The 72,089-nt window shown below is 35.9% G+C and overlaps 1 long non-coding RNA gene across 1 annotated transcript; it reads right to left on the reverse strand.

The window, feature by feature from the left end:
* Positions 1-36,626: 36,626 nt before the first annotated feature.
* LOC116555660 lies at positions 36,627-49,555 on the reverse strand. Its single transcript, XR_004270615.1, has 3 exons — positions 49,369-49,555; positions 45,887-45,890; positions 36,627-36,639 (listed from the first exon to the last, which is right to left on the reverse strand). It is a non-coding gene; the product is annotated as an uncharacterized LOC116555660 (long non-coding RNA).
* Positions 49,556-72,089: the final 22,534 nt, after the last annotated feature.

Raw genomic sequence — 72,089 nt, forward strand, 5'->3', positions numbered from 1 at the left:
GAAAAAAATACTGTTGAATACAAGGAGTCACAGCTTATTAGAGCAGAGGCTTACAAGCAGAAACATGCATTGTAAGAAGAGTCAGATTCCTTTTACTTGGTTCATCACATCTGGCAATCCAGAAAAAAATTACAAGGCATACTAAAAGGTACAAAACACAGTTTGAACACAGAACAAGAATAAGACCCAAATTCAGATATGTTGGAATTACTATCACAGAAATTTAACACAACTACAATTAATAGAATAGGAAATCTAATAAATGAAGTGCACAGGATGCTAGAACAGATGGACAATATGAAGGACAGGAAGAGTGCCTTTGATGGGCTCAGTAGACTGAATATGGCTGAGAAAATAATCTTTGAATGTGAAGACATCTCAATAGAATCTCTTAAAACTAAAAAAAAAAAAGAGGGAAAAAAAGACTGAAAAACCCCAGACTACCCAGGAAGTGTGGGACGATTATAAAAGATACAACTTAAGCAGAATGGAAACATCAAAAGGAGAAAAATGAGTAGAAGAAAGATATATTTGAAACAATGATGATTGATAACTTTCCCATATTAGTGTCATATAACAAACCATACACTCAGCAAGCTTAGAGAACACCAAACAGGATAAACGTGAAAACACATATATTAAGGCATATTGTATTGAAACTTCAGAAAATCAAGGGCAAAGAACAATTGTGAAATGAATTAGAGAGAAAAATAGCTTACCTATAGAGGAGCAAAGATAAAAATTCTATGTGACTTCTCCTCAGAAATCATATAAGCAAAAGATAGCACAGCAAAATATTTATAGTATAAGGAGATAAGCAGCATAAAATTTTATACTTTTTATAATTATCCTTCAAAAATGAAGGAAAAATACTTTATCCAAAAATCAAAAATTGAAAAAATTGTTGTCAGTAAACCTGCCTTGTAAATAATATTAAAAGGAATTTTTCAGAAGTAAGGAAAATTGTGTAAGATCAAAAACAGTTCTACATAAAGAAAGGAAGAGCATAGGAGAAAGAATGAGTGAAAGCAAAATAAAAACATTTATTGTTATTATTCTTAACAAATGTAACATGTAAGTTTTTCAAAATTACAGTAGTAAAAATGTATTTTATTATGCTTAATGTATTGGATAATAAATGTATGATATTTTGAAATATATATATGTTTATGTATAAATGAATTGAATGACAGCAGTGATACAAAGGGCTAGATGAAAGAATTAGAATTATTTTGTTATTGTGAGGTACTTGCACTGTCCATGACATACTATCATTTTATTTGAAAGTAAGGATGGATTAGTTGTAAGTGTACATTCCAGGGAAAACACCAAAAAATGGTTTTTAAACCATAAATATTACTGATAAGCTAAGGACAAAAACCACATCATACAAAATTCAATTAAAACCACAAAAAGCTGTAAGAGTAGAAGAAAACATAGGAACAAAGAACAAAGGCAAAAATAGAAGAGAGAAACAAAAATTAATCCAACTACATTAATAATCACTTTAAATAGCAATGGTCTAAATTTAACACCTATTGAAAGAGAGAGATTATCAGAGCAGATCAAAAAGAAGACATAAATATATGTTGTCTACCAGAAACTCACTGAAATTTTAAAAGACACATGTAAATTAGAAGTAAATGGACGGAAGTCTCGGCACAGTGGCTCACATCTGTAATCCTAATACTTGGGGAGGCCGAGGAAGGCAGATCACTTGAGCCCAGAAGTTTGAGACCAGCCTGGCCAACACGGTGAATCCCCATCTCTGCTAAGTACATGTGCGCGCGCGCACGCGCACACAAACACACACACACACACACACACTAGCTGGGTATGGTGGTGCACACCTATAATCCCAGCTAGTCGTAAGGCTGAGGCATGAGAATCCCTCGAACCTGGGAGGTGGAGGTTGCAGTGAGCCAAGATCGTACAACGGCACTCTAGCTTGGATAACAGAGCAAGACTTTGTCAAAAATAATAATAGTAATAATTAAATGGTTGGAAAATGATGTGTAACATTCTAACACTAAACACAAGAAAGCAGGAGTGACTATGTTAATTTCAGATAGAGGAGACTTCACAGCAAGGAAAGTTATCAGAGAGAAAGAGGGGCAATCCAAGATGATAAAGGGGTAAATTCTCCCAAAACCCAAAAGAATCCTTAATGTTGATATGCTTAACAAAAGGGTGTCAAATACATGATGCAAAAACTTGTAAATGTGCAAGAAGTAGATCAATTCACTGTTATAATTGGAGACTTCAACACCGCTTTATCAGAAATGGACAGATCTAGCAAGAAGTCAGTAAGGAAATAGTTGAACTCAAGAAAACCATTAATCAACTGAATATAATTGGCATCTCTCAACTACAGACAGTCCCAGACTTTGAACTTAATGATGGTTGAGCTTATGATTGTTTGACTTTCTGATGGTGCAAAAGTGGTACGCATTCAGTAGAAACCATACTTTGTATAGTCATACAACCATTCCATTTGTCACTTTCTATACAGTATTCAATAAATTACATCAAATATTCAATAGTTTATTATAAAATAGGCTTTGTCTTAGATAATTTTACCCAACTGTAGGCTAATGTAAGTGTTCTGAACATGTTTAAGGTAGGCTAGGCTAAGCTAAGAGCATCTGTACTTCAACCATCAATAGCAGATGTTTGATAGGTTAGGTGTATTAAATTCAGTTGGAATATGATATATATTTTTTTCTTTGTTTTTATAGAGACAGGATCTCACTTTGTCACTCAGGCTGGAATGCAGTGGTGTGATCATAGTTCACTGTAACCTCAAACGCCTGGGCTCAAACTATCCTCCCACCTCAGTCTCTCTAGTGGCTAGGACTATAGGCATGTGCCATCACAGCCAGCTAATATGGGCTCTATGCTGTGTTACCCAGGCTGGTCTCAAACTCCTGACCTGAAGTAATCCTCATGCCTTGGCCTCCCAAAGTGCTGAAATTACAGCTTTGAGTCATCACACCAGGGAATTTATGATATTTTCAATTTACAATGGGTTTATTGGGGCATAATCCCATTATAAGTCAAGAAGCATGTGTACTTTATCCAACAATAGCAGAACGTATATTCTTCTTAGGTTCACATGGAGCATTCACCAAAGTAGAGACCACATGCTGTACTAGCAACACATATTTAAAAATTTAAAATGATAGAAAGCCTACAATGTCTATTCTCATAACAAAATAGAATTAAGCTAGACTACAACAGAAAGATAGTTAGAAAATCATACAATATGTAGAAAGAGAAACAAAACATATCTAAATAACCCGAGTCAAAGATGAAATCGCAAGAGAAATTTACAAATATTTTAAATTAACTGAAAATGACTACAGAACTTACCAAAATTTTGGGGATTCAGTTCAAGCAGTGCTTAGAGGGAAAAGTATAGAATTGAATATATATATTAGAAATGAAAACATAATCTAAAATTAATCATCTAAGTTTCTTAGGAAACAAGAAAAGGAAGAGCAAATTAATTTCAAAATAACCATAAGAAAGTAAATAATACAATTAAAGCAGAAATTATAAAAATCAAAACAGAAAATCGATAAAGGAAATCTACAGGACAAAAAGGTTGTTCTTTGAAAAGATCAGTGTAATTTATTAGTGTCTTGTTAGGCTCTTATTAAGATAAAAAGAGAGAGGACACAAATTACTAACATTAGAAATAAAAGAGGAGATATCACTATAAATTTTATGAGCATTAAAATGATAATCAAAGGAAACTATGAAGAACTAACTCTGTGTCCAAAAGTTTGATAACCCAGATGAAACAAATCAATTCTTTGAAAGACACAATCTGCTAAAACTCACACAAGAAGAGATAGATAATCTGAATAGACCTATGTCTACTAAAGAAATTGAATCAATAATTAATAAACTTCCAAAACAGAAAGCAGCAGGTCTAAATTGGTACACTGGTGATTTTTATCAAACACTTAAGAAATAATTTATATGTAACTAAAAAGGAGCCCAAATAGCCAAGGCAATCCTAAGCAAAAATAATAAAGCTGGAGGCATGACATGATCTGACTTCAAACTATACTACAAGACTACTGTAACCAAAACAGCATGGTACTAGTACAAAAACAGACACATTGACCACTGTAACAGAATATCCAGCCCAGAAATAATGCTGCACACCTACAGCTATCTGTTCATCCACAAAGTTGAAGCCCTGGGGAAAAATAGACAAAAATAAGCAATCAGGAAAGGACTCTCTATTCAATAAATGGTGCAGAGGTAACTGGTTAGCCATATGCAGAAGATTGGAAATGGACACCTTCCTTTTACCATAGGCAAAAGCAACTCTAGATGTATGAAAGATTTAAATATAAAATCTAAAACAATAAAAGCCTTGAAATATAACAGGAAATACCATTCTGTACATAAGACCTGGTAATGATTTTATAACAGATACCAAAAGCAATCACAACAAAAACAAAAATTGACAAAAAATACTTAAACTAAAGAGCTTCTGCATACCAAAAAGAGCTATGAACAGAGTAATCAGACAACCTACATAATGGGAGAAATATTTGCAAACTATGCATGTAACAAAAGTCTAACATCCAGAATTTATAATAAACTTAAATTAAGAAGCAAAAAACAACCCTGTAAAATGTGGGCAAAGCACATGAATAGACATTTTGCAAAAGAAGACATATGCATTGCCAACAAGCATGTGAAAAAAGTTCAACATGCTAATCATTAAAGAAATGCAAATCAAAACCACAATGAGACACCATTGCACACCAGTCAGAATGGTGAGTATTAAAAAGCAAAAACAAACAAAAAAATGCTGGTGAGGCTGTAGAGAAAAAGGAACACTTATATACTGCTGGTGGAAATGTAAATTAGTTCAGCCATTGTGGGAAGCAGTTTGGCAATTTCTCAAATAACTTAAAACAGAATGACCTCAACCCAGCAATCTCAGAATTGGACACCCAAAGAAATATAAATCATTCTACCATAAACACATGCACATGTATGTTTAGCACAGCACTATTCATAATAGCAGAGACATGTAATCAACCTAAATGCCCCTCAACGGTAGACTGGATAAAGAAAATGTGGTATATATACACCATCAAATACTACACAGCCGTAAAAAAGAATGAGATCATATCCTTGGCAGCAACATGGAGCTGGGTGCCATTTTCCTAAGTGAGCTAATGCAGGAACAGAAAACCAAACACCACATGTTCTCACAAGTGGAAGCTAAACATTGAGTACTTATGGACTCAAAGAAGGGAACAACAGACACTGAGGCCTACTTGATGGTAGGAGGAAAATGAGGATCAAAAAACTACCTGTTTGATATTATATTGATTACCTGGGTGATGAAATAATTTGTACACCAAACCCCTGTAACATGCGATTTACTTATATGACAAACCTGCACATTTTCTCCTGTATCTAAAATAAAAGTTAAAGTAAGTCCTACAATATGTTTCAGAAGACAGAAGCAGAGGGAATACTCCCTAAGTTGTTATATGAGGCCAGCGTTTCCCTGATACCAACCAGAGAAAGAATTATAATAAAGGAAAACTAAAGACCAATAGCACACAAGAACATAGATTCAAAAAATCTCATCAAAATATTAGCAAATCAAATCCAACCATGTATAAAAGAATTCTACAAGACCAAGTGGGATTTATCCCAAGTATGCAAGACTGTTTCAACACTTGGAAATCAATTAATGTAATCTATCACAACACCAAGATACTATCCATGAAACAATTAAACCTGAGCTTCTTTAACATTAAAAATTTCTGTTCTACAGAAGACACTATAAAGAGAATGAGAAGACAAGCCAGAAGGAGGGAAAAGGATTTGCAAAACACGCATCTGATAAATGAATGTTATTCAAAATGGACACATAACTTCAACAGCTTTGTTGAGGTATCATCGACATGAAAGTTGTATGTGTTTAAGATGTAAAACTGGACATTTTGATATATGTATGTATCATGAAGTGATCACCACGATTGAGCTAATTAACACATCCACCATCCTTACATAATTACCACATGTATGCATGTGTGAGTGGTGTGAAGATTTAACTTAAGATCCACTGCTGTCACCACCACCACCACAGAAACAAAGGCATCCAAATTATTGTGCACTTTCTTTGGAGCATGCATAGTGCTTAATGTGCATTTATTTAATCCTCACAGCAACCTTTTTTTCTTTAAAGAAAACTGGGGCTTAGAGAGTTTCAGGCATTTTCTGAAGGAAATGCAGTAGAGAGTAGAGTTATGTTGTTAACTATTAATTTTAGCTATTACTGAGAAGACAAAGATAGAAAAATTGAGCAGAGCTTAAAAACAAACTAAATAAAACTCAAGTCTTTGCTATTTCTAGTCAGTCTTTAGTGACTCCATTCTGTCTTGTGATACTCATCTAGGAATTGTAACCAAATCTAAATCTTTATGTGTTTTGCTGAGCATTTGCTTCCTGATGGCAAATTTATCAGCATCTGAAAAGTCAGTTGTCACTGTGGCCAGCTTGTAAGTGAAGGACCCCCTGGGTGTGGTCTGGCCTGCCTTTAGGAAGACTACTCCTTCTTCCTCCTAGAAGCCAGCTCCTCCAGTTCAGAGCAGTCTATAGCTGGAATCAGGGTGCGTGCAACTTTAGAAAGGATACAGTTGTTTTTCTAGTTGTATGGAGGTATAATTGAGAAATAAAAATTATACATATGTTTATGGTGTGCCTGTCATGTTTTGATATATGTATACATTGTGAAATGATCACTACAATCAAGCTAATTGACATATCTGTCACCTCCATAGTTATGTGTGCGTGGTAAGAACATTTATAATCAATTCTTTAGCAAATTTCAAGCATACAGTACTGAGTTGCAAACTATTGTTGCCATGTTGTACATTATATCTCCAGAAATTATTCATCATGCATAATTGAAATTCACATTTTTAATCACCATTATTCCATTTCCCCTTTCCCTCAGCTGCTGGCAATCATCATTCTACTCTGTGCTTCTATGAGTTTGCCTATTTTGGATTCCATGTATAAGTGAGATAATGCAGTATTTCTCTGTATCTTTATTTTTTTCCCTTGAAACAGGGTCTTGCTCTGTTGCCCAGGCTAGAGTGCAATGGCATGATTTTAACTCACCGCAGTTTCCAACTTCTGGGGTTCAAATGATTCTTGTGCCCCATTCTTCCAAGTAAGTGGAACTACAGGCATGCATCACCATGCCTGGGTAATTTTTGTATTTTTAGTGGAGACAGGGTTTCACCACATTGGCCAGGCTGGTCTCGAACTCCTGGCCTCAAGTGACCTTGGCTTCTCAGAATGCTGTGATTGCAGGTGTGAGCCACTGCACCCAGCCTTGTATCTTTCTTATTTAGCTTAGTATAATGTCCTCTAGTTCCCTCCATGTTGTCACAAATGGCAGGATGTTAAGGAAGAATAATATTCCATTGTATGCTATAGTACATTTTCTTTATTCATCCATCCATTGAAGGATATTTGGTATTTTTCATAACTTGGCTATTGTGAATAATGCTGCAACGAACATTGGAGTGAAGATACATCCTTGTGATCCTGACTTCCATTTCTTTGGATATATACCCAGAAGCAGGATCGCTGGATCATATGGTGTTTCCACTTGAATTTTTTTTGGAAACTCTATACTAGTTCCCATGTCGTTACTAATTTACATTTCTATCAGCAATGTATAAAGGTCCGCTTTCTCCATATCCTTGCCAATGCTTGTTATCTTTTGTCTTGTTGACGATAACAATTCTAACAGATGTGGGGTGATAGCTCCTTATGGTTTCAATTTATATGCATAGGCTAATTAGATGTCTTGAGCACCTTTTCATATACCTGTTGGCTATATTAATTTTGTTTATTTGAGAAGTGTCTGTTTAAGTACTTTGCCCATTTTTAAATTGGGATATTTGTAATTTTAGTATTAAGTTGTATGTTTTCCTTATGTATTTTTGGATATTAACTCTGTGTGAAATACATGGTTTGCAAATATATTTTCCATTCTGCAGTTTACCTTTTAGTTTTGTTGACTTTTTCCTTTCCTGTGCAGTATGGTACTGGCATATAAACAGATACATTGACAGACACAATTAAACAGAATAGAGAGCGCAGAAATAAATCCACACATGTGCGGTCAACTAACATCTTCAGCAAGAACAAGAATACAGTTGGGGGAAGAAGAATCTCTTCGATAAATCGTGTTTGGAAAACTAGATGTCAACATGGAAAAGAATGAAATTGGACCTTTATCTTACACTATACACAAAAATCAACTCAAAATGAATCAAAGATTTAGATGTAAGACCTGAAACTGTAAAACTCCTAGAAGAAAACATAAGGGAAATACTCCTTGACATTGGTCTTGGCAATAAATTGTTTTGGATATGACACCAAAGCACAGGTAACAAACAAAAAAATAAACAAGTATAATTATATTAAAAAGCTTTGGCACAGCAAAAGAAACAATCTACAAGGAACTCATTAAAACATAAAAATAAGAAAATGAACAACCTTATTAAAAGTTGACAGAAGACCTGAACAGATATCTCACCAAGGAAGGTATACAAATGGCAAATAAGCATATGAAAAGTTATAATCATTGGAGAATTATAAATTAAAAGAACAATAAGATACCATGAAACATCTATTAGAATGGCAAAAAAAAAAAAAAAAAAAAAAAAAACCATGAAGAACATCAAATGCTGGTGGGGATCTTGGGCAACAGAAACCCTCATTCTTTGTTGATAGGAATGCAAAATGATACAGCCACTTTGGAAGACATTTTGCTCATGTCTTACAAATCTAAACATATTCTTGGTATGTGATCCACTAGTCATGCTCTTTGATATTTACCCAAAAGAGTTAAAAACTTATGTTCACACCAAAACCTTCTCGTGGATGTTTACAGACCCTTTATTTATTATTTCTAAAACTTGGTAACAACCAAGATGTACTTCAATAGGTGAATAAATAAAGCATGGCACATCCAGACAATGAAATATTACTCATCACCAAAAATAAATAAGCTATCAAGCCATGAAAAGACACGGAGGAATCTTAAATGCACACTACTATGTGAAATAAGCCAATCAGAAAAGTCTTTGTACTTTATGATTCCAATTCTATAAAATTCTGGAAAAGGTAAACTATGGAGACAGAAAACATCAGTGGTTGCCAGGCCTTGGGGGGAGAAAGGGATGAAGAGGCAGAGCACAAAGGATTTTTAAGACAGTGAAATTACTCTGTGTGATATTACAGTGGTGGACACATTGGTCATTATGCGCTTGCCAAAACCCATAGAATGTACATCACCAAGAGCAAACCCTAATGCAAACTATAAACGTTGGCTGATAATAATATGTCAGTGTGCGTTAGTTAATTGTGACAAATCTATCATTTTGGTCCAGGATTTTGACAGTTTGGAAGACTGTTTGTATGTATGGTGACAGACAGTACATGGGAAATCTCTGTATCTGCCACTTAATTTTGATGTGAATCTGAAACTTCTAAAAAGTCTCTAAAACAGTGGCCAATGCACTTTAGGAAAAAAATACTTTCTGATACAACTTTAATACTGCTTTTCTCCATTCCATTATTTAAACTCCTTCCATTATTTAAAAAACTTCAATAAAGTCAGAAAACTCGTAAGAGACAGACTTCTGTCTATCGTGCTTGGGAAATAAACCAGAGGATCCATGTCTATGTTAAATCCAAGGTGGTGCAAGGAGAGAAAAGTGGCTTCAGGAATTTAGAGAAAAAGCTAATCAAAGATAAATCTCTACTATAAGTTGATAAAAGACAAAATAGACTTTTAACTAGGAAGATAATGAGTTTCTCTAACTATCACCTGGGTCCATAAGACTGTCTTGCAGCTGATTAAGATTAGATCTTAGTGCTGGAGAGGATGTGGAGAAATAGGAACACTTTTACACTGTTGGTGGGAGTGTAAATTAGTTCAACCATTGTGGAAGACAGTGTGGCGATTCCTCAGGGACCTAGAAATAGAAATTCCATTTGACCCAGCAATCCCATTACTGGGTATATATCCAAAGGATTATAAATCGTTCTACTATAAGGACACGTGTACACGAATGTTCATTGCAGCACTGTTTACAATAGCAAAGACCTGGAACCAACCCAAATGCCCATCGATGATAGACTGGACAGGGAAAATGTGGCATATATACACCATGGAATATTACGCAGCCATCAAAAACGATGGGTTTGTGTCCTTTGTAGGGACATGGATGAACCTGGAAAGCATCATTCTCAGCAAACTGACAGAAGACCAGAAGATCAAACACCGCATGTTCTCACTCATAGGTGGGTGTTGAACAATGAGAACACATGGACACAGGGAGGGGAGCACTACACACTTGGGTCAGTTGGGGGGAAATAGGGGAGGGACGGTGGGGAGTAGGGAGTTGGGGAGAGACAGCAAGGGGAGAGATGCCAGATGTAGGTGATGGGAAGGAAGGCAGCAAATCACACTGCCACATGTGTACCTATGCAACAATCTTGCATGTTCTTCACATGTATCCCAAAACCTAAAATGCAATAAAACAAATAAATGGGGAAAAAATACTTATAGTGTATAATGTAAAAATAAACTTTACTCTTGGTTTTATAAAAAAAAAAAAAAAAAGATTAGGTCTTAGGATATCAGAGAAGACCTAGAGGTAATAAGACTTCATATTATAAGAGTATACTGAACCTACCACATAGAGCTAAAATCACACACACACACACACACACACACACACACACACACACACACAGCATAAGGGATGTTGAAGAAAAATATCAAATAGTCTCGATTTTCATATTTTTTTTAATTTTATTTTTCACTTAATCATCTTTGAATGGTTTTTAAAATCATGATGTGAAATTTTAAGTTGCTTTTTCATAATGTTTTACTGATGAATAACATGCACAGAAAAAATGTACACTTCATAAAGCTGTAGGTTGATGTACAGTCACAAACCAAATCCATTTATATTGCCAGCATCCACATCAAGAAACAGAACATTACCAACATTCTGGAAGGCCCCATTGTAACTCCTCACAGGCACTAAACCTCAGTGGTAACTAACCACTATTTAGTTTCTAAGAGCAGAGATTCATTTGCCAGTTTTTATCCTTTTAAAACTGGCAACATAGAGTATATGTTGTTTTGTATCTGCCTTCTTTTGCTAACATTACATTGGTAATATTCATCTATATTAATGTAGATTATTCATTTCATTGTTCTGTGGTATTTTGACTATAAATACAGCACATTTTCCAAATCCATTGACATTTAGTTTGTAATTTAGTACTCTGCAAAGTGATAAATATTCTAGTGCATGTCTTCCGGTGAACGAATGTACACATTTCTGTGATTTTATACATAGGAGTGGACTTGATAGGTAATTTAGGTTTGCTTATGTTGACTATTAATCCATATTACCAGCAGTCAATGATGGCATCAATTTATACTCTCAAAGCAGTGTAAGACAGTTTTAAGTTTCTTCATAATCTTGCCAACACTTTTTTTCCTTACCGAAGTCAATTTGGTAGACATGTAGGTGTAATATATTGTGATCTTAATTTGCTAAAAACCTGATGACTAATTAAGTTGAAGATTTCCATGTTCATTGGCCATTTAAAAGTGTCCTCCCATGTCCTTTTTCTATTTTTTGTCTTTTATTGTTTTTAGGAAATATTTTTATATTCTTATGAAGCAAGTTAACTAGGCACTGGTTAACAACTTACCTGAAGCTGGTGAGAGAACAACCACACACATAAGTTACATAGACAGTGCTTATTATTTACAGATAGTAAGAGACAAAAGAAATCTAGGATTCATTGCCAAGTCAGTCCCTGAAGGCTCTGGAAAGCTGCATGTGGCAGGCGGAGTCTCACTGCACATGCCTCACTTGCGCCACACCGAAAGACCCTGAAAAGGAGCCTGCCTGGGTTTCACATCTCAGGAGAAACAGGGCATGTTGGGCTAAAGTGTTAAAGAGCATCCTACTCTAGGGGGAAACTGGAACAAAGGCTAGGTTGTTCCAGCCAGTTCCTTCTAATCTCAGGATATTGCATTCCCAGCAAACTGTACAGTTAATTTTAAGATCTACAAGTGAGAAAATGGGGAGAACCAGGTCAGCCCAAGGCCACCCAAAGAATTTTCTAGCAATTCTAAACACATCTTTTCTCAGGTAGGTTTACTGTAAATATTTTCTCCCAGTCTTTGACTTGGCTTTTCATTCTATTAACTGTGTCTTTATATGAATGACTCTTAATTTAGACATTGCCCAATTTATACATTTTTTTCTTATATTGTTTTTGACTTGGTTAAGAAATATTCGCTGGGCACAGTGGCTCCCAGCACTTTGGGAGGCCAAGTCGGGTGGGTAGATCACCTGAGGTCGGGAGTTTGAGATCAGCCTGACCAACACTGAGAATCCCCATCTCTACTTAAAATACAAGATTAGTCAGGCATGGTGGTACATGCCTGTAATCCCGGCTACTTGGGAGGCTGAGGTAGGAGAATTGTTTGAACCCGGGAAGCAGAGGCTGCAGTGAACTGATACCACGCTATTGCATTCCACTCTGGGTAACAAGAGTGAAATTCTATTTCCAGAAAAAAAAAAAAGAGAAATATTTACTTCTTCAAGGTCATAGAAATATTCTTCCAGGTATCCCTGTAAAAGCTTTATGCTTTTGCATTTTATATTTTGATTTGCAAACTGCCAGAAGTTGATTTTTGTGTATAAGATATACGGTAAGATATAGGTAAATATAAATTGTTTATTTTCAACACAGTGATCCACTTAACCCAGAGATATTTATTGAAAACCTCCTCCTTTTGCTTATAGACATTAGATTTTCTTCAGTGTTCAGTTGTCTCGTCTTGCCTAAATGCCACATTATCAAAATTACCATAGCTTTTTCTAGGTTTTTATTATGGCATCACAACATGGTATGGATTTATCATCATGTGTTTAACCATTCATTCACCCATTGAAGAGTATTTGAGTAAACTGTTTCCAGTTTTTGGGCTAGTACAAATAAAGTTAGTAGCAGGCCAGGTGCGGTGGCTCAGGCCTGTAATCCCAACACTTTGGGAGACCCAGGCTGATGGATCACCTGAGGTCAGGAGTTCGAGACCAGCCTGGCCAACATGATGAATCCCCATCTCTACTAAAAATACAAACATTTAGATGGGTGTGGTGGCAGGTGCCTATAATCCCAGCTACTCAGGAGGCTGAGGCAGGAGAATCCCTTGAACCTAGGAGGTGGAGGTTGCAGTGAGCTGAGATGACACCATTACACTCCAGCCCGGGCAATAAGACAAAACTCCTACTGTCTTGGAGAAAAAAAGAAAAATAGCTACTATCAATATTCATGTACACATTTTTGTGTGAATGTAAGAGTTTATTTCTGTGGGTTAAATGCCCAGAAGTAAAGTCGCTGGGTCATATTATAGTTTCATGTTTAGTTTTTGAGAAAAATTCCAAATTGTTTTACAAAGTGGCTGTCATATTTTACATCCTACTGACAATAAATGAGTGACCCGCTTTCTTTACATCCCCATAATATACAACACTGTCAGTATTTTCATTTAGATATTATGAAAGGTGTTTAGTGATACCTCATTGTTATTTAATTGGTGTCAAACATCCTTTCAAGTATTGCTGTTTGTGTATTCTCTCTGGTTAAATGTTTCTTCATGGAGATTTTTTTTTTTTTTGCTCATTTTCTAATTAGATTTTTAAATTTTTTACTGTTGAGGTTTGAGAGTTATTATATATTTTAGAAAAGAGTCTTCTCTTGTTTATGGTTTACAATTATTTCCTCCAACTTCGTAGTTTGCCTTCTAAACTACTTAACAGAGACTTCCTTAGAGCAAAGTTTTGAATTTTGATAAAGCCAAGGGGGTTTTTCTATTCATGAATAGGGCTTTTGAAGTCAAATATGAGAACTCTTTGCCTTGCCTTAGAAACCAAAGATTTTCTCCTGTTTATTTCTAAAATATTACAGTTTTACATTTTACATTTAAGTCTGTGATCCATTTTTTGTATGATGTGTGAGACTTAGGTCAATGTTCATTTTTTTGCCTACTGATAGTTGATTGTTCTAGTACCGTTTGTTGAAAGGCTGTCTTTCCTTTATCAAATTACATTTGTACTTTTGTGAAATATCATTTGAAATTTTGTGTGGGTCTGTTTTTGGATTCTGGATTCTGTCTCACTGATCCCTGTATCGACCCTCCCATGAATACCACACCATTTTGATTACTCTAGCTGTATGATAACCCTTGATTGTGGATGGACTGATTCCTTCTACCTTATTTTTACTTTTAAAAATTGTTGTTATTGTAGCTCTTTTGAATTAATATATGCATTTTGGAATGATCTTGCCTATATCTATAAAAATATCTTGCTAGAATCTTGATAGAAATTGGATTAAACCTATGTATCATTTAGGGGAGAATTTAAATTTGTAATTAAAAGCCTCTACTTAAAAAACCTCTGGATGAGGAGGCTTTACTAGGGAATTTTATAAAACATTTAAGGAAGACTACCAACTATTCACTCCAACTACCTCAGAAAATAGACAAAGCAGGAATAATTTCAATCTGATTTTATGAAGCCAGAAATACTTTTGTCCTACAACTTGAGAAAGACATTAAAGAAAAATAAAACTCTTGAACAGTGTCTTTCAGGGGCAGATGAGCAAAAGTCGTTAACAAACTATGAACAAAACAAATTCATCCATATAGTAAAAGGGAATACATAATGACTAAGCACAGAATATTCCATAAATGCAAAGCTGATTTAACATCTAAACATGTTTTAATATAATTCACTATATAACTGGAACAAAGATAAAGATTTGTATCATGATCTCAACAGATGCAGAAAATTCATTTGAAATAATTCAACACCTGTACATAATAAAATGTGTAAATTAAAAATGGAAGGTATGGTAGCTTTGTAATATGTCAGCTTAACTAGAGACCCAGTAATTTTCCCCCAAATTGTCTTTCCTCTATGTTTCCAGTAACATTGGGCCCAGAAGAGATAAAATGTGCATAAAGTTTGGGGGTCAGGTATGAAATAGCCATCATCTTTCATTTGGCTAGGAAGGTAGGAGCAGGTACTTTCATAGCTCATACAACTTATTGCTGTATTGACTCATATCATCTAAGTGGGACAGCAACAAGACCAGCAATGGGAGTATCTTCTGCTGAATCTTCCTTCAAGTTCATTGACTTTTGGACCAGGTGTGTGTTTAGGCTTGCTGTTGCTTTGCTATTATATGAAAAATATTGAAAGAAGAGCATCAGCTTCTCCTGCAAGACACTCGCATCATTAAAATTGAGAAAATTAAAAACAAACATAGGTTTCTGTCCTTCCTCATAGGTTCCAGTCATGTTTCTGGGTTATAGGTTATCTATGATCACTCCATTCACCTTTCCTATTTCACTGCCTATCCCTTTGAGTTCAGTCTCAAGCATCATATACAAAGAGATACTGCTTAATCATCTTCCACAATTGCATAAGGTCAGGTACCTGAGATAGACAGATATACAGATTGATAACCTACAGCTAACTTCATGCTTAATGATGAAAAATGGGTATTTCCCTCTAAATTCAAGAATAAGACAAGGTGCTCACTCTTATAGCTTCTATTCAGTGTTGTCCTAGAAATTATAGGCAAATAAATGAGGCTAAAGAAATAAATGGAATACTGATTGGAAATGAAAATTTAAAAATATCTATAATCATAAATGCCATGATCATCTATATAGAAATTCCTAAAGAATCTAAATAAAAAGCTACCAGAACAAATAAATGAGTTTAACAAATAAATAGGATTTAAACAAAACACGAAAGAGTACATTAAATATATATGACTCTTGAATTCTAGAAAACAGAAATCTAATCCATCTTGACAGAGCAAATTTGTGGTTTCCTGATGCTGGACCTTGTATAAGTTTGCTTGGCAAGGATCACAACAATATATATACTCACACAGTTGCACACAGAGCTGGATTTGTTTAAATCAAGTTTTTTTTTAATGATATATGCTTGAATAGGTCATTTGATGTTTTCGGACAAGGGTTTAAATTTGAAAAAGGAGAATTTTATTGATGTAATCTCCATATAGCTTGGGATCTTATTTAGGGACAGCAATATCTGTAGGGATGTCCAACAGGACCTCTTATGAAAACGTAAATGTTCTATACCTGCACTGTTCAATACAGTAGTCACAAGGGACATGTGACAGTTGTATCCTTGAACTGTGGCCACTACAACTGAAAAAAAGATATTTAGCATTATTTACTTTGACTTAGTTTAAATAGCTCTATGCAGTTGGTGGCTAATATATTGGACAGTCTAGAACTTTAGTTCCTTGCATCTGAATGTTCTATGAGTTTACAGCTGTACCCAATAATAAAGTCAACTCCTAAAATAAGTACCTCAAACTTTTATGTGCAACTTCAATTAACAGTCTCTGACACAGTGTGAATTACAGAAGACACAATGCACTGGTAGGGATAGAATGCAAATATGTTTACCGGAAATAAGCTGTTCTAATAGGCATGTGTTTAATTTCTGACTCTGGTATGTGTCAGCATACATATAACTGGCTGGTAAGATAAATGACACCAAGTGTATTCTGTGAAGGAGTAAAAACTACTTGGATGCACTTTAAATGGTGATCAATGCAAGTAAACAAGAACAACGGTGTTAAATTGTTTTCAAAGAACCAAAATAGAACTTGCATTTGGAGACCACCACTCATTTAGCTTAATGCCAGTTTTTCTTTCTTTAGTGATTTCAACATTTCTTTTAGATACGGAGGTATATGAGCAGATTTGGTACATGGGTATTATGTGATGCTCAGGTTTGGGTACAGATCTTTTCACCCAGGTACTGAGTATAATAAACAATAGGTAAGTTTTCAGTTCATGCCCCACCCCCTCCCACCCGCTTCTAATCCAGTGTTCATTGCTCTCATCTTGATGTCCATGAGTACCCAACCATTAGCTCCCACTTTTAAGTGGAAACATGAGGTATTTGGTTTGCTGTTTCTGTGTTAATTAACTTAAGATTATGGCCTCCAGACTCATCCATGTTGTTGCAAGGGACACGATTTCATGAAATTTCTTGTTTCTGAAAGTTGGTTTGCTAAGAATTTTTCCCCACAAATTGGCTCGTTTTATACAATGTTTAAAAATGTGCACAGTATTCTTAAAAGTGCTTGTTAATTTTCAAATAGACATTCCCACAAGAAACAATGTTGAAAAATAATATTCTGCTTTTCCTTGAAGTGTGAAATCAAGACTTGAGTACAAGTAATTAATTGATTTAACTTTAACATGCCTATGAATATTAAGCTTGTAAGTAGCACAAACAACAGTAACACAAGAGTCCCTGGAATAACTTGCAATGTTTTACTATCATTTTTTATCTGATTCATCCTTAAGAAATGTCTATTATGTACAGAGGGCAAGTCAAAATTATACTTTTGCTGTGAAGGAGAGTCTTGACTCAAGGGATTTGTGACTATGGAGAAAAATAAAGATTCTGTCTAAAAACCATATTTAAATATATAGCTGTAGCTATCCATCAATATCTTTATTATCTCTCTATTGCATATTTCACGTCCTTCAAAGTTCTTTGGGCACCGCTCTTATGAAAGTAAATGTACACATCACATATGACATGTAATAAATGCCAACGATAGGTGTGGTTAATATAATATAAAACAGCATTTGAACAGGTTTTAAAGGAACACAACTCTTGAAGTCATCTGTTACAGAATGGTCTCATGGTCAATCAGAATGGGGTAAACCTGTCCACCTTCCCTTTGGAAGATGCATTGACTCTATCTGTATACTAAGGCACCTGAACTCATATATGAAAGTGGGAGTTGGATAGTGTTGTCTAAGTAAGTAGTTTACAAATGTTTTTGAACAAAGTACCCCTTTCCATTGACACAGGTATGAACCTACTTCAAAACTAATGGTCCCAGGAATGTGACTGGGGGAAAGCTATCATGGAAAAGCTCCATCTGCTTTCAAGTGGGATTATAATGTTCATTTTAGCACTCATTCAAATTTAATCTGTATAACTTCTGGTGCTAACACGATTTTCCTTAGTTTACAGCTGCCTTACATAAGATGTTTCTTCCTATATTTAATCACAATGGAGTTCAACATAATACTTATTTATGTGAAGTTTTCTTCATACAGTTTCTATGTTTACAGACTTATGCATATATAACATGATATATCATGTATTAAAACATATTTTGTATTATTTATGGCTTTGTTTTGTAGATGAAAAAGTTCTATGCACTGTTAATTGGCTGAAGTTCTCTATTGCCTGACAAAGCCAACAAACAAATGACAAACTGTACGAAAAGCCTTGTCTTCAGGGATCCTCTAATTTCTGACTGTCTGGTTGAAGTTCTTGGCTAAGCAAGATGAGCTCTCTAAGCTTCATTTTTTTTTCCCATTTATTTATTTTATTGCATTTTAGGTTTTGGGGTACATGTGAAGAACATGCAAAATTGTTGCATAGGAACACAGGTGGCAGTGTGATTTGCTGCCTTCCTCCCCATCACCTACATCTGGCATTTCTCCCCTTGCTATCTCTCCCCAGCTTCTCACCCCCCACCGTCCCTCCCCTATTTCCCCCCAACTGACCCCAGTGTGTAGTGCTCCCCTCCCTGTGTCCATGTGTTCTCATTGTTCAACACCCGCCTATGAGTGAGAACATGCGGTGTTTGATCTTCTGCTCTTCTGTCAGTTTGCTGAGAATGATGGTTTCCAGGTTCATCCATGTCCCTACAAAGGAGCCAAACTCTTTGTTTTTGATGGCTGCATAATATTCCATGGTGTATATGTGCCACATTTTCCCTATCCAGTCTATCGTCGATGGGCATTTGGGTTGGTTCCAGGTCTCTGCTATTGTAAACAGTGCTGCAATGAACATTCATGTGCATGTGTCCTTATAGTAGAACGATTTGTAATCCTTTGGATATATACCCAGTAATGGGATTGCTGGGTCAAATGGAATTTCTATTTCTATGTCCTTGAGGAATCGCCACACTGTCTTCCACAATGGTTGAACTAATTTACACTCCCACCAACAGTGTAAAAGTGTTCCTATTTCTCCACATCCTCTCCAGCATATGTTGTCTCCAGATTTTTTAATGATCGCCATTCTAACTGGCGTGAGATGGTATCTCAGTGTGGTTTTGATTTGCATGTCTCTAATGACCAATGATGATGAACATTTTTTCATATGTTTGTTGGCCTCACGTATGTCTTCTTTTGTAAAGTATCTGTTCATATCCTTTGCCCACTTTTGAATGGGCTTGTTAGTTTTTTTCTTGTAAATCTGTTTTAGTTCTTTGTAAATTTTAGATATCAGCTCTTTGTCAGATGGGTAAACTGCAAAAATTTTTTCCCAATCTGTTGGCTGCCGATTCACTCTAATGATTGTTTCTTTTGCTGTGCAGAAGCTGTGGAGTTTGATTAGGTCCCATTTTTCTATTTTGGCTTTTGTTGTCAATGCTTTTGGTGTTTTGGTCATGAAGTCCTTGCCTACACCTACGTCCTGAATGGTTTTGCCTAGATTTTCTTCTAGGGTTTTTATGGTGTTAGGTCTTATGTTTAAGTCTTTAATCCATCTGGAGTTAATTTTAGTGTAAGGTGTCAGGAAGGGGTCCAGTTTCTGCTCTCTGCACATGGCTAGCCAGTTTTCCCAACACCATTTATTGAACAGGGAGTCCTTCCCCATTGCTTGTTTTTGTCTGGTTTGTCAAAGATCAGGTGGTTGTAGATATGTTGTGTTGCCTCCGAGACCTCTGTTCTGTTCCATTGGTCTATATCTCTGTTTTGGTACCAGTACCATGCTGCTTTGATTACTGTAGCCTTGTAGTATAGTTTGAAGTCTGGTAGTGTGATGCCCCCCGCTTTGTTCTTTTTGCTTAGAATTGACTTGGCTATGCGGGCTCTCTTTTGGTTCCATATGAAGTTTAAGGTGGTTTTTTCCAGTTCTGTGAAGAAGGTCATTGGTAGCTTGATTGGGATAGCATTGAATCTGTAAATTACTTTGGGCAATATGGCCATTTTCACGATATTGATTCTTCCTAACCATGAACATGGAATGTTTCTCCATCTGTTTGTGTCCTCTCTTATTTTGTTGAGCACTGGCTTGTAGTTCTCCTTGAAGAGGTCCTTTACATTCTTTCTTAGTTGTATTCCTAGGTATTTTATTCTCTTTGTGGCAATTGTGAATGGAAATTTGTTCTTGATTTGGCTCTCTTTAAGTCTGTTATTGGTGTATAGGAATGCATGTGATTTTTGCACATTGATTTTGTATCCTGAGACTTTGCTGAACTTGCTTATCAGTTTCAGGAGGTTTGGGGCTGAGACGATGGGGTCTTCTAGATATACAATCATGTCGTCTGCAAATAGAGACAATTTGACTTCCTCCTTTCCTATTTGAATGCCCTTTATTTCTTTTTCTTGCCTGATTGCTCTGGCTAGAACTTCTAACACTATATTGAATAGCAGTGGTGAGAGAGGGCATCCTTGTCTGGTGCCACATTTCAAGGGGAATGCTTCCAGTTTTTGCCCATTCAGTATGATATTGGCTGTTGGTTTGTCATAAATAGCTTTTATTATTTTGAGATACGTTCCATTGATACCTAGCTTATTGAGTGTTTTTAGCATAAAGGGCTGCTGAATTTTGTCAAAGGCCTTCTCTGCATCAATTGAGATAATCATGTGGTTTTTGTCTTTGGTTCTGTTTATGTGGTGAATTACGTTTATAGACTTGAGTATGTTGAACCAGCCTTGCATCCCCGGGATGAAGCCTACTTGATCATGGTGGATAAGCTTTTTGATGTGCTGTTGCAATCGGCTTGTCAGTATTTTATTGAAGATTTTTGCATCTATGTTCATCATGGATATTGGCCTGAAGTTTTCTTTTCTTGTTGAGTCTCCGCCGGGTTTTGGAATCAGTATGATGTTGGTGTTGTAAAATGATTTGGGAAGAATTCCCTCTTTTTGTATTGTTTGGAATAGTTTCAGAAGAAATGGTACCAGCTCCTCTTTGTATGTCTGGTAGAATTCAGCTGTGAACCCATCTGGACCTGGGCTTTTTTTGGGTGGTAAGCTCTTAATTGCTGCCTCAACTTCAGACCTTGTTATGGGTCTGTTCAGGGTTTCGGCTTCTTCCTGGTTTAGGCTTGGCAGGAGGCAAGTGTCCAGGAATTTATCCATTTCTTCCAGGTTTATTAGTTTGTGTGCATAGAGTTGCTTGTAATAATCTCTGATGATGGTTTGAATTTCTGTGGAATCTGTGGTGATATCCCCTTTATTGTTTTTTATTGCATCAATTTGGTTATTCTCTCTTTTCTTTTTTATTAATCTGGCTACTGGTCTGTCTATTTTGTTAATCTTTTCAAAAAACCGGCTCCTGGATTTATTGATTTTTTGAAGGGTTTTTTGTGTCTCTATCTCCTTCAGTTCTGCTCTGATCTTAGCTATTTCTTGTCTTCTGCTAGACTTTGAGTTTTTTTGATCTTGCTCCTCTAGCTCTTTCAGGTTTGACGATAGGGTGTCAATTTTTGATCTCTCCTTGCTTCTCATGTGGGCACTTACTGCTATATATTTTCCTCTAGAGACTGCTTTAAATGTGTCCCAGAGATTCTGGTAAGTTGTGTCTTCATTCTCGTTGGTTTCGAAGAACATCTTTATTTCTGCCTTCATTTCATTGTTTATCCAGTCAACATTCAGGAGCAAGTTGTTCAGTTTCCATGAAGCTGTGCGGTTCTGAGTTAGTTTTTGAATTCTGAGGCCTAATTTGATTGCACTGTGGTCTGAGAGACTGTTTGTTACAATTTCCGTTCTTTTGCATTTGCTGAGGAGTGATTTACTCCCAATTATGTGGTCAATTTTAGAGTAGGTGTGATGTGGTGCTGAGAAGAATGTATATTCTGTGGATTTGGGGTGGAGAGTTCTGTAAATGTCTATTAGATTTGCTTGGTACAGGTCTGAGTTCAAGTCCTGGATATCCTTGTTAATTTTCTGTCTGGTTGATCTGTCTAATGTTGACAATGGGGTGTTAAAGTCTCCCACTATTATTGTGTGGGAGTCTAAGTCTCTTTGTAAGTCATTAAGAACTTGCCTTATGTATCTGGGTGCTCCTGTATTGGGTGCGTATATATTTAGGATCGTTAACTCTTCTTGTTGCATTGATCCTTTTACCATTATGTAATGTCCCTCTTTGTCTCTTATGATCTTTGTTGCTTTAAAGTCTAATTTATCAGAGATGAGAATTGCAACTCCTGCTTTTTTTTGCTCTCCATTTGCTTGGTAAATCTTCCTCCATCCCTTTATTTTGAGCCTTTGTGTATCCTTGCATGTGAGATGGGTTTCCTGGATACAGCACACCGATGGGTTTTGTCTTTTTATCCAATTTGCCAGTCTGTGTCTTTTGATTGGGGCATTTAGTCCATTTACATTTAGGGTTAATATTGTTATGTGTGAATTTGATACTGCCATTTTGGTGCTAGCTGGCTGTTTTGCCCTTTAGTTGAGCTGGTACTTGTTGTTCCTTTATATGTGTAGAGCCTCTTTCAGGAGCTCTTGTAGAGCTGGCCTGGTGGTGACGAAATCTCTGAGTACTTGCATGTTCCCAAAGGATTTTATTTTTCCTTCACTTATGAAGCTTAGTTTGGCTGGATAGGAGATTCTGGGTTGAAAGTTCTTTTCTTTAAGGATGTTGAATATTGGCCCCCATTCTCTTCTGGCTTGTAGGGTTTCTGCTGAGAGATCTGCTGTGAGTCTGATGGGCTTCCCTTCATGGGTAACCCGACCTTTCTCTCTGGCTGCCCTTAGTATTTTCTCCTTCATTTCGACCGTGGTGAATCTGACGATTATGTGCCTTGGGGTTGCTCTTCTTGATGAATATCTTTGTGGTGTTCTCTGTATTTCCTGGACTTGAATGTTTGCCTGCCTTGCTAGGTTGGGGAAGTTTTCCTGGATAATATCCTGAAGAGTATTTTCCAGCTTGGATTCATTCTCTTCGTTGCATTCGGGTACGCCTATCAAATGTAGATTAGGTCTTTTCACATAGTCCCACATTTCTTGGAGACTTTGTTCATTCCTTTTTACTCTTTTTTCTTCAGTCTTGCCTTCCCGTTTTATTTCGTTGAGTTGATCTTAGACCTCTGATATCCTTTCTTCTGCTTGGTCCATTCAGCTGTTGATACTTGTGCATGCTTCACGAAGTTCTCGTGTTGCGTTTTTCAGTTCCATCAATTCACTTATATTCCTTTCTATTTTGTCCATTCTTGTTAGCATTTCGTCCAATCTTTTTTCAAGGTTCTTAGTTTCTTTGCATTTGGTTAGAACAAGTTCTTTAAGTTCACAGAAGTTTCTTACTACCCACCTTCTGAAGTCTGATTCTGTCATTTCATCACACTCGTTCTCCATCCAACCTTGTTCCCTTGCTGGTGAGGAGTTGTGATCCCTTTTAGGAGGAGAGGTGTTCTGGTTTCGGGTGTTTTCATCCTTTTTGCGCTGGTTTCTTCCCATCTTTAAGGATTTATCCACCTGTCGACTTTGTAGTTGCTGGCTTTCAGATTGGGTCTCAAATCTTTCAGATTGACGTTCTGTTTGTTGATGATGAGGTTATTTCTGTTTCTTGATTTTCCTTCTGACAGTCTGGCCCCTCTGCTGTAGGTCTGCTGAGGTTCACTCCAGGCCCTGCTTGCCTGGGGTTCACCTGCAGCAGCTGCTGAACAGCAAGGGTTGTTACCAGTTTTCTTCTTCTGCTATCTTTGTTCCAGAAGGATACCTGCCTAGTGTCAATCTGATCTCTCCTCTATGAGGTGTCTTTTTGGATATATAGGGGTCAGTGAGCTGCTTGAGGAGACGGTCTCTTCTTTATAGGAGCTCAGATGGTGAGCTGCGAGCTCTGTTGTTGTTCATTCAGAGCTGCTGGGCAGGTACTTTTAGGTCTGCTGCAGCAGAACTCATAAACTGCTTTTTTGTTCCCAGGTGCTCTGTCCCAGGGATTTAGGGCTTTATTTATGAGTTTCCGTTATGCTGCCGTCTTCTTTTTTTTTTTTTTTTTTCCTTCAGACCTGCCCAGCCCAGCAAGGAGGCAGCCTAGTCACTGTCGGCCTATAGCAGCTTTGCTGAGCTGCTGTGGGCTCCGCCCAGCTGCCGAGTGGACTTCCCTGCAGTCCTGTTTATATGGGTGTAGTTAGAACTGCTTTGGTGATGGTGGCCCGCCTCTGTTGGGGCGGAGTCTCTGCTGTGGCGGGTTGCCTTGGCAACGGCGGGCTGCCTCAGCAATGGCGGGTTGCCTTGGCAACGGCGGGCTGCCTCGGTAATGGCGGACGCCCCTCCCCCACAGAGCTGGACCGTCCCGGGTTCAGCTGCGCTTGCTGTGAAACTCTCAATCCAGAGTTTCTGGTTGCTGTTCTTTTGTGGGGATGGGGCCAGCCGAACCTGATCGCCCGGCTCCCTGCCTCAGAGCCTTTTTTAAGTTGGTGTTCCAGTCGCCTGTTGAAGAGGTGCCGGGTTCTGTTTGTTTTCCCCTGCGGCCACTCACTGCGCTGGCTTAAACAGCAGCACTGAGGTTTGTGGCGCTTTTTTTTTTTTTTTGCCCTGGAATCTACTGTCCTGGTTCTCTGCTCAGTCCCCTTTTTGAACCAGCGTATGGGCGACTTCCCGTGGCTCCAATCACCAGCCAAAAGGGCCCCCGGACCGGTGTATTTTGTACGGAGAACCGCGGCTCCGGGGCGCCGACAAAGCAGCCGCGCGGGGCAAAGCGGCGGTGCTGGCCGAAACAGCCGCGCTGGCGACCGTGGAGCTCCTCTGCCCGGGAATTTCCTAGTCTGTGGGCAATAAAAACGCGGCGTCCACTCACCCTCTGCGCTTTCACTGGGAGCTGCGATCCTGAGCTGTTCCTAAACGGCCATCTTGGATCATAAACCAGCTTCATTTTAACATGCCATAGAGAGAAAGATGTTCTAAAAAGAATCTTATTTTCTAGAAATATTTATTCATATTCTATTATGTAATATTTAATGAGAAATATGTATTTCTTATAAATAAGAAAAGAATTGACAAAGAGAAAATAGTATAAAGATTTAACAAAGGCAAGGCTGAGGAGGACTGCATCAGTGAGTTCTTAAAAATATTGTTCACTGCAATATTCTTGGATTCTGTGGTTGAAAATGGGTGTACAATTGTATTTTATTTGAGTTTACTGGCTCTCTGTTTTCTTGTTTTTCCAGTATAACAACTAGAAACTAGATAAATATGCTGTTAAAATGCATCTTTAAAGAAAATCATATTCTGATTTTATTTAAATCAGAATGTATTTTACAAGAATTGTTAGAAAACTTGCAAACAATTAAATACAACTGTAATATTTAGGAATTTATATGTTTGAATATTAAATGTTTATTCCATATGGGTTATAAATTTACATGCACTTTCAAATTCTGTACACTAATTAATATGTGTTTTACTGAGTCTTCACTGCTTTGTAATTATTCTGTTTTGCCAAAATTATTCTTTTGAAACACAAATTTAAATAATTTCAATATCTCTTATTTATAGCTTTATTCCTTCATTATATTGACTATTCATTTTAGAAATATTCTACTAAAGACATTTTAGTCATATGAAGTTTTTCAAGTTACTTGTTGCTTTTATGCTTTATTATGTTTATTTAGAGGAAATATACTTCTTGACATTCTTTATGCATTTTTGAGCATCTCTTCATAATATTATATTAGAACAGGAGTGGTAAATAGGACTCATCCTATATGCATTTCTCGTTGGTATGGTAGTGGCTGCCTGGAGTGTGTGCTGAATAATAGGGCAATTTAGCATATTTGAAATGAGGAGTGTCATTAATTTTCATTGTCTACCATGGGTGCTGAATAGGGAAGTGTTCACTTTTATATTAGTCCCTGTTTGCTCCGTCTCCTCTAGTGTTCTAAAAATACTGTATTATCTACTCTGTAGTGTTTTCTGTGTTGATGTTATTTCGTTTGGATTATATATTCTTTGATTAAACAATGAGAACAATCATGCACTTTCATGAATTTTTAACATTTCATTAAACATATAGAAAGTAGGAATACCTATGTAGTTATTCCAAGTTATTCTTTTCAATAACAATAATAAAATTTATAAGATATATATACACAAATACATACATTATTTGGAATAATATGGTAAATGTTTATTTTCTTGAGATGATACAGAGAAAGCATACAATTCAGTATTATCCTGCCGGGCGCGGTAACTCATGACTGTGATCCCAGCACTTTGGGAGGCTGAGGAGGGCAAATCACGAGGTCAGGAGTTTGAGAGCATCCTGGCCAACATGGTGAAACCCCATCTCTACTAAAAATACAAAAATAGGCCAGGTGTGGTAGCAGGCACCTGTTCTCAGCTACTTGCGCGGTTGAGGCAGGAGGATCACTTGAACCTGGGACGTGGAGGTTGCAGTGAGCCAAGAACTCACCACTGCTCTCCAGCCTGGGTGACAGAGCGAGACTCCATCTCAAAAACCAACAAACCGAAAACCTCATAATTGAATATTATCAGCCGAATGCAGTTTACTGTATAGTAGGCACTGTGTCAAGTGAATAACATAAACAGTAATATTTAACGCTCATAAAAATTGTTTTTGAGATCCCAATAAAAGGGATATATAGAGATTATTTAATTTACCCAAAGCACCATAGTTGTGGCAGGGCAAGAAGCACACACATACACATAGAGAGAGAGAGAGAGAAAGAAGAGAGAGAGACAGAGAGAGACACAGAATCCAGCTACTGGATTACTCTTGGTAATTATTCTATCTGTAATGTTTCCCCACACTATCCCTAGTCTAACACAACTAAAAGTAATTGTAAAATAAATATAGAAATTTACCTGTGGTAGTTTGGGGCCAGTAGATTTCCATGACTGGGAGAAATTAATCTTATTTGGGAAAGTGGAATGGGTTAGAAAATTGCTGATAGGAAAGAGAACATGGAGTTCTCAAGCCAGGTACAAATTTTTACAATGATGACAGTGTGCTCCAGTTTTAACATATTTTCACAAATACTTGCTTTTTGATATTACAAATATCGGAATGCAGAGAAGCACACATATTTTTTTCCATGTTTTTGTAACCAAATTTCTGTGAGCGGAAATTCGGGTTTGGCTGAATCAATTTTAGGTAAGTTCCATAGATATTTTGTGTCTAGTCAGTGGAACAGAAGATTTCTATAGTATCCTCTCAGAGATGCTGATGTAGATGTTTAGAATTAGAGTGAATCATACTAGATGTTAGTTTAGTGGTAAGTTTTGTTTAATGTTCTGTTATAGTATAAATCAAAATATTTTCACCTGTAAAATACGAGCAAACTGAATTAGGCAACCTTCTTTTTATCTCTCTTCCCCACCCCAACTTCCACTCCAGGGCTACCCCGCATTATGTCAGCGTTTCTGTGTGGTTTCAGAACCACCAATCTCTTCCACTGGTCCTCCTTATAGATATGGAAACAGTAACAAAAAGAGGTTAATTATTTATCAAAGGTTGTAAAAGTAGGTAATAGCTGAACCAGGAGTAGAATTCCTATGGTGTCCCTGCAGAGGATAGTCTTGTGGTACATGGGAAGAAACTTAGAAATTTCACAATTTACCAAGCATAAATATCAATGGACTTTCCTGAAAGCCTGAAAAATTTAATTGCAACGTTAGTAAAACTATTCTGAAGACAATAACAAGGAGGCCAGATATGGATGATGGGTGTCACTGAGGCAGAATGCAGAACCAGGGGACAACCTACTCAAGGATGTTACATGGGGATACTTCCCAAAGGGAAAAATGTGATAGGTAATGGCTTGTAGTTCAGTGCTTCACTCTTTGAGATTATTAATTTAAAAAAGGAGACAAAAATACAACGCATTAGAAACAGGTCCAAACAAAAAGTCTGGTTCTTACATGGAAAGCTTTAAAACTCCAGTGAGTTAACTAAAGTACATAAAACATTCTAAAATAGTGCAAAGATATCTCTTCTTCCTGGATATGTATATTAAATACCATAAAGATGGTGGGGAGGGCGCACCAAGATGGCTGAGAGGAGGTAACACTGGAATGCAGCTCCCAGCAAATGAGACACAGATGGCTAGAGGACTTCACGATTTCAAGTGAGGTGCCAGGTTCGTTTAGGTGGGACTGGTAGGGCACTGAAAATAGCCCAGGAAAGGACCCACAGGGCGAGAGCTGCCCAGGGAGGGTGAACCGAGACAGTATGGGGCGTGTCCCCACCTGGAACCTGCAGCTGGCACAGAGGGTCAGGGGACTTCACCCACTTGGTGCTCTGATTTGGATCCTGTGCTTACGTCATCCCTCCCGCAACCCACAGTCCACGAAGTCCCCACCAGACTGAGGGGCACTGTGGGTTGTTGATGCAAATTTGAGTGACGTCTCCCGCCAGGTGCCACAGATTGTTGGAATGGACCTGAGAGGGGGCTCCCACTGGGTGCCGCAGGTTGTCAGCGGAAGTTTGGACTAACACCAGTGGGATGGACCCATCCGACCAAAAGAGGCAGAGATGAAAACAGGGAAACAGGCCATAGGCCCCACCCCCACAAAACTCAAACTGAAGCCCGATGGTTAGAGAGCTTGGCAGCAAATGCACCAGTTTTACCCTAACCAGGAAGATTGAGCTCTTGAAGGAGAGACATGATTGGGAAGGGGAGGCTAATCTCACCTGCATAATCCAGGGAGGGACCACCCACCCAGCAACCTGACTGAATCTGAGACAGCCCAGCAGCGCCTCTACAGGCCAAAAAATATATAGATCCAACCTCAACAGACAGACTTCCACTCAGAGATTCCTACCGAAATCACCAACTTCAAAGATCAAAGCGAGATAAATCCTCAAAGATGGGAAGAAACCAGCACAGAAAGGATGAAACCATCAAAGACCAGAACACCTCTTCTCCTCCCAGGGATCACAACTCTTCACCATCAAGGGAACAGAACAAGATAGAGAATGCGTTTGATGAATCAACAGAAGCAGGCTTCAGAAGGTGGGTAATAACAAACTTCTCTCAGTTAAAAAACCATGTTCTAACCCAATGAAAAGAAACTAAGAACTTTGAAAAAAGGCTAGATGAAATGGTAACTAGAATAACCAGCTTAGAGAAGAACATAATTGACTTGATGGAGCTGAAAAGCACAGCACGAGAACTTCATGAGGCATACACAAGTTTCAACAGCTGAATCGACCAAGCAGAAGAAAGGATGTCAGAGACAGAAGATCAAATCAATGCAGTAAAATGAGAAGGCAAAATTAGAGAAAAAAGAGTGAAAAAAAAAAATGAACAAAGCCTCCAAGAACTATGGGATCATGTGAAAAGAGCTAATCTACACTTGATTGGCATACCTGAATGTGACAGGGACATTGAATCCAACACTCTTCAGGATATTATCCAAGAGAACTTCCCCAACCTAACAAGGCAGGCCAATATTCAAATCCAGGAAATACAGAGAACATCACAAAGATATTCCTCAAGAAGAGCAACCCCAAGGCACATAATTGTCAGATTCACCAGGGTTGAAATGAAGGAAAAAATCCTAAGGGCAGTCAGAGAGAAAGGTTGAGTCCTTTCCACAAAGGAAAGACCATCAGACTCACAGCAGATCTCTTGGAAGAAACCCTATAAGCTAGAAGGCAGTGGGGGCCAATATTCAACATCCTTAAAGAAAAGAACTTTCAACCCAGAATTTCATATCTGGTCAAACTAAGCTTCATAAGTGAAGGAGAAATAAAACCCTTTACAGATAAGCAATTGCGGAGAGATTTCACTGCTATAAGACCTGTCTTACAAGAGCTCCTGAAGGAAGTACTAAACATGGAAAGGAACAACCACTACCAGCCACTGCAAAAACGTACCAAATCATAAAGATCAACAACACAGTGAAGAAACCACATCAACTAACAGGCAAAACAACCAGCCAGTAACAAAACAGCAGATTCAAATCCAAGCATAACAATATTAATGTTGGATGTAAATGGCCTAAATGCCCCAATCAAAAGACACAGACTGGCAAACTGGATAAAAAGTCAAGACCCATCTGTGTGCTGGATTCAGGAGACCCATCTCATAAGCAAAGACTCAGATAGACTCAAAAAAAAGGGATGGAAGAAGATTTACCAAGTAAATGGAGAGAAAAAAAAAAGCAGGGGTAGCAATCCTAGTCTCTGATAAAACAGACTTTAAACCAGCAAAGATCAAAAGAGACAAAGAAGGGTATCACATAATGGTAAAAGGATCAATGCAGCAAGAAGAGCTAACTATCCTAAATATATATGCACCAAACACAGGAGCACCCAGATACATAAAGCAAGTTCTTAATGACCTACAAAGAGACTTAGGCTTCCACACAATAATAGTTGGAGACTATAACACTCCACTGTCAATATTGGACAGATCAATGAGACAGAAAGTCAACAAGGATATCCAGGACTTGAATGCAGATCAGGACCATGCGGACCTAACAGACATTTACAGAACATTCTACCACAAATCCACAGAATACATAGTTTTCTCAGCACCACATCACACTCTAAAGTTGACCACATAATTGGAAGTAAATCACGCCTCAGCAAATGCAAAAGAACATAAATAATAACAAACAATCTCTCAGACCGCAGTGCAATCAAATTAGAACTCAGGATTGAGAAACTGACTGAAAACCACACAATCACATGGAAACTGAACAACTTGCTCCTGAATGACAAATGGATAAACAATGAAATGAAGGCAGAGATAAAAATGTTCTTCACAACCAATGAGAATGAAGATACAACATTCCAGAACCTATGGGACACATTTAAAGCAGTGTCTAGAGGGAAATTTATAGCAATAAATGCCCACATGAGAAACAAGGAAAGATCTAAAATTGACACCCTATCATCAAAATTGAAAGAGCTAGAGGAGCAAGATCCAGAAAACTCAAAAGCTAGCAGAAGACAAGAAATAACTAAGATCAGAGCAGAACTGAAGGAGATAGACACACAAAAAACCCTTCAAAAAATCAATAAATCCAGGAGCTGGTCTTTTGAAAAGATCAACAAAATAGACAGACTGCTAGCTAGACTAATAAAAAAGAAAAGAGACGAATCTAATAGCTGCAATAAAAAATGATAAAGGGGAGATCACCACTGATTTCTCAGAAATACAAACTACCACCAGAGATTACCACAAACAGCTCTATGCACATAAACCAGTAAATCTGAAAGAAATGTATGCATTCCTGCACACTTGCACACTCCCAAGACTGAACCAGGAAGAATTTGAAACCCTGAATAGACCAATAACAAGCTCTGAAGTCGAGACAGCAATTTATAGCCTACCAACCAAAAAAAGTCCAGATCCATATGGGTTCACAGCCGAATTCTGCCAGATATACAGAGAGGAGCTGGTACCACTCCTGTTGAAACGATTCCAAACAATACACATAGAGGGAATCCTTCTTAACTCTTTCTATGAGGCCAGCATCATCCTGATACCAAAATCTGCAGAGACACAACTGGAAAAAAAAAAAAAAAAACACTACAGGCTAATATCCATGATGAACTTTGATGCAAAAATCTTCAATAAAATACTGGCAAATCAAATCCAACAGCACCTCAAAAATCTTACTCACTATGATCAAGTAGGCTTCATCCTGGGGATGCAAGGCTGGTTCAACATACACAAATCTATAAACAATCTACCACATAAAGAGAATCAAAGACAAAAACCACATGATTATTTTGATAGATGCAGAGAAGGTCTTTGACAAAATTCAAAAGCCATTTATGCTAAAAACTCTCAATAAACTAGGTATCAATGGGACATTTCTCAAAATAATGAGTTATCTATGACAAACCCGCAGCCAATATCATACTGAATAGGCAAAAACTGGAAGCATTCCCTTTAAAGACTGGCACTAGACAAGGATGCCCTCTCTTACCACTGCTATTCAATATAGTATTGGAAGTTCTAGCCAGAGCAATTAGGCTAGATATAAAGAAAAAGATATAAAGGGCAATCAATTAGGAAAAGAAGAAGTCAAATTGTCCCCGTTTCAGATGACAGGATCCTATAGGTAGAAGACCCCATCATCTCAGCCCAGAACCTTCTTAAACTGATAAGCAACTTCAGCAAAGTCTCAGGATACCAAATCAATGTGCAGAAATCACAAGCATTCCTATACGCTAACAACAGACAAACAGCCAAATCGTGAGTGAACTCCCATTTACAATTGCTACTAAGGGAATCAAATACCTAGGAATACAGCTAACAAAGGATATAAAAGATCTCTTCAAGGAGAACTACAAACCAGCGATCAAGGAAATAAGAGAGGACACAAACAGATGGAAAAACATTCCCTGCTCATGGTTAGGAAGAACCCATATTGTAAAAATTTCCAGACTGCCCAAAGTAATTTATAGATTCAGTGCTATCCCCATCAAGCTACCATTGACCTTCTTCACATAACTAGAAAAAACCACTTTAAACTTCATATGGAACCAAAAGAGAGCCTGCACAGCCAAAACAATCCTAAGCAAGAAGAACAAAGCTGGAGGTATCATGCTACCTGACTTCAAACTATATTACAAGCCTACAGTAATCAAAACAGCATGGTACTTGTATCAAAACAGAGATATAGACCAATGGAACAGAACACAGGCCTCAAAAGCAACTCCACACATCTAAAATTTTCTGATATTTGACATACTGGACAAAAGCAATGGGGAAAGGATTTCATGTTTAATAAATGATGTTGGGAAAACTGGCTAGCCATCTGCAGGAAGCTGAAACTGGACCCCTTCCTTACACCTTTTACAAAAATTAACCAGATGGATTAAAGCTTTAAACATAAGAACTAACACCATAAAAACCCTGGAAGAAAACCTAGGCAACACCATTCAGGACATAGTCATAGGCAAGGACTTCATGACTAAAACACCAAAAGCAATGCAACAAAAGCCAAAATAGACAATGGCATCTAATTAAACTTAGAAGCTTCTTCACAGCAAAAGAAACAATCATTAGAGTGAACCAGCAGCCGACAGAATGGGAAAACATTTTTGCAATCTACCCATGTGACAAAGGGCTAATATCTAGAATCTACAAATAACTAATGCAGATTTACAAGAAGAAAACAAACAAACCCATTCAATAGTGGGTGAAGGATATGAACAGTCGCTTTTCAAAAGAAGACATATATGCATTCAACAAACATGAAAAATGCTTCTCATCATTGGTCATTAGAGAAATGCAAATCAAAACCACATTGAGATACCATCTCATGTCAGTTAGAAAGGCAATCATTAAAAAACCTGGAGACAACAGATGGTGGAGAGTATGTGGAGAAAAAGGAACACTTTTACACTATTGGTGGGAGTATGCATTAGTTCAACCATTATGGAAGACAGTGTGGCGATTCCTCAAGGATCTAGAAATAGAAATTTCATTTGACCCAGCAATCCCATTACTGGGTATATACCCAATGGATTATAAATCATTCTCTTATAAAGACACAGGCACATGTATGTTCGTTGTGGTTCTGTTTACAATAGCAGAGACCTGGAATCAACCCAAATGCCCATCAGTCATAGACTGGACAAAGAAAATGTGGCACATCTACAGTGAGGATGGGGAGTGATAATACCAGGAGAAATGTCTGATGTAGGCAATGGGAGGGGGATGGAGACAGCCGACCACCATGGCATGTATGTACCTATGCAACAGCCCTGCAGGATGCAGGATGTGCACATATACCCCAGAGCCCAAAGTACAAATAAAAAAAAAAGAAGGAAAAAAAAATCATAAACATGTAAATGTTTTTTAATTAAACTATGTCATATCAAACTAGCAATAAGGCTAATATACATACGCTGGAGAATATATTTATTATATGTATTTATATCAACACATATATAAGTATGTGAACACACAAACACATTGATACACACACATCTCTCTTGATTTCTTAATGTGTGCATATGCATACATAAAAATATCTGAAAAGACTTATGCCAAATATTAATCACAATTATACTTAAATGAGTATGCTAAGTGAAATAAGCCAGGCACAGAAAGACAAACATCATATTTTCTCACTTATTTGTAGGATCTAAAAATCAAAACAGTTGAACTGATGGACATAGGGAGGAGAAGGCTGGTTACCAGAGAATAGGAAGGGAAATGGGGGTTTGACAGGGAGGTGGGGATGCTTATGGGTACCAAAAATTGTTAGAATGAATAAATGAATAAATAAGACCTATGACTTAATAGCACAACAGAGTCACTATAGTAAGTAATAACTGTACTTTTAAAACTAACTAGTATAATTGCATTATTTGTAACTTGAAGGATAAATGCTTGAGGATATAGACACTCTATTCTCTATGACTTGATTACTGAGCACTGCATACCTGAATCAAAACTTCTCATCTGTGGGTGGATCACCTGAGGTCAGGAGTTTGAGACCAGCCTGGCCAACATAGTGAAAACCTGTCTCTACTAAAAATACAAAATAACCCGGGCATGGTGGCATGTACCTCTAATCCAAGCTACTCAGGAGGCTCAAGCAGGAGAATCACGTGACCCTTGGAGGTGGAATTTGCAGTGAGCCAAGATCACATCATTGCACTCCAGCCTGGGTGAAAAGAGCAAAACTCAATCTCAAAAAAAAAAAAAAAAATCTTATTTACCCCATAAATATATACATCTGCTATGTACCCACAAAAATAAAAATTCAGAAATTTTTAAGAAAGACTTGGGACTGGAATTTGGATTTTAGAGGACTTGTGAACTATTATTTCATATACTCTATGTCCTGGTTGACTTTAAAAAATAATAGTGTACTGTTTTTACCTTCTAATTCCATAGTAAGGTGAAATTAGAGAAGCATAAATATAACCAATACTACTTCTCCCCTTGTTCTCTCTTTTTTGTCCTGTTTAGATTGACTTGATTGGTAATGTAGAAGCTAAATTTCTTTTTTCTGGTAAGAATTATGGGCACTGAAAAGGGCTGTGAAGCTTGCAGACGAATGCCAATAGAATGTGAACAAAATCTTTGCAGAGCAAAGATGAAATCTTTCCTCAATTTCCCTCTTTTATTTTGCAAACAATCATAGGATCACGTTAATTTATTACACCCTGTGACTCTCACAGAAATAAATAAGAAACCATTTTGGTCATACCGTTTATTTGGAAAAATTTAAGCAGCTGACCTGGTAAATCCTTTTTATGGAGAATTTCTTCTCTGTGTTTGGTATCTGCTCCTTTTGTATCATTGTGAATTAAAATACATTTTCATTGCTTTTGGTATTTTAGTCATGAAGTCCTTGCCCATGCCTATGTCTTGAATGGTATTGCCTAGATTTTCTTCTAGAGTTTTTATGGTGTTAGGTCTTATGTTTAAATCTTTAATCCATCTGGAGTTAATTTTTGTATAAGGTGTAAGGAAAGGATCCAGTTTCAGCTTTCTGCATATGGCTAGCCAGTTTTCCTAATACCATTTATGAAGAAGGGAATCCTTTCCCCACTGCTTGCTTTTGTCAGGTTTGTCAAAGATCATATGAGGCCTCTGTTACTCTTTTTCTAATTGAATACCTTTCATTTATTTTTCTTGCCTGATTGCCCCAGCCAGAACTTCCAATACTATTTTGAATAGGAGTGGTGAGAGAGGGCATCCTTCTCTTGTCAGTTTTCAAAGGGAATGATTCCAGTTTTTGCCCATTCACTATGATATTGGCTGTTGGTCTGTCATAAATAGGTCTTACTATTTTGACATACATTCCATAATTATCTAGTTTATTGAGAGTTTATAGCATAAAGAGCTGTTGAGTTTTGTGAAGGCCTTCTCTGCATCTGTTGATATAACCATGTGGTTTTTGTCTCTGGTTCTGTTTATGTGATGGATTGTGTTTATAGATTGGTGGATATTGAACCAGCCTTGCATCACTGGGGTGAAGCTGACTTGATCATAATGGATAAGCTTTCTGATGTGCTGTTGTATTTGGTTTGCCAGTATTTTATTGAAGATTTTTGCATCAATGTTCATCATGGATATCAGCCTGGAATTTTTTTTTAGTTGTGTCTCTGCAGGTTTTGGTATGAGGATGATGTTGGTCTCGTAAAATGAGTTAGGGAGGATTCCCTCGTTTTCTATTGTTTGGAATAGTTTCAGAAGGAACGGTACCAGCTCCTCATTGTATCTCTGGTAGAATTCGGCTGTGAACCCAACTGTATCTGGACTACTTTGGTTAGTAGGCTATTAATTGTTGCCTCAATTTCATACTTTGTTTTTGATCTATTAAAGGATTCAACTTCTTCCTGGTTTAGTCTTAGGAGGATATAAGCGTTCAGGAATTTATGCATTTATTCTAGATTTTCTGGTTTCTTTGCATAGAGGTGCTTATAGTATTCTCTGATGATAGCTTTTATTTCTGTGGGACTGGTGGTGATAACCCCTTTATCACTGTTTATTGCATCTATTTGATTCTTCTCTCTTTTCTTCTTTTTTAGACTGGCTAGTGGTCTATCAATTTTGTTGATCTTTTCAAAAAACCAGCTTCTGCATGTCAGGAGACAACAGATGCTGGAGAGGATGTGGAGAAATAGGAATGCTTTTACACTGTTGGTGGGAGTGTAAATTAGTTCAAGCATTGTGGAAGACAGTGTGGCAATTCCTCAAGGATCTAGAAATAGAAATACTATTTGGCCCAGCAATCCTATACTGGGTATATACCCAAAGGATTGTAAATCATTCTGTTATAAAGACCCATGCACATGTATGTTTATTGCGGCACTGTTCACAATAGCAAAGACTTGGAACCAATGCAAATGCCCATCAATGATAGACTGGTTAAAGAAAATGTGGCACATCTACACCATGGAATACTATGCAGCCATAAAAAAGAATGAGTTCATGTCCTTTGCAGGCATATGGATGAAGCCAGAAACCATCATCTCAGCAAACTGACACAATAACAGAAAACCAAACACCACATGTTCTCACTCATAAGTGGGTGTTGAACCATGAGAACACATGCACACAGTGAGGGGAACATCACAGCAGGGCCTGTTGGGGGTTGGGGACTAGGGGAGGGATAGGAGGGGTTAGGGGGCTATGGAAGGGATAGCATTAGGAGAAATACCTAATGTAGATGATGGGGTGATAGATGCAGCAAACCACCATGTCACATGTAAACCTATGTAACAAACCTGCATGGGCTGCACATGTACCCCAGAACTTAAAGTATAATAATAATAATAATAATAATAAAACATTTTCAGTCCTCAGTGTTGCATTTTTTACTTTCTCTCCCATTTTGTTGTTTGGATTAACATTTAGCCTTCAGTTGTAGGCAGAATGAAGACTGCTCCAAATATGGCCATGTATTATTCCCCAGAACCTGCCAGTATGCTGTTTCATGACAAAGGGGCAATTTAGGTTGCAAGTAACATTAATGTTGGTAATGAACTGACTTGATAATATGGAAATTATCTTGTATTACTGAGTTAAGTCCAATGTGATAACAAGGTAAATAAAAAAATATGGAAAGATAGAGACTGAAGGTCAGTGACAATAATGCAATGTGATGTGAGAAGAACTCTATGTACCTATCCTAGCTGGCTTTGAAGATGGAGAAAGGAGCTATGAGCCAAGAACTGTAGAAAAGACAAGGAAATGCATTCTTCCCTAGAGTCTGCAGACGGAACAAAACCCTGCAGACATCTCAATTTTAGTCCGTTTGACATGTGATTTAGATTTCTGACTTCCTCAGCGCTAAGACAATAATTTCATACTGTTTTAAGCCAGTAAGTTCGTAGAAATTTGTTATGTTAGTGTTAAAAAACGAAACTCCAACCTAAGAAAAATACCTCAGAAATTGCCTCTTCATTCAATGTTCCTCTGAATACCCTAGACTGCCAGACTGGTTTGTGTGCATTCTTTTGAGCTCTCAGACCTTCACCCCTACCCTGTATTGATTTGTGTAGTGTTGGAGAAGGAGATAGAGGAGAAATCTGCACTTGTCTGAGGCTTCACCTTTAATCATTGAGTCTCTGTGATCACTCCGCTTGTTCAGAGGTACTATAAAATGCCTCTGAACAAGTATGACTATTGGCTATTATGTGCAAATAAAGTTATTTTAGAATATAATTAAACAATACACACACGCATATATATATGTGTGTGTGTATCTATATATATATAATATTGACTTATATATAAATACAAATGTCTACCTATATATATTTTTATATATGTAAGATATCTACCTAGAGAATTCTAGTAGTTAATATATCTGATACAGACTAATTTTATATAACATTTGAAACAACAGCATGAGGTAGGTACTATTATTGTTGCTATCATCATCATCATCAACATTATCATCATCATTCTGTTTTATTTATTTGGAAACTAAACTGAAGCACTGAAAAGTTGGTAAATCGTTGAACGAACTCCAAGGTGGTATGCTTTACCATCTTGTTTTCAACTTTGGCAGCGTGCCTCCAAAGCCTGAGTACTTAATCAACACAATCTGACAGCTCTTCAATATGTCCATATAAAAAAAGTCTATCCTCATAAATCACCTGTGATGCGAAAAGACGAGGCTTTAGCTAAAAATGTTAAGGCTATCATACTGAAAATGACAGATCCAGCCAGGGAAATGGATGAAAGCTGAAATCAAGTCACTGCAAGGTAGACATACTTCAGGATGGCCTCCAGCCCAGGATTTTATGGGACAGTTTCCTCCTGCAAGAGATACATAGTTCGGTAATGAAGACAAAGCATCTAACTTATACTCCTGTTTTCATTTAGCAGGAGTCTAAAAGTTTATTGTCTGTGGTCTAAGGAAAACATCTAAATGCCTCTAGAGGAATGTTGACTTGGTCTTCTTTATAACCTGCTCCAGAGTTTCTGAAATCAAAGGACTCCCATAGTGGTTATGATAGATACTGCAGTGCTCCAATCAGATGCTCAATTCAGGGCCCAGGCATTTATCCCCCAGCTTCTGGAAATATTAATTGTTGGCAGTTCACAGAAGCGCCTCTCAATGGAGCCTGTCTCCTCAGATCCTAGCTCACTGCTTGTAGACAATGATTGGCTGAACTGGTGAAACAAAGACCCTGAATTTTGACTCCTTCATGGAACTCTCCATCTTTGGAGTCTGTTTCCAGGAAATCCAGGCTACGATTGTATGCTATAATTTTAGTATTTTTCTTTTAATTTTATTTTATATAGTAAAAACAACATGAATTCTCTCAGCAAAATTTTAAGTGCACATCACACTATTTTAAGCACACATCACGTTATTGTTGACTACAGGTACGATTCTGCACAGCAACTCTCTAGAGCTTATTCATCTTGCTTAACTGAAACTTCGTGCCCTTCGATCAGTAACTCCCAATTTCATCCACCCTCTAACCCCTTGCAAACACTGTTCTACCCTTTGATTCTATGAACTTGACTATTTGGGGTACATCAAATAAGTGGAATCATTCAGCATTTGTTTTTCTTGTTACTGAAGAAGACTCTGAGTCCTGAAAGGCATCTTAACATTTTCAAGTTTAACAGAACCATAACCCAAAACTCCTGATTCCAGTCTTGTGATCTTTGGAGTAAATATAATGACTCCTTCAAAAAAGACTCGTAGGTGCTCACAGTATTGAAATAACAGAGAACACAACTCAATTTTTTTTTTAAATCACTAAATGATATACATTGTTAAATTAGCTTAGAGAGAGTCATGTATCTATTTAATGATTATGGATGTAGAAATTATCTAAACGGTATAAAGCTAAAATATAGCATATTTAAAAAATTATAAATAATATCAATTTTAATGATTTATATTATGCAGCTTCCTGAGGAAAGTAAATTATTTTTAAATCATGTTGGTGTATGATGAAATTTTAGAGACAATAGTATATTTATTTTGTCCAGGCATGGTGGCTCACACCTGTAATCCCAGCACTTTGGGAGTCCGAGGCGGGTGGATCATGAGGTCAGGAGTTTGAGATCAGTTTGACCAACATGGTGAACCCCCATCTCTACTAAAAATACAAAAATTATCCAGGTGTGGTGTCACACACCTGTATTTCCAGCTGTTCAGGAGGCTGAGGCAGAAGAATCGCAGGAGGGCCCAGGAGGCGGAGGTTGCAGTGAGCTGAGATCGCACCACTGCACTCCCGCCAGGGTAACAGAGCAAGACAATGTCTTAAAAAAAAAAAATCTTTAACACAAATTTAAAATCAAGAATGATAGTTTAATTAATAAAGTAATATATATGACTCAGTAAGCATGTTACTTTTGTGCCTTGCACAAAATAATCATTCAATAAATGCTCTGTATTATTACGAGTGAGTGCTAAACGTGTACTAAACATTGTTATGTGATTTGTCTAATTTAAATCTAAAGTCAACCCTATGCTACATATATAATTACCACTCACTTAGTGATATTAGTTTTAGATGTTAGGAAGCTGAACCTTTGTGAGGTTAAATAACTTGATCAATGTTACCCAGAAAAGCTACCCAAATCTATTTGGGTTAAAACCACGGGCTTTTTCCATTGTGTAAAATGGAGTCTTCCCAATCGGTTACACTGTTATCCAAATATAAACCATTTGAATTCCATTTTCTCTGGATTCACCTCGCAACAAATGAAGGAGCAGGATGCTGATAAAACAATTCAAAAATTCTAAATGCTCTAAAGTATGTGCTCATGCAGGTATTGCCCTATCCTTCTTAGTCTGAAAATTTCTAAACTCTCAGCCAGCAAATATTATGGCAGGACATAAAGGAATGAATTTAAAAAGAAGATTGTTTATTTCTAGCATTGAATTATGAAAATTTCAAACATGCAATAGTAGGGAAAATAGTCTTTGTGCATTATTTGGAATTCTTCTAAAAGAAAGACTTGCCTCTTCTTCCTGATTCATTTATTTATTTATTCCAGCATTTGTTTACATCCGTTTAAATTCATGGATATATTTTGGGTTATAATCTAATACTATACTATTTATTTTATTCCTCGAATATTTCCAGTTTGGGCCACTGGAAGCTCTTTGATGTTGGCTTCTTTATCCCTTTGACATAGCCCATTCTTTTATTTTTTGAGTATATCTTTACTTTTTAGTAGCAAAATATGTACTAGTCTTATCTTACATATTTCCTGCTCCAGCCCTAGAATCAGCTATTTCTCCAAAGAGCCTTGGTTCCTTTTATTAGTGAATGGTATTTAAAAGCCAAGATTTTGGGGATGGGAGCTCTCATTTGTATGGGGATGTCACTGATTCTAAGCCCTCTCAACAAATGATGGTAGGTAATATATATACATATATATGAAACACTGTATTCACACATATCTACAGTAATTTCTATATCCATCTGTGTGTGTGTGTGTGTGTGTGTGTGTGTGTGTGTATTACCACTGGGTTCTTCTTAGTTTTTTGTGCTTCCTTTTCTAAACTTCCCTTCTGACAGGGAATGGTTTCTACTGAAGAATCTTCTGTTTTCCTGTTTTTTGTTTTTCTTTATGAAAGGTGTTCTTTATTTCTAATAATAAAAGGTTCTCGTCAACATTTTTCAGCAATGTATGTATTATGTTTTTTGGTGTGATTTTCATTATAGTTGTCCTCTTGATTTTCATTGACATTTTTAGAATTCTGAGTTTATAGTTTTATTGAATTTGAAAATAATCATCTCTATTTTGGAGACAGTAGGATGACAATATCTGAAGATATAGGGTTTCTGAGTCTGTGTTTGTTTTCAGTGTTTCATCTTTCTATCATTCACTTTAAATAGATTTCATTATTAAACCCTAACTTCACTGATCTTTTCTTCCGCAAACTCTAGCAGTTTCAGTTTTTGGAAAATATCTTTCATTTCTTTTATCCTTATATTCACGTTTTCCTTTACATGTCTAAACATTGTTATAATAGCTGTTTTACTATATATATCTGCTAGAGTCATAGTTTCTATAATTTTTGTGTCTGTTTATATTGGCTGATTTTTCTCTTGGATTTGAAGAATAGTTACTTTTGGATCATGTGATCTACCTGAGGCCTATTTTGATGCTAAGCTAGGGCAGTTCTAGTTTATATTTGAATCCAGAGATTGTTTACTCTTACATTAAGATTACTGAATATCTATGGTGGTCACCACATCCAATCTAACTGGTTGGATACTAACATCTTCCCACATTAGGTGAGCTCTCAAAATTATTCTGCTTACTGTTCTCCATAAGCTCAACATTATAGACTTTCCCTTTATACATGCAAGGCCTAGATCTTAGCAAGGTTCAAGAACAACTTTATATATTTTTCAGAGTTTTTTCTCCATAACTCCATCTTTCCTGGATCCCTACCTTACAATGTTCAGCAACCAAAACCTCCCCATGCTCTGGTCTTGATCTCTACATTGAAGGGAGGAGGCTCGCCCTTGTTTGGGTTCTGACTTGGAAAATGCCTTCCAACAGAAATTTAATACAATTACACACTCATCTTATTTGTTGCTTTTACTTAAGGTCTTTCCTTTCTTGATATGATGTCTGTAAATAATTGTTTTATATTTTTTATACATTACAGTGAGGACATATTTTTCCCCCTGCTACTACATCATTGTTGAAATTGGAATTACAAGTTGTCTTTCTCAGTATTTTTTTTCTAGCTATTCTTATTTGTGTTTACAAATAAACTTTTAAATTATCTCTTCTGTTTCAAGAGAAAGCCTGAGGTTTTTGTTGTTATTGTTATTTGAACTGTGTAAATTTAAGTTATAATTTTCATATTAACTCATATCTTCTCTATGAACATAGTATGTTCTCCATTTTTTATATTTAATTTGTGTCTTTTGGAAGTGATCAATAATATTCCACATCTATGTTTTGAACATTTTAGTTAAGGTTCCAGTTAGGGATCTTGTTGGGTTTTTGGCTTTTGTAAATTTAGTCATTTCTTCCACTATATTTTCTAAACTTATTATTGTTTGTGTATAGAAAGGGCTTGGTTTGTATATATAATTTTAAGTTAATTATATAAATTTCAATTTTAGTAAATTGTCTCATTAATTATGTTAATGTTTCTATTTATTATTCTGGGGGTTTCAGATACATTGCCATATCAATTGCATATAGATATAATTTACTTCCTTACTGTGAATTTTTATGTAACTAATTACCTTATCTTGGCTAATGTCTTTGGCTAAAATTCCATTCAGTATACAATGTTAAGTAGGGATAGTTATATTGGATACCATTTTACTGATGCTGATTTTGTTAAACAACTACTGTTTTCCTGTTAAGAAAGAGCTGTGCTTTTAAAGTATCCACAGATTCCTAATTTATTGAGGGTTTTCTATTATTTATTTATTTAGACCACAGATGGATGTTGAATTTTATCCAGTATATTTTCTGGTTCTGTGGTGATGAATATGGTTTTTCTTTCTGGCTACATAGATATTTTAGGTTATAACAGTAAAACTTATAGTTTTGAGTAGCCCTTGAATCCTGGTTAAATTCAAATCAGTCTTGATATTTTAATTTTTAAGGTGACTTGTACTCTCTTTGCCAATTTTGTTCTGCAATTTTCTATCAATATTCATAAATATTAGTTTATCATTTACTTTTACATACAATAATTATCAGATTTTGGCATCAATGTTACACTGTAATGATAAACAGCCTCTAAATGGCATTACAATTAGGTGATCTTTAAAAACAGTATATAATTAGTAAAAACATTGGGAATGGGTGCTTTTAGAGAAAGCTTTTGTTAATGGTGTTTTAATACTAACTCTACCCTTATTTTATTTTTTACTTGTTTTTATATACTAGAAATGTTTTGACCCATAAAACATTGGTTTTTAGCTTGTTAATTAGCTATCAGCAACTTTTTTTTAACTTTAAACTTAGCAGTAGTATACAGTACTATCAAATGTAGAAAGAGATAGGGAAATATTTCTCCAAGCATAATAAAAGTCCTTATGTAGTTTTGACCCTAGATTTAAAAATTCTGTCTACATTTGAATATTTTCTGATTTACAACTTCTACATTCAGATATTTAATTGAACACAATAATATTGTGTTATTCAGTGATTTGAAAGAAAACCTAATGATTTCTAGATAAAATATTTGAATAATTGAGTGATTTGAAAGAAAACCTAATGACTTCTAGATAAAATATTTGAATGATTGAGAAGGCAAATTGTTACATTGACAAACTGACAATAATGTTTAGAATGGGCTGTTAATTGAGGAAGATAATTATTATGTATTTAAAATGCTAAAATAAAGCTTTTCTGATGAGGAAAAAATAGTAGCATTATCTATTCTGATTATGAAGTCTAAATAACCTTTCTTTGAAAAGTGAACCTATGAACATTTTGGCATGAGATATGCTAAAAATGAGAAACAAAACACAAAGTGCCCATAAAGGTCATGAGCTTTGCATATTGCTTGTTATTCTCAGAACTTCAACCACTGAATATGCATTGTCATAAGACCAATTCATGGAAGAAGTTTCCAAATACTAGATTGAAGGTGGTCTCAGCTCACTGAATGTGAAACAGAAAAGAACTGTTATAATATTCATAAGCCAAAGTTAGTCTGAAAAGAAGATGTTTTTCAAAAAAGCAGAGTACATTTTATAATGTATCAAACTACAATATTTATTCATATTCAATAAGCCTAGTTGTGTTTTATGATTAAAGATAATATAAGGTCTTGTATGAATGACATTCTTGATGTACTTGAAGAAAATAAATGTTTAATGATATAAAAGCATACAATTTAAGGACAGGTTTTTAAAAAGGAGCTTTTAAAAAGAGTTCAAATTTACTGTTACAAAAAAATAATACTATTTATATAAGTAAAGAGTTCCAAATTTTTCCTTTAATTTGACAATTTAGTTTCAGTTTTCTGTTTCCTTTAGTATTTCCACTTCTTCCAAGAGGTTGAAGAAAGCAGTATATCTGTAATCAGATTGTAGTCATTAATTTATCCTGAAGGGAGATAGAGAAACCAAAAGACAGTAGAGAGAGTAATTAGAGAAACAGCTACCACAGAGAAGGTAACTTTCAGCTATGGAAACTTAAAAGTTTTTGCTAAAACAATGATTCAAACAATTATATGTATACATGAATGTCTATCTATATTTATACCTATGTCTGTGTCTGTCTATATCTATTTAAGGAAACAGGAGTTTTTGGCAAGTAAAAGGAAATTAGTTTCTATGGCAGTTATCTTATTTCACCTGAAATTTGGGTTTCTTAATGAAAGCAGAATAAAGAAGAGTATTTATTAAAATAGTGGAAGTGAGGGGATCATGATGAATGTGAGGCCAGACTAGATTGCAGCTCTCGACAGAGCTGCATGTAGATGCTTGCATTGTGAATTTTACCTCCGGACTGACTGCAAGAACAAACCAGCAATCCTCAGAGGACCCACAACCCTGTGAAGGAATTGGACTGCTCTTGCAGGACCTGGGAGACACACCAAATACTCTGGGAGGTGGGTAGCCATAGGCAAGTTTTCAAGCCCATCTGGTCCTCTACCTGGAAACAGGCTCAGGGCTGCTGTGGGGAGCACCGTGGAGTGAGACCAGCCTTTTAATTTGCATGGGAGCTGGGTGAGGCCTGTAAGTGCTGGCCTTCCTCCACTTTCCTGATAACCTGCATGACTCTCAGCAGAGGCAGCCATAATCCTCCTAGGTACACAGCTCCATTGACCTGGGAATCTCACCCCCATCCCTGACAGCAGCTGCAGCAAGACCCAACCAAGGAGAGTCTGAGCTCAGACATGCTTAGCCTTGCCCCCACCTGATAGTCTTTCCCTATCCACCCTGGTAGAAGAAAACAAAGGGCATATATTCTTGGAAATTCTAGGGCCGCACCCACCACAACGCCCTCTCTACACTACTATAGCTGATACTTTCTGGAAAGTGCCACCTCCTGGTAGAAGGCCAACCAGCACAAAAATAAAGCATTAAACCACCAAAACTAAGGACGCTTATGGAGTCCATTGCACCCTCTGCCACCTCCACCAGAACAGGCACTGATACCCACAGGTGAGAGACCCATGGACGGTTCACATCACAGGACCCTGTGCAGACAATCCCCAGTACTTACCCAGAGACAGGTAGACTTGCTGAGTGGCTAGACTCAGAAGTGAGACAAGAATTACTGCACTTCAGCTCACAGGAAGCCACATCCATAGGAAAGCGGGGAGAATACTACATTAAGGGAACAACCCATGGGACAAAAGAATCTAGACAATAGCCTTCAGCTCTTGACCTTTCCTCTGACAGAGCCTACCCAAATGAAAAGAAACCAGAAAAACAACCCTGGTAATATGACAAAACAAAGCTCTTCAATACCACCCCAAAAAATCACACTAGTTCACCGGCAATGGATCCAAACAAAGGAGAAATCCCTGATTTACCTGAAAAAGAATTGAGGAGGTTAGTTATTAAGCTAATCAGAGAGGAACCAGAGAAAGGTGATTTCCCAATGCCAGGAAATAAAAAAAATGATACGAGAAGTGAAGGGAGAAATATTCAAGAAAATAGATAGCTTAAAGTAAAAACAATCAAACATTCAGGAAATTTTGGACACACTTTTAGATGTGAAATGCTCTGGAAAGTCTCAGCAATAGAATTGAATAAGTAGAAGAAATAAATTCAGAGCTCAAAGACAAGGTCTTTGAATTAACCCAATCCAACAAAGACAAAGAAAAAAGAGTAAGAAAATGTGAACAAAGCCTCCAGGAAGTCTGGGATTATATTAAATGACCAAACCTAAGAATAATCAGTGTTCTTGAAGAAGAAGAGACTTCTAAAAGCCTGGAAAACATGTTTGTGGGAATAATCAAGGAAAACTGCCCTCGCCTTGCAAGAGACCTGGACATTTCAATACAAGAAGCACAAAGAACACTGGGGAACTTAATCATGTAAAGATCTTTACCTACGCATATTGTCATCAGGTTATCCAAAGTTTAGATGAAGGAAAGACTCTTAAGAGCTGTGAGACAGAAGCACCAGGTAAGCTATAAAGGAAAATCTATTAGATTAACAGCACATTTCTCAGCGGAAACCCTTCAAGCTAGAAGGGACTAGGGACCTATCTACAGCCTCTTCAGACAAAACAATTAGCAACCAATAATTTTGCATCCAGTGTAACTAAGTATCATATATGAAGGAAAGATACATTTTCAGACAAACAAATGCTGAGAGAATTCGCCATTACCAATCCACCACTCAGGAACTGCTAAGAGGAGCTCTAAATCTTGAAACAAATCCTGAAAACATATCAAAACAGAACCTCTTTAAAGCATAAATCACACAGCACCTATAAAACAAAAATACAAGTTAAAAAGCGAAAACAAAAGACAAGAACCAAGTATACAGGCAACAAAGAGCAGGATGAAAGTAATGGTTACTCACATTTCAAAACTAACTTTTAATGTAAATGGCTTAAATGCTCTGCTTAAAAGATACAGAACTGCAGAATGGGTAAGAACTCACCAACCAAATATTTGCTGTCTTTAGGAGACTCGCCTAACTCAAAGAATCACAGAAACTTAAGGTAAAGGAGTGGAGAAAGGCATTTCATGCAAATGGACACCAAAAGCGAGCAGGGGTAGCTATTCTTCTATCAGACAAAACAAAGTTTAAAACAACAGCGGTTAAAAAAGACAAAGAGGGACATTATATAATGTTAAAAGTCCTTGTCCAACAGGAAAATATCACAGTCCTAAACATATATCACAGTCCTAACACTGGAGCTCCCAAATTTATAAAATAATTACTAATGGACCTACAATGAGATAGACAGCAAATGAGATAGACAGCAAAAAATAATAGTGGGGAACTTCAATACTCCACTAACAGCACTAAACAGGTCATCAAGACAGAAAGTCAACAAAGAAACATTGGATTAAAACTATACCTTAAAATAAATGGACTTAACAGATATATATGGAACATTTCATTCAATAACTGCTGAATACACATTCTACTCAACAGTGCATGGAACTTTCTCCATGATAGGCCATGAAATGAGCCTCAGTAAATTTAGAAAAATTGAAATTATGTCAGGCACTCTCTCAGACCACAGTGAAATAAAACTGTAAACCAACTCCAAAAGGAACCTTCAAAACTATGCAAATACATGGAAATTAACCTGCTCCTGAATGAGCATTGTTTTGTCAAAAACAAAATCAAGATGGAAAATAAAAAATTCTTTGAACTGAATGACAATAATGACACAATGTATCAAAACCTCTGGGATACAGCAAAGGCAGTGCTAAGAGGAAAGCCCATAGCTCTAAATGCTTACGTCAAAAAGTCTGAAAGAGCACAAACATGCAATATAAGGTCACAACTCAAGGAACTGGAGAAACAAGAACAAACCAAACCCAAACCCAGCATAAGAAAGGAAATAACCAAGATCAGAGCAGAACTAAACAACAAAATTCCAAAAGATAAATGAAACAAAAAGCTGGTTCTTTGAAAAGGTAAAGAAAACTGATAGATCATTAGCAAGATTAACCAAGAAAAGAAGAGAGAAAATCCAAATAACCTCACGAAGAAACTAATCAGGAGATATTACAAGTGTCACCACAGAAATACAAAAGATCATTCAAGGCTACTGTGAATACCTGTATGCACATAAGCTAGAAAACCTAGAAGAGATGAACAAATTCCTGGAAAAATATAATCCTCCTAGCTTAAATCAGGAAGAATTAGATACCCTGAACAGACCAATAACCAGCAGCAAAATTGAAATGGTAATTTAAAAATTACCAACAGAAAGGTCCAGGACCAGATAATTCACAGCAGAATTCTACCAGACATTCAAAGAAGAATTGGTTTCAATTCTTTTGACACTAGTCCACAAGACAGATAAAGAAGGAACCCTCCCGAACTCATTCTATAAAGCCAGCATCATTCTAACACCAAAACCAGGAAAGGACATAACCAAAAAAGAAAACTACATCCCGATGTTTTTGATGAACATCGATGCTAAAATCCTTAACAAAATACTAGCAAGCCAAATTCAACAGCATATCAAAAAGATAACCCACTGTGATCAAGTAGTTTCATACCAGGGATGCAGGGATGGTCTAACATATGCAAGTCAGTAAATATGATACACCACAAAAAGAATTAAAAGCAAAAATTACATGATTTATAATACCTGCAAAAAAAATACTTAAGAATATACCTAACAAAGGAGTCAAAAGACCTCTACGAGGAAAACTACCAAACACTGCTGAAAGAAATGATAGATGACTCAAACAAATGGAAACACATCCCATACTTATGGATTGACAGAATCAGCATTGTGAAAATAACCATATTGCCAAAAACCACCTTCACATTCAATACAGTCTTCATCAGAATACCTTTATCATTCTTCACAGAATTAGAAAAAACAATTCTAAAATTCATATGGAACCAAAAAAGAGCCTGCATAGCCAAAGCAATACTAAGTAAAAGAACAAATCTGGAGGCATCACACTACCTGATATCAAACTATACTATAAGGCCATAGTCACTAAAACAGTGTGGTACTGGTATAAAAATAGGCACATAGAGCAATGGAACAGAAAGAGAATATAGAAATGAACCCAAATACTTACAACCAACTGATCTTCAAAAAAGCAAACAAAAATATAAAGTAGGGAAAGAACACCCTTTTTAACAAATGATACTAGGATAATTCGCTAGCCACATGTACGAGAATAAAACTGAATCCTCATTTCTCACCTTATACAAAAATCAACTTAAGATGGATTAAGGACTTAAACTTAAGATCTGAAACTATAAAAATTTTAGAAGATAATATTGGAAAAACTCTTCTAGACATTGACTTAGGCAAGGATTTTATGACCAAGAACCCCCAAACAAATGCAACTAAAACAAAGATAAATAGCTGGGACTTTATTAAAATAAAGAGCTTTTGCACAGCAAAAGGAATACTCAGAAGAGTAAACAGACAACCCACAGAGTGGGAGAAAAATCTTCACAATCTATACAACTGACAAAGGACTTACATCCAGAATCTACAACAAACTCAGACAAATCAGTATGAACAAAACAATCCCATCAAAAAGTGGGCTAAGGACATGAATAGACAATTCTCAAATGGCCAACAAACATATGAAAAAATGCTCAACATCACTAATGATCAGGGAAGTGCAAGTCAAAACCACAATGTGATACCACCTTACTACTGCAAGAATGGCTGTAATAATAATATTTAAAAAAATCAAAGAACAATAGATGTTGGCCTGCATGTAGTGAACAGGGAACACTTCTACACTGCTGGTGAGAATGTAAACAACTAAGAGTGTGGAGATTCCTCAAAGAACTGAAAGTAGTGGTGGCTCACACCTGTAATCCTAGCACTTTGGGAGGCCAAGGCGGGTGGATCACCTAAGGTCAGGAGTTCGAGACCAGCCTGACCAATATAGTGAAACCCTATCTCTACTAAAAATACAAAAGTTAGTCAGGCGTGGTGGCATGTGCCTGTAGTCCCAGATACTTGGGAGACTGAGACAAGAGAATTGCTTAAACCCAGGAGGCAGAGATTACAGAGAGCTAAAATCGAACCACTGCACTCCAGCCTGGGCGACAGCAAAAGTTTGTCTCAAAAAAAAAAAAAAAAAAAAAAGATAAAGAGTAAACCTACCATTTGATTCAGTGATCCGACTGCTGGTTATCTATCTAGAGAAAAAGAAACCATTATTTGAAAAAGATGTTTGCACATGCATGTTTATAGCAGCACAATTCAGAATTGCAAAATTGTGGAACTAACCCAAATGCCCATCAATCAATGAGTGGATAAAGAAATTGGGGTGTGTGTGTGTGTGTGTGTGTGTGTAAGATTGGAGACTTATTCTAAGTGAAGTAAGTCAGGAATGGAAAACAAAGCATCGTGTGTTCTCACTAATATGTGGGAGCTAAGCTCTGAGAAGACAAAGGCATAAGAATGATACAATAGACTTTAGGGACTTGGGGGAAGAGTGGGAAGGGAGCAAGGGTTTAAAAAGAGTACAAATATGGTGCCGTATACACTGGTCAGGTGCTAGGTGCATCACCATCTCACAAATCACCACTAAAGAACTTATGTAACCAAATACTACCTGTACCCAGTAACTTATAAAAAATAATAAAATAAAAAATTATCAATAAATAAAAAAAAGAAAATCGTGGAAGTATTCGGCAAAAGGCATAGAAAGTTCCTTCAAGTTGACTTACAGTGTTATTATCTCTGAATATGCATAATGTATTAATTATATATAGAAAAATAATTCACTGAGAAGTATAAACAGCAGAGATCTGCGTGGATAGGTAGGATGTAGTCAGATTCCATGCTAACTCATAAAAAGATTTTTCATTATCTCAAAACATGATAAAATATAGTTTGTTATTATCTGTAGTAATAAAAAAATATTGCTAACATAATGGGTAAGTAATCCCTGAACCTCACATACACAGTGGTTTCCCTACCATCATGTAAACTTGCACAGAGCTGAAACCAAGGCACTAAATGATCTTAGGTAACTTCTACCCTCCTTTCTTCTCATCATCCTTTGATTGGAAAAACAAAGTTCAAGTGTGATGGCGTATAGGAAATTTGTGGATAAGCAAATATCATGCATAATGACAATATAGAAAAATCCAAATGTCTGGATAAGCCAGCTTGATACTTTTCACCATTAATGTAGAACACGCTGTGAGAAGGAGACCACCTATTGAAAACTTTTCTTAGTTATAAATTGATTGATAACATCTAGAATTTGAAGCAGCGTGTAGGCAGTGATTTGTAGACCACCACCTATGGATGGATGCTGTTGGTGTGATTTATAAAACTGACTGGAGAATATTTTTAGGATAAACACATTTCCCTTCATCCAAAGGTGACAGTGAATCCTGACTTTATGTATCAGTTTCTACTAACTTTGGAAATCAATCTATTAGGCCACTCCATTTCCCACAGCAAATATTTAAGCAACATCATCAATGTCCCAAGTGTTTAAACAAGGCACATAGTGTATGTTCAAACACAGTGGTATTTAATACAATATTACTGAGGAAGATTTGGGTCTCATTAAATAATGAATACAAAGGTAACTATGCTCAAAGAAATTTACAAATAGTTCCTTTCTCAGAGGCAGTAAAAGTTTGTGCTTGTCAAATGAAAACAGTAATACTGATTCAATTCTTTTTACTCTTTGTGAAACACTAGCTAGTAAAGGTTTATTTTTTTTCCCCCTGGGTGATACTTCTAGATGAAGTGAAGTGCTTGAAATTTTTTTTTTAATTTATTTGCGAAGCTGAATTCAGCACCACGATTCATTGTAACTGCTTCAGAACACCATGTGAGAATAAAAAATAAAAACTCAGTAGAAAGGAAAATTCAAAGCACGCTGTTGGTTAGAATCAATTTTTTTTTTTTGCAAGTATAGCACTTCAATCTCAATAGTGTTTCAAAGCTTCCAAAGCTTATAATGTTGTTGATACATACACTTTTTTTCTCTCCGAAAATAACAGGCCAAGAGATAATGAAACCATAATTTCAAAATATTGTATCCAATATAAAATGGCTACATGTGTGATTCTGAAACACTCTATATGAGCACTGTCTGTAAAACAATCATATATTAAAAACAAGGAGCAAGGAAAAAGAATTTATTAAAAGGGAAGGCAAAGCAAGGAAACACTCAATAATACTCAATGTTGTGAAATAGCACTCTATTCAAATCAACATTTCATTAATCCAACCTGAATAAACTTAATTCCCTCCCACATCTTAATCAAGACAGCCTTGAACGGATAGAATCTTGAAGATGGAGTTAAAACTCAATGAATTTACCAAGCCAATTTGTTCCTTTATATAAGAAATTACATCAATATAAAATGCCTTTTGTTTTTGTTTTGTTTTTTTCTTTTAAGACAGTCTCACTCTGTAACCCAAGCTGGAGTGCAGTGGTGTGATCTCAGCTCACTGCAACCTCCGACTCCTGAATTCCAATGATTATCCCACCTCAGCCTCCTGAGTAGCTGGGATTACAGGCCCCTGTTACCACGCCTGGCTAATTTTTGTATTTTTGTAGATACAGGGTTTCACCATGTTGGCTAGGTCGGTCTTGAACTCCTGATCTCAGGTGATCCACCTGCCTTGGCCTCCCAAAGTGCTGGGATTACCCGCATGAGCCACTGTGTCCGGCATATCAGAGGCCTTTTCTATCACACGTGTGTGCAATTTTCAACCCTTTTAGCATAGTCTTTAGATGGTTATGGAAAAATTGTATCTGTCAATTTGTGCATGCATACTCATAAGCATATTACACAGTATATTTACTTACAGCTGGCATATGTTGGTTGAAGAGGGGAGATATAATATTTTAAGTTTGGCTTTCTTTCTCAGTTATCAAAGGTTAAAATGAGGTTCCAGTGGTAAGTATATTTGAATACAAAGGGTTTTTTTTTTTTTCTTTACAGATTCTTTCCAGTTTTATTCTAAGTTCTTGGGAGTCTTCGAAACATTGGTTGGAAATCAGTATGACAGTTCCAAGTCTCTTGTTTCATTAATGGGAAGACTAGCCAGAGAGGTTAAATGACTTACTCAGTACTATGTAATTGGCAGATTAACTTCTGAGACCAGTATCAGAGTCCTACTTTGCCAAACTGAGGAAACTTATTTTGACCTTTATTCTTGTACCAGCAAACATTTCAGTACTTTTATTTCCCTTTAGTTTAAAATATTTAACTGCCATTTTAAGATTTGGATTTAATTCTTCATGCAGCAGACTGTGATATAAAACAAAAATGAACATTTATCTTTTAAAAATTAATATCTTTATGTACCTGGTGTTTTTGTTTCTTTTCTTTTTCAATACCTTCAGTAAGCATTTCACAGTGAAATATTTCAAACTATTTTTCAAAACCTTTATTGTGACATAATTGGTTTATAAATGTAGACTTGTTTGAAATTCTAAAACCATAAGGAATATGTTAAAAGCCGCAATGAGAAGAAAATCAATATATGCATATAAAATATTTTTAATTAAATCTACATAAAAATTTTGTTCTCTGTATACACACACATATATATATCTACGTATATGTGTATGTATGTATATATATATATATACATACATACACATATATATATGTGCATGTGTGTGTACAGAGATATGTCAAACTGCAGACTAAAAAAATTAAGTGATTAATAATAAACTGAAAAAATTTACAGCACATGAAGATTTATTTTCTTGATTTGCAAAGAGATTAGACAAAACAATGATAAAGAAAATAATATACATATACACACATATCCATATACGTACACACACATATTTATGCAGATTCCAGAAAAATAAATATAAAGAGATTACCATAATGAAAAAAAGATGTGATGTACACAAAACAAATTCTCTAAGTAGATGAAAAAATGATTGTATATCACTTGGTATCAAAGTGTCCACAATCTCTATTACATAGTGATGTATGTAAAAAAAAAAAATTCTGCTAGGGATCAGGATTGGGAATGATCCAGCAGATTCAACAGAGAGGCAACTATAAGTAGGTCTGGAAAGAGTAGATTTATGATATAAAAGTTCACGTAGAAATGACTTTACTTAAAAATGTAATGATATGCAAAGTTTTTTCCTAGAAACTGCTTTAAAATAGCTAAGGCATTTAAAAGAGAAAACTAGATGTCTAAAGATTACATACATTTAGAAAAATATATGAGTGATTCTAAAAGTAGAGGGTTTTTACTAGCTAGTGCAATATGTGTATGTGTACACACACACACACAAGGTAGTACACATACATATATTGCATCTGTAACTTTCTTTGTATAAATGTATATTACTCTAACCTAGATATTTATATTGGTGTAATTATCATGTGCAAGATTTACATTCACGGACTAATACATGAAATCTTATAACAGCACTTGGGAATTTTTAATTTTTGAGATTCCCCATTGCCCATGGTTAGAAATCACTTCATGTGGATCTGCATTAAATTTTGTAAACAAAGGTTTTTAATTTGCCTAAAAAATTTTGATATATATTTGAATTGTTGCTCTAAGAAAATTTGCATAAAACCTTTGAACTTCTCTGAATTAAATCACATGCCCTTGGAGGTAAATCAGGACACGCGAGAGCTCTTACTGAGTTTCAGAGTAGGTTTGTTCATTTATATTTCTTTGAGTGTTTTGTCATTTCTAAATTAAATACTCCTAGATTAGAATTTAACATTTGTTCAAGAGTTTTAATGAGCAACTTTTACTCAAAAAATCACAGCCAATAATTTTTATGTAGACATGCTCTCACTTCCTAGAGTAGTTTTGATAAACTATACTCATTTATAGTGAACACCTTTCTATGTAGTATCCAACTCACTGATTTTGCAAGCTCCTGAGTCAAGTAATCATGTAAAAATACTCTCATTATTTAATTACTGAAGGAGTAAAATAATAACTTTTAGTTGGCATTTGAAATTTAATAAGAGTTCTGCAAAATATTTTGGAAGTCTAAAAATATATACTATATCATTGTTTTCAGAGGGTGGAAATTTTAGGAGTTGTTGCTTTTGAATGCTTCACATATTTTTTTTATATGTTTTAACAATTAAGACATTTAAATGATTTTTCATAAATGCAGGTCACTTATATTTCACATTTAACATTTGCAAGAAAACAATCCAATGGAAAGGTGTCTTTTATTACTTCTTCACTACCTGTTACTGCTATGCAACAATTTACATCAGTTCACTTATTCTTCCTGATTTAAGGCAATTCCATTTTTCTAGTAGCTCAAGTCAAAATCCTTGTGATCATCCTTGATGTCTGTTTTTCTGTCATACTCTATATTCAAATTGTCTGCGTAATCTGTTAGCAACGTGTCATAATACCCCTGGAAACCAACCACTCTCAGAAACCAGCCTTCCCTGCTGCCTGCAGTGTCTGAGTAGCCTTCTGTTTTCCTGCGTCACTGTAGTAGCCTCCTGACATCCAGCCTTCACTTTTACCTTGTGTCCATCCGTTTCTTCTCAACACGATCACTAGAGTGGTTCTGCACACATACAAACTAACTCTTTACACTGTCTTGTGTCTGTCCATTTCACTTGGGGCATTGCACAGCTCATGAGGCTCTCAAGGTGCCCCCAACACCATCTCCCACCTCATCTTGACACTCCCACCTGCTCTCTCTGGTCCAGCCACAACTGGCCTCATTACTCTTCTTTGGATACTCCAAACACGTTCCCACTTGAGGACCTTGGACCTGGATGTTTCACCTGATATGAATGCCTTTTCCCAGAAACAATCAAGTTTGCAGTACGTCCTAGTATGTCCACAATGTTTAGAATTTTAACACCACCTCCAAGAATCTCACCCCACAGTTTTTTTTAAACACCTGACTCTGCTTTGCTGTTCTCATTATTCATATAGTGTTTATCAATGTCTAATATCCTATGTGATATATTTATTTGCTGGTTTCTTTTTGTAATCTGTCTTGATTTTTAATGATACATGCTACCATCAGGTAAGAAGTTACCAGTACTGCCAAAGCACAGTACCACATGTAGAGTATGTGATCCATAGATAGTTGAATAAATACATTTCAATGTCTTTAGCTCAATATTCGCTGGAAATTCTGTTCATTAACAACACTCTAGATATCATCATGACAAGACAGTAAACCTAAATGACTTTAGATGTTAGATAGAAAAATACTAATTTTTTCTTCATAGAACTTTGACAGAGTAATCATTAAATACCAAGTGGAATATTAAGGGCAGCTTACACTTAAGGTCACTTACACAATAACTAGCCTTGTTTTATACATTGCAGGGGCTTATCAATTCAATGGAAGAGATAGACTAACCAACATGAAATATGCATAGTCTTATGAAGTTCCCACAAATACATAGACTGGCCAGAAGAGGATTCTTAGAACTTTAGATCAAGCTGTAAATAAATTAGGAAATTAATTTATTTAACATTTCTAGAATGGTAGAATGGACGTGATTTATAAAACAATCAGTGCAGTTACTTCAGGCAGAGGCTAGACATTATGGAAAGGTACAAAAATAAGTCTGGGGATCTTCATAAACCAGAGAATGTGAGTATCCTTAGAGAAGAAATGGTCAGTTTGTGATATACTATTTCAGCCATGACAAGATTTTCTCTGATGTGTTTAAAAATCATGGACACTGCAATGTTAAGACAAAGTAAAGTACCTGAAAATGTTATTAATTCTTATATGTAATTATGCTATAATTTTTAGTACATGTTTCTGAGCCAAATTGATAATAATAATTTTAAAATGCCATAATTGCAGAAGTAATTTGTTATGCTAAATATTTTGATGCCTGAGTTAAAAATTGTATTTTCTGCCAGGTGCAATGGGCCATGCCTATAATCTCAGTACTTTGGGAGTCCAAGGCATCCAGATCACGAGGTCAGGAGATCGAGACCATCCTGGCCATGGTGAAACCCCATCTCTACTAAAATACAAAAAATTAGCCGGGGGTGGTGGTGCCTGCCTGTAGTCCCAGCTACTAAGGAGGCTGAGGCAGCGGAATCACTTGAACTGGGGAGATGGAGGTTGCAGTGAGCTGAGATCATGCCATTGTACTCCATCCTGGTGAAAGAGCAAGACTCCATCTCAAAAAAAAAAGTTGTATTTTCAATATAAATAATCAGGCAGAGTTCACTTTGAATGGGTTTTGGATACATGGCTTTAGGTAAATAAAATTATCTAGGGAATCAGACATTTATTGTACATGAGAGAAAAGTTTATCAATATATTTACTATTTGTATATATAAAAATAATTTTATTCATACTGGAATAAAGTATTTTTCTTTAGGATATTAGAATAGTCAAGCATTACATCTCTTTCTATAAATTAAGTATAACTATTTTCAGTCAATGGAAGTCATCACTTTTATTTGGAACAAAATTTCCAAGGATAAACTTTATATTAAACCTTTAACATTAAAGAATGGCCTATTTCTACAGAGATTATCAAACATTAAGATGGCATAATTCAAAATAAACAACTTGCCTAATGGAAACCCAACTGTAGTACTAGGTGTTATCTCTGTTTATATTTTATGGTTTACTTCTTTTAGTTTTCTCTTTTGCTTCTGAGGGAATTTAAAAAGAGTTTAAAATTAGCTTCTAGCTTTCAATAGCAGCTAGAAGGACATATGTGCTTATAGCATTGGTATAGACAATGAATTCAAATTCTGATCATTTCTATTTGCCCCTAAGAGTAAGATTAGCATATTTAGAATGGGAATAAAAAGGGAAAGCTGAACATATTCTAGCCATTTTTGTCAAAATTGAAATTGCAAGAAATTAAACAGGGAGTTTAATTAACACATTGTCTTGAGCCTTTTTAGGTAAGTTCTGAGAGTAATGCTTTTAAAAAGTAGTGATTCAGGTTTGCATTCTGTGAATGAGGTTTGCTTTGGATTTCAGAACTTCATTTAGTAGTAATCTAATTACTAAGATAGGCTAATTTTAGCCTTGAGACATAGTATTTGTACAAAGTATTTACCGTTCTCATGAAACTTATTTGAAAACAAAACCTTGCTATGCCTCTTCTCACAAGCGTCTCATCCTTGACTGTTTCTATATTTTTGGCTAAAACCTATATGAAAGTTGATTGTAAAAATTCATTTTTTCTGCAATTACCAAGGAGGAATTTCAATTGCACATGATTCCCAAAGCCAGTTAATCTCAAGAAAGGGGTGGGAAGAATGAGAAGAAAGGCAGTTAGGTCACTAAAAATTGATTCTTGCCATTGTTTATGACAGTATGTGCTAAAGTTGTTCTGTACTTCTCTTCAGATATAAAGATTAATTTTAATGGAATAGAATATCAATCTATTAATTATAAATTTACAGTTTAATTTATTTATGTCTGTCTCTTTTTTTGTCTCTCAGTGGTTGATTAATTCATGTTAATATACTGTGGACCATAAAGTATGCATTTAAAAGTTGGATACTGTTCTCTGCATAAGTTGGAGAGAGAAAACTGAACAATATATAAATTTAGCTAGTGGAAATTGATGACAGAATAGTATAAAAACACACTTGCAGTCTTAATAAACTATGTACCCATCAACAACAATGATGACTTCTCATCATCTGCAAGGTGATAAACTTGCAGATGTATACATGAGAGATGACCTGACAATGAACAGACTTAAAAATTAACAGCATTTTAGATTATTACAGAGCATGGCTATCAAGCCCGATGGACACCCCAAATTTTTCAGTGAAGATCAAGCTATTAGAAATGACTTACTGGAAGGTAGAAACTCAACTTCTAAAAGAGTAGTCTCCTCTATGAAATCTCCTTTAAAAAAGCCAGAGGCAGAAGGAAGGCATTAATATATTAATGATTAATATTATAGATTCAGATGACTTAAAAATGTCGTTCATGTCTCAGTTTTTTAAAGCATCGCTTAAGTATTGAAATCTAGAATAAGCTGCTGTTAGTCCAAATATTGGTTAAATGTGTCTTTAGCTGGAAAAAGAGTGACACATTCAAATAATTGGCTGAAGAGTGATTAACAAAAACATACTTGCCAAGACATGAGTAGGCTTAGTAATTCTACAAAGGATGCTAATGCACTTTGGGATGCAAGAAACTTTAATTTAGCTGGATGCTGGTTCATGTTTAACAGCTGGCTCCGGTGGCAAAGCAGATAGTGCGCCTGATTTGGAATGTGCCAATTTCTGCTATGTAAATATTCCCACTGTGACTGATTTTAGACTGTGTTTAACAGTCACCTGATGAAATTCCTGACAATTTAACACCTACATCTTATAAGCCACTGGAGTCGCCTCTTGCACACCACTGGCCAGAAAGGGCAGAGGGAGGGAGCTCTCCTAGTGACTGATGACTTACATTCTGCAATTAGAATGTGAGGTTTCAATCCTGACTTTGATAATTATTCGCCTTGCAGCTTTGGACAAGTTACGCATATTTACTGAGCTTAAGTTTTGTCACCAGTAAAATGGTACTAATGGCATGACTAACATCATAAAGATAGTGTAATGATTAAATAAGGTGATGCATGGAAAACATTTAGACGACTATCTGACAAACAGTAATTTCTTAACAAGTAGTATTTATTGCCCATTTATTGCCCATACATGCAAGGCTTCATTTATTATCATGAGAATTATAGCTATTACATTTTTAATGCTTTTGCTTGAGGTTTGCCTATAATTTTATTTCTGTTAATCATAGACTGCTCTTAAATTCTTACTGACTTGAAGATGAAATACATATTAATTTTAGTTTCCCAAAGCTCATATAGTTTAATGTTATGATTTTTAATTGTCATCCTGTAGATGAAAGCAAACGATAACACTCTATTTTTAAGAATGTGATGAGTGACAGCCTCTGGTATATCTCATTGTTTTTCACTTTCATTCTGTCAGTTGTTCTTTTTCTTTCAATGTAACATTTGTCCACAACTTTGCACCTCTGTCTTCTCAAGTTTGGGATTATCTTACAGCGTCTCTAACCACACGTCCTTATAATGTGTCAACAATAACTTTCATTCACAATATCTATTCTGGTTCTCAACATCGTCCTTGTGAAGTAAGCACTACATTTTCATATGGATATTGTGGTTTATGGTAGTTAAGTATTTTGCCCCAAATTATACAAGTGTTAGTGACAGATCTGGAATCTGAATTCAAGCCAGTTGGATACCAAGTTGGCGATTGTATTCAGGAGGCAGAATTGACACAACTGAGCAGGAGAATAGAGGACTTTTGTTTGGAACCATTAGCTCAGGAAGCATGTTTAGAGGCAAAGATGTTAACACTACACTTCGCTGGGGAATCCATTAAACTCATTGGGATTAAGGAAAACTACAACTAAGAGTAAGTCTTTGGACTGATAAACTAATCACAGGGAGTTGATGGATGACTTTGCTTTTTGTCAAGCAGACCTTTCAGAGCAGATGAAAACATATAAAAAGTCATGACCCTATTGAAATGGTCTTAGGAGAAGAGTTTCCTTTTTAAACATTTCTTTCTGTCTTGGAATAAATGCAGAGACCAGCTGTATTGGGGAATTCTGCAAAGAGTCTTCTACTGGAGACCTGTGATAGGAGAAGACAAATTGCATTGGATCAGGGAAGGATTCAGGTTTAGTTCACAGTATTTGATAGAGAAACCATTTGATGTTTCCCAATAATGGGCCAGTCCTCATTTCTGAGGTCCAGTCAGTTACTTTGCTCCTTGTGCAGAATGTCTATAGAAATTACTTTAATCTGTGTGAGATGACATTTAATTTGTACTTGGTAAACTGCTTTAAAGTCTAAATTTGACATGCACTCCTCAGGAGGGTAATTTAGATATGGCATGCAGAAGTTTAATAATAAAAATAAACCAAAACACACACTTTCCTACAGATATGTTTTTAAAAATCCTATGGCTGTGTTCAATGATGCTTAGAAAATGATGCGTGCACTTCATTACACTGATGTACCTTAAATTTCAGTGAAATATCAAAGATAAGATGGATCCAATTAAAGAAAATCAGAGCCAAATACAATACATGCTATTTTTATGGTCAATGTTAGAATGTATAAACAATCATAGTTTTAGTATTTAGCACAAACAAGTTTTGGTATAGACTCTTGTTCTGTACTAACAGATGTATCCTGCTCCAGTTACCACTTAATTGATGATATTGATACACAGTCATTAAAAAGTTTAACCAAAAGATTTTTGCAGCCTGTTATCAGTGCAGTTTTTGAAACAGCATGCCTCTAGATAGTAAAGAAGCTTGGTGTAGCAACACATTGTGGAAAAACAAAAATAATAAATCCCACTGAATACACCAATAAAAAACTCTGATCATTCTTAGGAATCATAAAATGTTAACAACTTTACCTTATTGTTAAGTCACTGTATAGTATGTTATTGTATAACTTACAATAATTAAGCAATTTATTGTAGAACTTACAATAAATTAATTTGTTACCTTGTTGTAAAATATAATGATACATAAGGAAGCTGAGACAGGAAAATTGCTTGAACCCAGGAGGCAGAGGTTGCACTGAACCAAGATTGTTCCACTGCACTCCAGCCTGGGTGACAGAGTGAGACTCCATCTCAAAATACTTCTACTAATAATATATAAAATCTTGCATTTTAGGAAGTGGTACTGAGGTGGTGGCAGAGAGTATAATCTCTAGCATGAAAGTTGACCTTCCTTTTAGTTTACTTTCTTTTAAAATAGTGACAACAATAATACTTCTCTGGTAGGGCTAAGAAAAGGATTAAATGAGACAACAGATAAACAGTACTTAGAATATTGCAAGCAAGGTACAGCCTGCATTCAATAAATATCACCATCATTATTCAATTCTCTTAAGAAGTACTTACTTGCAGGGCATTTTTCCAAGACATATGCTAGCTATTTGTGGAAATTTGGTGCACATAATGATTTAAATATGGTAAAGTGTATGTGACATTTTTCTTTTCCCCCACTTGCTTGTGCAGCATTTATTGTATTCACAGGATGTGGCTAATTTTTAAAAACCCAAGGGTGTGTTATTAGTTAGACCACTGAATAGAGTAGCAAAGGAGCCCATAAATACCTGCTGAAGAATTGCTCTCTAACACTAATCGTTACATTAAAAATACTATAGGAGCTGCTCTCATACTTTGCGGTCATAATTTATCCTGCAGTATATCTGGGACCTGTTTTACAGTTGCTGACCTTCTAGCTCATTATAGCCTACTATGTAGCTGCTTATGATGATTATGTGATTAGACTGACGATGTGATTAGAAAAAGCCAGACAGCCTTGGAGTTGCTGTGGTAGCAATGATTAAAAGTAATTTTCTTGATGATAGGGAAAAAAAGTCATGTCTGATTTCTAATGTAATTGGAAAGCAAGAGATGGCAATTTATGTGAATTATTATATCATACTAATGAGAAAATATATATTTACATATTTTTAAAAGATACTATCTATCTTGTTTTCTCTAATCATAGAGAAGAATATTAACTTTCAGTCTTCACACATAGGTTTGCTCATAGCTCACACAAAACCCAACAATTGCGAAGATAATCATAGGAAGATCTGGGAACTGTCAAAATACAGAGTCTTGGGATCTGCTGTCTTTCTGGGAGCTTTGTTATTTGCACAGAACACAGGCAAACTCACCAGCACATCACAGAAACTTTATTCTTTGTATCCAACAACGACTCATTTTTTTCTCTGTATGATTAAATTTTGTCATGTCTCCAACTATTCAAAAAAACTAATATGAAATTTAAAAAAGTAACAATTAAAAGAAAGCAAGTCTGAAAAAATATTCCCCAGTTAGTAATGTTTGCAAGAGAACCCTGCCAACCAAATAATGACAAACTCAATCCATTAGCAATTAAGAGACCCCGATTGTCCAATGACCTACATTCATCAGACCATACATTATCTGATCTGGCTGGTACACCTTGACTCCTTCATAGAGTCATAATTCTCACTCCAACACTCTCAGCCTACATGTCATTGAAGTTGTACATCAACTATAATTTTTGTCTCATTTTTCTGCCGAAACTCCCAGCCTCTCAACGCAAAACCAATCCAGCTATCCATCTTTTTCTTTCCACATTCCGACTCCCGCAAACTGTTAGATTAAATCATGCATTTCAGCAGATTGGTGTCATCACACTTTCTAGGAACCCAGTGGCAACTGGGCTCCAGTGAAGCTCAGCAATATTGCTATGCCCGTTGGTCATCCCCTGTGCTGCTGATCATAGCAGATGTTTCAATTTTTTTATTATTCCCCTTACAAAATCTACTCTACCAACAGTAGCTTTTATCTACAGATTGTTTCTCCTCCTCCTTCACAGAGAAAATTGGGTCTTTAAACCTACAATTAAAATGTTTGCCTTTCTACTCACTCCCACACATCCTATGTGTATATTCTAGTATGTCCCACTCAGTATAGATCTTTCTTCTGACCTCATGTCTCTCTTCAGCTACTACTTTATCTTTTTCCTTCATTTTATAGCCAAGCTGTTTAGTATATGGAATAAATTAACTAACATAATTAGCGTCTCATTTAAAATTTTAATTTATGGTAAACAGACTTGTACCCCCATCAACCTCACTGGAAATGTTCTGGCTAAGTTCTTCAATTACTTGCTAAATGTCTAAGCCAAGGAATTCTGTCCTATCCTTATTTTACTTGATGTCTCTATAGCCCATATATTCATTCTTAAAGATATAAGTTGTTCGTGTCTCTACTATAAAGATTACACTTTCCATCATAGAAACTTTTCCCTGTATGAAAAAGGAAAAATATGTGCCTATCCCAACATCCCATGTTAAAGCAATGTTTAACATTTTCATAGATTTCTTTCAGTGATTTCTTTCTGTGCACATATATGCATTTTGTGCATGTGAACATTGTGCTATTTTTGTTGAACATAATGTAAATATTTCCTCACATTATTAAATAATTTTCAAAAATGAGATTTTTAAGACTGTACAAAATTCATATGAACAAGACATATTATTTAAATCTTTCATAGTTATTGGAAATTTCCGTTTTACATTATTTTACCTTTATTATTGTATAACACTTTGCTTTTTTGACAACTATATTTTTTTCCTTTACTTCTTAGTTTCTGTGGCCAGTAGAGCACTGATCAGTTGTCCCAAAAGGAAACAAAAATATCATCTTTTGTAGCATTTGCTAGTTTCCCTGGTGAAAGTAATTCCACCATGGTCAATTTCAAATTACCAACAGCATGCCACTAAATGACGAGATGGATGGATCTGCTCAATCTGCCAATAAAAGCTGGGGCCAGCATACCACTGCCTGTGGTCCTTCTGCCCTATTCAGGCATCAGAGCTTTCTATGTTTACTGTCTCAAAATTATAACTGCACCCCACCCCCACCAAAGAGCAAGAGATTTTGGCTTTGAGAATCCAGTTAGGACCTGGTAAAAAACAATCAAGTCTTTTTGATGGTATAGGGGGTTGAGTTATGTGTATACTCTCAGGACATTATAGGGCTTTATAGATTTTCTAGCAGTTCAGCATGATACATACCAAATATAATTTCCAATTTGCCCTAGAGGGCAAATATAGGGAAGTGGACACACTGAAATGACCCTTTGGGGACTTAGGGAAATGGCATTGCTCTAGACCAATAACTATAGACTAACATGGAATAGGGGCATCTCAGAAGATGCTGACAGGAGTAGATAGCAGTAACCCTTATACGTAACATCCCTTTTCAACATCTTGGTGCTTAAAACTTAGATAAATCACTTAGGGAAGTTACAGGAGTTGGAGCTAGGGGGAGATGGGATTAAATCAAATTAACTTTGCAATGCCTAGAAGAATAGAGTCTCAAAAAAGAAATAAAGTTCAATTTCAGAAAAAAATAAAATTGAATTACTTGTGCACTTGAGTTTACAAAATGAGGTTTCTATTCACCAGTTTCTGTAAATAACGTTTCTATATGTACTCTGATGAATATATTTTCTTCTGTATCTCTAATTAATTAAAAAAATGAATTCCTAGCAAAGCAACTGTAGGGTCAAAGGAAATAAACAATTTTAAGGTTCTAGAAATGATGAAAAATTGCCTCACAGAAATCTCATAGCAGTTTACAGGGTAAACGATCTTAAATGAGTCCCGCAATCTTCCAACTTCACACCCCACCAACCCCCACCTGCCCAAAAGCAGCTAGGGAATGCTGATACTGAGACAGATAACCTGGGTTATCCAACCATCTTCTGGAAGGTTTGCATTTAAAAGTATTTACGCATAGGCAGTCAGAAATACATGTTACATTCTTGAGAAAACTAAAAATTCCCTTTGCTAGAACTGTCTTTCTGTTACATATCTCCGCAAATGATAACTGTAACTTTTTCTTTGTAGTCGAAGATTTCCTGAAACTCATGCAGTATGTGGTCAGTGGTAACTTCTGAGGCAGGGGAAGTGACTGGGACACTTTTTTTTTTTTTTTTTGCAGGGTAGAGTTTAATGATGTTCTCATCCTTTCTCATAGTCCTGGCCTCATCAGTGTCCAGACTCCAGAGGGCCTTCCCAGGAGGGTAGAATCAAATTTGTATTATGCCACTGATGGGGTACTAGAAGAGTGTCCCTTTAAAAAAATTCACCAACAGTAAAACTTTAAGTTACAATTGAGTAGGAATTGGGGTATCTAAGGAAAAGAAAACCAGATTGGGAAAGTGTTAATTTTTCTTTTTTTAAAAAATTATTTATTTTATTTTTTATTTTTTAAATTTTTTAAATTTTTTATTTTCTTATTTTTATTTTTTTATTATAGTTTAGAAAGTATTAATTTTTCTAAGAGACAAAACTGGTTCAGAGGGCCTATGTTGTTAAATTTTTAAAATTGTGTTTAAATACAGAAAACATAAAATTTGCCATTTTCACTATTTTTAAGAATGCAAATTTTTCATCACCCCAAAATAAACTGTTTCCTTTAAACGACATTCCCCATTCCTTCCCTAACCCCAGTAATCTCTAATCAACTTTTTGTCTTTATTAATTTGTATATTCTTGATCTTTAATAAGAGTGGAATCACACAATTTGTGTCCTTGGTGTCTCATTTATTTCAGTTAAATAATGTTTTCAAGGTTGTGGCATACAACAGAACTTTATCTTCTTTTGTGACTAAGTAATATTCCATTTTATCCATGTGCTCCATCTTGTTTACCCATTCATCTGTTGGTGGATACTTGCGTTGACTCTACCTTTTGCCTATCATCAATAATACTGCAGTAAACATTCATGTACAAGCATCTGTTTGATTTCCTGTTTACAATTATTTAGGGCATATACCTAGAAGTAGAATTTCTGCATTATATGATAACTCTATGCTTAACTTTTTTAGGGACTGTCACAGTGTCTTCACTATTTCACATTCCTACCAGGGATGTAAAAGTTTTCTACCTTATCCACATTTTTGCCGAAAGTATTTTCTGTTATTATTATTATGACAGTCAATCTAGTGGGTGTAAAGTGAAATTTCATTGTGGCTTTGATTTGCATTTCCATAATGAGTAATGATTTCTTAGCATGTTCATGTGCTTATAGGCCATTTTAATATTTTGTTTGGAAATATCTGTTCAAGTCCTTTGCTTTTAAATTTGCGTATTTGTCTTTTTGTTGTAGAGTTGTAGAAGTTCTTTATGTATTATCGATATTAAACTTTTGTCAGATATATGGCTTGTAAATATTTTATCCCATGTGTAAGCTTTCTTTTCACTTTCTTGATAATTGTTTTATTTACGTGAAAGCTTTTAACATTGATGAATTCTAATTTCCATATTTTTTTTAATTTTGTTGCTCAAACTTTGGTGTAATGTATGAGAATCTATCACTGAATCCAAGGCCATATAAAATTTGCCCCTATGTTTTCTTGGAAGGGTTCTATGATTTTAGCTCTTATATTTAGACTGTTAATCTATTTTTATTTAATTTTTATAAATGGTGTGAGGTTGGGATAAAGTTTATATTTTTCATTTGGAAATCCAAGAGTTACAGGATTATATATTGAGGGGTTATTCCTCCTTCATTGAGTGGAATTGGCTCCCTTGTTGAAAATCAATTTACCGTAACTATGTGAGTTTCATTGTTGGAGTCATAATTCTATTCAATAACCCTATTTGTCTGTCCTTATGACAATACCACCTTGTAGCTCTGTAGAAAGTTTTAAAATTGTAAAGTGTGAGTTCTCCATCTTTGTTCTTCTATTTTAAGATTGTTTGGCTATGCAGGACCCCCTTAAAATTCCACATGAGTTTGACAGTCAGATTTTACATTCTTGAAAAAAATGCTATCAGAATTTTGATAGAGATTGTGTCAAATCTATAGATTTCTTTGGGTAGTATTGACATCTTAACAGTATTATGTCCTCTAGGCCTATGAACTTAAGATGCCTTTCCATACATTTCGCCTTTGGCTTCTTTCAATTTTCTTTTTTCTTTTTTTTTTTTTTTTTTTTTTTTAGTTTGCAGTTTGCAAGCTTTTCACATCCTTGATTAAACATATTTCTAAGTATTTTATTGTTTTGGATAATATGAAATGGGTTTAATTTATATCTCAAATTTTTCATTGCATTTTGTATAGAAACACAAGCAATTTCTGTGCATTGACCTTATGCCCTGCAAATTTGCCGAAATTATTTATTAGCTCTGGTGGGTCTCTTGTGGATTTTTTCAGATCTTTTGTATGCACAGGATCATGCTATCTGAATATAGATAGCTTTTCTTCTTTACTTCCAATTCGAGTGACTTTTATTTCTTCTTTTTATCTAATTATTATAGGTAGAACTTCCAGTACAATGCTAAATAGAAGTGGTAAAAGTGGGCACCCCTGTCTTGTTCATACTTTAGGGGAAACTTTCAGGATGTCAGCATTGTGTATATCAGCTGTGAGGTTGATAAACTCTTTTTATCATGGTAAGGAAGTTCTCATATTTCTAGTTTACTTAGTGTTTTTATGATAAGATAGGGTTGGTTTTTGTCTAATACCTTTTCTTCATTAATAGAGTCATCATGTGTTTTGGTGTTCTGTTGTTTGGCATATATATGACTATAATTGTTATGTTTTCTCAATAAATTTATTATTTTATCAATAACATGATAAAATGTTCTGCTTTGTCTTTTGTAACAGTGTCAATTTAAAGTCATTTTTTCTTTATATCAGCGTAGCCACCCTAGATCTCTTTTAGGTAGATTGTGTTAAATATTTTTTCATCCTTTCAATTTCAATCTATCTGTACATTTTAGATCTTGGGCGAGTCTCAATAGAGAACATACAGTTGGATAATTTTACACATTTCTCCAATGTCTGAATTTTAATTGAAGAGTGTAATTAATATACACACAAAGCTATTGCTGATAGAACGTCTGCTCTTTTGCTATTTGCTGTATATTTATCAATTTATTTCCTTTTTGTGCCTTATTACCTTCCCTGTCTTGTTTTAAGTTAAATAGGTAAATATTTAGTATGAACTGTTTTGAGTGCATTCTCATTTTGGGGGGTATATAAATATGAGTGTGTGTGTGTGTGAGAGAGATTTTGTGATTATAATGGGTATTGCATTATTTAAATTTATTAAAAATCTAGTTTGTTATACTAACTTCTACAGCATATAAACAATCTCTGCTCCTATATAGCTATGTCCCCTTTATATTGTTGTCAAAAATTATATATATAAATTATTTTTATTTTTTAAGATTTATTTATTGAAGTTCTGGGTTACATGTGCAGATCATGCAGGTTTGTTACGTAGGTATACATGTGCCATGGTGGTGGTTTGCTGCATCTATCACCCTGTCATCTACATTAGGTGTTTCTCCTGATGCTATCCCTCCTCTAGCTCCATACATCCTGATATCCCTGCCCTAGACCCCCACCACTGAGGCCCTTGTGTGTGATGTTCCCCTCTCCCTGTGTCCGTGTGCTCTCATTTGTTCGACGCCTACTTATGAGTGAGAACATGCGGTGTTTGGTTTTCTGTTCTTGTGTCAGTTTGCTGAGAATTATGGTTTCCAGATTCATCCATGTCCCTGCAAAGGACATGAACTCATCCATTTTTGTGGCTGCATAGTATTCCATGGTGTATATGTGCAACATTTTCTTTATCTAGTTTATCCTTGATGGGCATTTGGGTTGGTTCCAAGTCTTTGCTTTGTGAACAGTGCCACAATAAAACATACATGTGCATGTGTCTTTATAATAGAATGATTTATAATCCTTTGGGTAAATACCCAACAATGGGATTGCTGGGTCAAATGATATTTCTATTTCTAGATTCTTGAGAAATTGCTACACTGCCATTCCACAATGGTTGAATAAATTTACACTCCCACCAGCAGTGTAAAAGTGTTCCTATTTCTCCATATCCTCTCCAGCATCCGTTGTCTCCTGATTTTTTAATGATCAACACTCTAAGTGGTGTGAGGTGGTATCTCAATGTGGTTTTGATTTGCATTTCTAATGACCAGTGATGAAGAGCATTTTTTCATGTTTGTTGGCTGCATAAATGTCTTCTTCTGAAAAGTGTCTGTTCATAGCTTTGCCTATTTTTTGATTGGGTTGTTTTTTTCTTGTAAAATGTTTAAGTTCTTTGTAGATTCTGGATATTAGCCCTTTGTCAGATGGGTAAATAGCAAGCAATTTTTTTCCATTCTGTTAGTTGCCAGTTCACTCTATTGATAGTTTCTTTTGCTGTGCAGAAGCTCTTAAGTTTAATTAGATCCCATTTGTTTATTGTGGCTTTTGTTGCCATTGCTTGCGGTATTTTAGTCATGAAGTCCTTGTCCATGCCTATGTCTTGAATGGTATTGCCTAGGTTTTCTTCTAGAGTTTTTATGGTGTTAGTTCTTATGTTTAAATCTTTAATCCATCTAGAGTCAATTTTTGTATAAGGTGTAAGGAAGAGATCCAGTTTCAGCTTTCTGCATATGGCTAGCCGGTTTTCCCAACACCATTTATTAAATAGGGAATTCTTTCCCCATTGCTTCTTTTTGTCTGGTTTGTCAAAGATTAGATGGTTGTAGTTGCGTGATGTTCTTTCTGAGGCATCTGTTATGTTCCATTGGTCTATATGTCTGTTTTGATGCTAGTACCATGCTTTTTTGAGTACAGTCACCTTGTAATATAGTTTGAAGTCTGGTTGGGTGATGCTTCCAGAGGTTTTTTTTTGTTTGCTTAGGATCGTCTTGGCTATGTGGGCTCTTTTATGGTTCCATATGAAGTTCAAGGTGGTTTTTTTCCAATTCTGTGAAGAAAGTCATAGTTTGATGGGGATAGCACTGAATCTATAAATTATTTTGAGCATTATGGCCATTTTCACAATGCTGATTCTTCCTAACCATGAGCATGGAATGTTTTTCCATCTGTTTGTGTCCTCTCTTATTTCCTTGAGCAGTGATTTGTAGTTCTCCTTGGGGAGATCCTTCACATCCCTTGTTAGTTGTATTCCCAGGTATTTTATTCTCTTTGTTGCAATTGTGAATGGGCGTTCACTCATGATTTGGCTCTCTGTTTATTATTGGTGTATACGAATGCTTGCAATTTTTGCACATTGATTTTGTATCCTGAGAATTTGCTGAAGTTGCTTATCAGCTTAAGGAGATTTTGGGTTGAGATGATGGGGTTTTCTAAATATACAATCATGTCATCTGCAAACAGGGATAATTTGACGTCCTCTCTTCCTGTTCGAATACCCTTTATTTATTTCTCTTGCCTGATGACTCTAGCCAGAACTTCCAATACTATGTTTAATAGGAGTGGTGATAGAGGGCATCCTTGTCTTGTGCCACTTTTCAACAGGAATGCTTCCTGTTTTTGCCCATTCAGTATGATATTGGCTGTGGGTGTGTCATAAATAGCTCTTATTATTTTGAGATACGTTCCATCAATACCTAGTTTATTGAGAGTTTTTAGCATAAAGAGCTTTTGAATTTTGTCAAAGGCCTTCTCTGCGTGTATTGAAGTAATCATGTGGTTTTTGTTTTTGTTTCTGTTTATGTGATGAATTACGTTTATAGATTTGCAGATGTTGAACCAGACTTGCATCCCTGGGATGAAGCCTACTTGGTTGTGATGGATGAGCTTTTTGATGTGCTGTTGGATTCGATTTGCCAGTATTTTATTGAAGATTTTTGCATCTATATTCATCATGGATATTGGCCTGAAATTTTCTTTTTCAGTTGCATCTCTGCCAGGTTTTGGTATGAGGATGATGTTGGTCTTATAAAATGAGTTAGGGAGGATTCCCTCTGTCTGTTGTTTGTAATAGTTTCAGAAGGAATGGTAGCAGCTCCTCTTTGTACCTCTAATGTAA

Source organism: Sapajus apella, unplaced genomic scaffold (genome assembly GCF_009761245.1).
Source record: "Sapajus apella isolate SASKATOON/1434 unplaced genomic scaffold, GSC_monkey_1.0 scaffold15, whole genome shotgun sequence".
NCBI classification, from domain to species: Eukaryota; Metazoa; Chordata; class Mammalia; order Primates; family Cebidae; genus Sapajus; species Sapajus apella.